The sequence below is a fragment of the Prionailurus viverrinus genome, chromosome F2, assembly GCF_022837055.1.
Source record: "Prionailurus viverrinus isolate Anna chromosome F2, UM_Priviv_1.0, whole genome shotgun sequence".
Taxonomy (NCBI): domain Eukaryota; kingdom Metazoa; phylum Chordata; class Mammalia; order Carnivora; family Felidae; genus Prionailurus; species Prionailurus viverrinus.
In genome coordinates, this window is record NC_062578.1 from 28,617,308 (window position 1) to 28,686,269 (window position 68,962).

General features: G+C 44.1%; 1 protein-coding gene, 2 long non-coding RNA genes and 1 pseudogene across 3 annotated transcripts; 1 reads left to right on the forward strand and 3 right to left on the reverse strand.

The window, feature by feature from the left end:
• Positions 1-7,849: 7,849 nt before the first annotated feature.
• HEY1 (hes related family bHLH transcription factor with YRPW motif 1) lies at positions 7,850-11,948 on the reverse strand. Its single transcript, XM_047841654.1, has 5 exons — positions 11,396-11,948; positions 11,058-11,133; positions 10,847-10,930; positions 10,476-10,557; positions 7,850-9,579 (listed from the first exon to the last, which is right to left on the reverse strand). The coding sequence occupies exons 1-5, from the start codon at positions 11,482-11,484 to the stop codon at positions 8,996-8,998; spliced, it is 915 nt and encodes a 304-aa protein (XP_047697610.1). The 5' UTR covers positions 11,485-11,948; the 3' UTR covers positions 7,850-8,995.
• Positions 11,949-17,253: 5,305 nt separating this feature from the next.
• LOC125156836 (uncharacterized) lies at positions 17,254-17,337 on the reverse strand (annotated as a pseudogene).
• Positions 17,338-18,560: 1,223 nt separating this feature from the next.
• On the forward strand, positions 18,561-24,651 carry LOC125156708 (uncharacterized). Its single transcript, XR_007148733.1, has 2 exons — positions 18,561-18,607; positions 22,991-24,651. It is a non-coding gene; the product is annotated as an uncharacterized LOC125156708 (long non-coding RNA).
• Positions 24,652-36,629: 11,978 nt separating this feature from the next.
• On the reverse strand, positions 36,630-50,996 carry LOC125156522 (uncharacterized). The gene is made up of 3 exons (XR_007148643.1): positions 50,713-50,996; positions 40,042-40,323; positions 36,630-36,872 (listed from the first exon to the last, which is right to left on the reverse strand). It is a non-coding gene; the product is annotated as an uncharacterized LOC125156522 (long non-coding RNA).
• Positions 50,997-68,962: the final 17,966 nt, after the last annotated feature.

Below are 68,962 nucleotides of genomic sequence, written 5' to 3' on the forward strand. Positions count from 1 at the left end.
GCATGTGTCTGTGTATCCTTCGCCCCTGGGAAGTCTTAGAAGCCCTAGTCTATTTCCACCTGAAGCTTTTGCACAACATCTAAGGTGGACCAGTGCCTGCTTCGCTGCCCTCTGCTCAGGGAGCTCATCTTCTCCCAAAGGAGTCCGTTCCATTTTCAGGTTGCTGAAGTCATTAGGAAGTGTCACAGGAGACCCTCTACCAAGTTGAAACCAATCAACCGATGAACTGAGTTTGTGGGTTTAAACGGCAACAACACGGATTTCTGATCTGCCTGATCGAACCCTGGCTTTGCCTCCTAACGTATGACTTCGGACAAGTGTCTCCATCTTGCAAAATCTCAGAATCAGATCCTAATGCTGACCTTTCAGGATTACCACTCTGAGAAAGATTGAAGATGATGCATACAAAGCCCCGAGCCCAGCGTCTGGCATATTGCAAGCGTTAAATAAAGAACTGTTGTCATTCAACAGATCACTGAACTTTTTAACTGCTCCATCATCCAGCTCACATTTCTACAACTGTTCCGGAAAACAGTGAGACACTTAGTGAAATAGCTCCCTGAAGCACAGGTACATTATTCTGCAGGATGCCCCAATGGCCCAGCGCGGAAGCCTTTTCAAGAAGAATGAGGTACGCAAGGAACAAGAGCAAGTGTTTTTCTTTGCTTTTTATACGTGCTCCAGGTGACGAAGTGAATAATTTGTCTTAAAATTTTGCCTTGTATTAACATTAAACTCAGTGATTTACAGTATAGAAAATCCATTTTCTTAAAAAGATCCAAGATTCTAGAATCTCTTCCTGAAAGACAAAAGGCTCCACCTTTCCCCCAAATCACCAGCACTAGTAAGGCAATCTCGTGCATAAGCTCCTTCCGTTTACTGAGGTCTCCTTCCTTTAACTGTGTGCGCACTTCTCCATGAAGTAAGGAACAATTAATAAATACTTTGGGGGATTGGAGGGGGGTGTTTGTTTTTTACAATAACTGCCTTCAACCATATTCTGACAAATCTTCTGCTTTCTTTTTTTTTTTTTTTTTTAATAATGTTTATTTATTTTTTGAGAGAGAGAGACAGGGCATGACTGGGGGAAGGGCAGAGAGAGGGAGACACAGAATCTGAAGCAGGCTCCAGGCTCCCAGCTGTCAGCACAGAGGCCGATGCAGGGCTCGAACTCAAGAACTGCGAGATCATGACCTGAAACGAAGTCAGATGCTCAACTGACTGAGCCACTCAGGCTCCCTTCCTTCTGCTTTCTTTTAAGGACATCTTAGACAGAATAGTTTCTCATTTTCCATAAAGGAAGTCAGTCCATGTTAAAATGCCAATCTCCTTTCTCATCTGAAACTTGCCTCCCATCCCATGATCAGCTTGAATGTGGAGAAGGGCCCTTGGGAAAGGGAGGGAAGGCACTGTCTGCACTTTGTCTCCTTCTCCTCCTCCAGAACCTTGGAAGGTAGGAGTAGGGGTGGTCCATGTCCCAGGCCAGCTCCGCTTCTAGAATCCCTTCACCCCTTACCTTCCCGAGACTGACTACTCTGGTGTTGAGGGGGCGAAAAGAGAGAACAAGACATCTCATATAAGTTGAGGGGAGGGACAGGAGCCCGCTGCTCACTCTGACTCTGTTGCTTTCCCTCTGATGCCAGAGGCCTCTGCTGATGCGATGCTTTCCAAATAGATGATGTGTGGTATTTGGGGGGAGATGTTTAGCTTCACTCTAGTCCCCTTCATCTCTAAGAACCCTGTCCCATATAGGAGGCAGCTGGCTCCGCCTCCAGCTCTGACAGTGGTCCAAGCCCCAAACCCACTTTTTGTGAATCCTGTAACCTCAGGAGAGCCACTACAATCCCTCGTGAAACCTTTCAGCTTGCCGACTCCCCACAGAGAAGGGAGAGAAAAGTACCCCCAGGCCAGGTCCACATACAGGCATTCCTTTGCTTTTCTCCTCCCTCAGTCTTTTTATGTAAACTAGGATGGGGTGAGCTATGGGGGCTATTGTGGAACGTGGCAGGGATAGTTTGGCCTCCTATTAAAAATTGTGAAGGAGTGGGGGCACCCGGCTGGCTCAGTCTGTCGAGCATCTGACTTCGGCTCAGGTCATGATCCCACGGTTCGTGGGTCCAAGCCCCACTTCAGGTTCTGTGCTGACAGCTCAGAGCCTGGAGCCTACTTCAGATTCTTGTTTCCCTCTCTGTCTGCCCCTCCCCTGCTTGCGCTCTGTCTCTCTCGCTTTCTCTCTCTCTCTCTCAAATAAATAAACATTAAAGAAAAAAATCACAAAGGAGGTATTGGGCCCCAATTGGGCTTTGGTTCTTTAGAATGTGGGGTACCTACTGCTCTGTGCCCTCAGCAGAAAAAAAGCTGCACTCGGAATCCTGCCTCAAACCCATTGCTGCTTGATGGTCAGAATCAAGGTCATGAATGACCTCCCCACACCATCCAACATTGTCTCTGTTCTCTGTGAGATTGTGGGTCTCCACCTGAGTACCACTGGCCTCTACTTATATAAGGCTCCGTCCTTGCATCTTAAAGCAAGAATTTTCATGTCAGTCCCTCAGCCTCCAACTTATTCCAGACTGTAGTTCCTTTGAACTTGTCACATTGAGTCTAAACATTTCATCCGTGTTGCTCTCCTGTGAACCCTGGGTGGATGTGGTCTGTCCCCATGGTAGAACTTCTATTCTCTCCATTTCTATGAATGCAGATGCTGTGCTCCCCCACCCCCACCTCAAATGCTTGGACTAAAATGTGGCAAGATCCAAATGCTTAGACCCCTTAACTGGCAAGAAGGTGGAGGCGATCATGAATTCAGTACTGAATGCCTTCAGTGAAGAGTAGGGTCTTTTGTGGGGAATATAAAAAAGTGGCCAAAGTCCTTCAAACCGCACTAAGCATACACAAAAAAGGAAATAGTCTTGAAGAATGGAGATCAAGTTGGATTTCTTTTAAAGCAGAATTTTATAGTAGTGATGAGAAACTACTGAAGTGAAACATGAAATTACCTTCCCTGGTAGTTTTTTTTGTTTTTTGTTTTGTTATTAACGTTTATTTTTGAGAGAAAGACAGAGTGCAAGCAGGCGAGGGTAGAGAGAGAGGGAGACACAGAATCCAAAGCAGGCTCCAGGCTCTGAGCTGTCAGCACAAAACCTGACACGGGGCTCAAACTCAGGAACCGAGAGATCATGACCTGAGCTGAAGTCGGATACTTAACCGACTGAGCCGCCCAGGTGTCTCCCTGGTAGTTTTGAAGATAAAAGATTGCAGGGGAGTGGTGGATAGAGACATCTGTTTGGATCTGCTTTGCTCTGCTTCTTAGTGGTAACAAAGGGGATGGATTGGAGTCACTAATTCATCCAACAAATATTTATTGGGTGTCTCCTATATGTTAGGCACTGTTTAAGGGACAGGCCTCTAAAAGTGAACAATCAGGCAAAACAGACATTAAACACATAATTGATGAATTGGATATTGGATGTTCTTTCAGATAATGCTACCTAAGCACTCTGGAGAAAAACAAAAGGGGAAAGGGGGTAGGGGGTGGCAGGAGGGGACAGAAGGCTCAGTGGTGGGTTATTGTTTTAAGTAGACTTCGAGGAAGACTGCATGGGAAGGCAGCTTTGAGCAGAGTGCCAAGTAGACTACAGATCATGGCTGGGTTAGAAGATAGTCTGGCGAGGGGAGAGAACATTCCAGGCATAGGGAAAGCCAGTGTACAGACCTGGAGGTGAGCATATACTTGGCATGTTCCAGCAACAGCAAACAGTGAGTATGGCTGCAGCAGAGGGATGGAAGGGTGAGCGATAGGAAACAGAGCCTAAGAGGATGATTAAAGGCTCAGATATGTCATTCTTTAATTTTATGATTCAACTCCACATTCATGAACAATCCTACGCACCACAGACAAAACCATGCCCTAGAGGAGATAGTAAAACACACACACACACACACACACACACAAAACTAACCTACAAGTAACTACAGAAAATTTTTAGTAATCAACTGTCTCAGGGGGACCCGTCATCTCTTTCGGCCTAATATGAGGTTTTTCAGTTTCTTCTGCTAAATCAAGCCATAGACCACCCTAACAACTGCCAGGAATCATTAAGTTTTCAAATGTAGGCATGGTCTTTTAACTTGAGTTTATGCCAAAACCCAACATACAGCACTTAATGAAAAATACTAATGTAGTAAATAGTAACATAATGGGCAATTTTACAACACAACTCTAAAGAAGCATAATATTACAGCCTATTAACACAAAATCCTGAAACCTGCCCATGTTCCCCAGACCCACCTCAGGACCGCTGTTTACCCTGGATTTCTCTGGGACTTGTGGATCTGGGGCAACGATTCTGCTACAAATACACGTCAGTCCGTACAGACAGCTTAAACAGAGAGGCCTGGGTTTCTTTTTCTTTTGCTTCCTTCTCCCCACTCACTGCCCCTGCCCCACAACAGAACACTAAAGCATCTGAGCGAAAAGCCCTGCAGTTCATCAAGATCAAGGCAGGCATCATGTTTCAAGTTGAGGTTCAAAACAGCTTGCTCTTTGCTGAGACTTCTTACTTCCTGAAATCAGATGGCGCCTTTCAGGACTTGAGCGTGCTGAGTCATGGCAAGCCACACACCCGCTCTTTCATGCAAGGCCACCGGGCTGAGACCCCATCTTCCTCCCTGGTATAAAGTGAACACAAGGACCCTGTGGAGCGCACCTTCAAAAGAAGTTCCTGTGAAGTGCCAGACTTACAAGGAGAAGAATGATTTTACCTTCTCTCTCCTTGAGGAAAATTTGACAACTCAGAAGTAAATAAGAAAACCTGTGCCCCTTATCTTTACATGATATTCTTTACACGAAACCACCTTCAGCTGCCTGATTACTGCATTGTTTATGTTAAGCAAGTGTTTATCCATCAAGAATATTCATAGGCCATGCATGACAAAGATACTAGAAAATTCTAGCCATTCAGATTAGAGCCTAGAGCCAGAGAAGCTGAGAGATGGCTGCTGCCCACAGGCCTGGTCTTACCTGCAGGTAGGCTTTGGTGAATTAGTTACCAACCTATATACACTGGATTGTTTCACATGAAAATCTAAAATTGGACATGTTCTCAAAAACTTGAAAAATCTGGCAACACCGAACCAAAATTCCTATGTAGGAACAACAGGTGTGGCCCTTCAGGCCGACCTTCAGATGGAAAGTGCTGGGAACATGTGTTTGGTCGGCACCCACAGGACCAATGGCCCTGCATCTTTCCCCAATAGTGCCTGTCCTTGTGAGCATGCTCCCAGGACCCCCATCGAGTCTAACCACTCTATCTGACAGATGAGGAAAGCAGGGGCCAGAGAAGTTTAAATGTCTTGCCCAAGGTCATTCAATTAGGCAAAAGCAGAGCAGGAATCAGATTTGGGTCCTCTTCCCAAGGCACCCCCATTCCCCAGAGCTTCGTTCAGAAAGAAATTGGGCCACATTTGAAGCAGTGTCTCAGATGATATTAGCTCTGAAGTTATTTTAATTATAAATCATCACTGGAAACTAATGAAGGCATCAAAGCTGTGATACTCCTATAGACCAGAAGGGCTGGGGAAAAGTATAACTAGGAGATATAACATTTTCTGAGGGATTTTAAATATAAGTAATCTATATTTAAAATATCATGATTTTAGCGAGTAACAGAGCAGGGCAAAAAAAAAAAAGAGCTGAATAAAAATCACATCCTAATTTAACTATACTGAATAAATTAGAAATGACACTTCTTGGATTTTTCTGTAAAAGTTTTTTTTTTTTAATGCAAGAATTCTGCCCATCTATCGTTCATGTCATTACTTCATGGTAATACATATAATAATGAAAATAAATGAGTAATTATTGAGACCTTTCAAGATTCTTTGTGATGAGTAATATTATTTTCCTCATAAGGGAAACTTATGGGCCGTCTAAAAAATTTTGTTTACAAGGGTAGAAATACTATAAATGTATATATAGTATAGAAGTATGCTGATGCTAAAGACCCTGATGTTCTTTTTTTTTTCCTTACTGTATCAGTTCAAAATACAAATGAGTTTTCCTACATTCATTTTTCTATATACCCCCGGCTTATCATTATAATTCCATCCTGTTTCCCGGGAAGACCTCATTCCACCTGCATTATTATTTCTACAAACCAGTCACCTTGGAGGGGTTTAAAAAGACACCAAGGGCACCTGGATGGCTCAGTTGGTTAAGCGTCTGACCAGCTCAAGTCATGATCTCATGGCTTGTGAGTTTGAGCCCCGGGTTGGGCTCTGTGCTGACAGCTCAGAGCCTGGAGCCTGCATCTGATTCTGTGTCCCCCCTTTCTCCCTCCCCTGCTCAGGCTCGCTCTCTCTCTCTCAAAAATAAACATTAAAAAAAATTTTTTTTAATAAAAAGAAACCAAAATATTTATTTGGAAAACTGTGTAACCTCAAAAATGACTGCCCCGCACCCCGCCTCCAAAGACCAAGTACCAGGCAGGTGATGATACAGGGATCACAGACGTGACAAGCGGATGGTGCCACATGCGTTACAGCGCCACAGCGCTTTCCGCACAGCCACCAAAATGACAGGCTTTCCTTCTTACCGCATTAGCAGCCATCTAAGCCTAGGTATGAGTAAGACAACCTAAGGCAGCCTGAGCACAATGCTGCTCGGTAATGCTTTAATGCCATTTGAAATCACGGGGCTAAAATTAAACTGACACTTGGCAGAAATTACCCTAACACTTTCCATCACAGCATTATGATGGGCAGAAAGTACGCGGCCCAGGCAGCGCTGAGAACAGAACCGTGCAGCCCCAGAGGGGCCAACATGCAAGGCCACACAGAGAAACTTGGAGTGAGAGCTAAAGTTGGAGACCCACAATCACAAAAATGTTGCAGTCTCTGGTCCCTTCCCAGAGACCCAGAAGGCGCTGCTCAAGTTCAGAGTCCAAACTTTTCTCTGCCTTCCTGTCTTCGTTTTTCAATCAGAGCGGGGAGGAGGAGCTCTGTGGCTGGGCAAAGAAAAGGCAAGCTCTATTTTGTCATCTGCCAGAGTGGGTTTTCTCCCTCTCCTCCCACCAACCTCAGGATCAAGGCAAACTTCTTCCAAGCCAGGAGACAGCACTCCTCAGCTGGCGGGATACTTTCAAGGCAATAGGAAGGCACCCCTCTCCCCCTGGGGCCCAGATTACTGCCTCTGTTCTGGCAGCGTTTTGTTCTAACCTAAAGCATATGTCAGCTTTGTCACTACACAGCTCAGTCAAATGCATCTAAAGGGTTAAGCAAATTCCTTGAAACAAGACAAGGAAAGACTCCTGGAGCTGTGCAGGTGCAGAATTACAGCCTGCCACTGCTCATCAGGCCAGATTCCCCAGCCCCTGCATGGGCTTTCAGAGATGGCAGTGTTAGCTTTTCTTGTGCTACAGTTAAAAAAAAAAAAAAAAAAAAAAGGAATTTTCTGTTCTCTTAGCACAGGACTATGCACACAGTAGATGCTCTCAGAAAAAAAAAAAAAAAAAAAAATGTTGGTCAACTCGGTTTTAAAAGATTTCAGCAGAGTTCTCTCCCACCCTGCAACTCCCAGCCTGACTTGAGTCTCCCTAGCCCGCTGAGGGCCAGATCATCTGACATAACAGTGAAAGGGCTGGGGCTTCTTGTGGGAGTCAGGCCAAAGCCCTGCACTGCAACGAAGTCACCTCATTCAGTAGCAAATTCACACAGTTTAGAATTCCCAAAATAATGAATAAGAAAACTGGTAACCAAGCAAAATGAAAATGAGAGGAAAATTTATCTTCTTTTAGCCAAAAGAGGGAAAGGCCAAGGCATGTAAGACATATACAGAATAGTTTGTTCTTCCTTTTTTATTTAGTCACAACACATCGGTACAACAGAGGTCAAACCCAGTTCAGTGGAGGTCGTTTAAATTACACCTGCTAAAAGGATAAACCTGTGAACTGATGCTTTTATGAACCAAATTAAACCAAAAGAAGGCAGCACACCTTTTTAAATACCTCAACAACCACGTTGCCATGCACCAGAAAGGAAAACACAACATAAAGATTTCCAGTTAAAAGAAAACATAGCAGTTTCAGGAAGAATTAGGTTATGCATTTAACAGGTTCCACTGGACTATTCGATTGGACCACTTGCACACCGTGATCATTTATCCATGTTAATGTTTGTGAATTTGAGATCCGTGAGATTAAAAATTCATTGCATTGCATGGGGCTGGTAAATGCAGGCATATCCTATGCAGTCTCCTCCCCACCAACTCCAAATGGGGATCAACCCCCAAGTGGCTCTCTCCTAACTAAGCCAGAACTGCAGTCCTGGAAGGTGGTCATATGAACTCAGGGCCCCTGATGGGTTATACATTCACCTTACTGCTGCAGGAGGCAGAGAATGAACCCATCTTCTTTCTTGGATAAAGCTGATTGATCATCTGATTTGTCAACGCTTTGTTCAGAAATATAAAATTCAACATAGTTCCCCCCACAAAAGAATATTACCTATACAACACCTTAATTGTCAAACTATTAACAAATAGCATCATGTTAACATTGAACTTAGTGGTTTGGAAAATTAAATCTAAAAACAGACTTCCACTACACAAGAAGAAAAACAGACCAAAATACTAAATGTTAAAATTCCCAAAACTTTGAGGCAAAAATGGAATCATTCTTCGACAGAGAGGTTTACAAAGTAATTAGGCACAGAACAAACCTATTACCAAGTGCTGGTTTATACTCACTATTTCAATTTAATGTTTGGAACAAAATTTAACAACTAGTTTTTAAAAACTGCTAATACATATGATAAAAAAAAACATTAAAAAAAAGAAAAAGTAAACCAACAAACCTTTAGTCTTTCAACAAAATTCCTCTGAAAGTGTACCTTTTTCCTTTTTACTTTTACTGACGACTTTAAGGTGATGTTGGCAACAGCCCAGCTCAGCTGGGATTATAAGTGTTCCCCTCCCTCATTCTACAGCATCAGTTCTTTAAAAAGCTCCAATCTCTGTCCCCCAAGGTCTATAGGGCTTGCCAAGGTTTGCTGCCTGCGTGGGTGCCGAAGGGCTCAGTGCATTGGGAGACAGTAAGTGAAAGGAGCCAAAGGAGAAGGGGAAGGCCGACAGGGAAGCCACGGAGGAGAGCAGGGGCGGCGAGAGTTTGGAGGCGGAGGTGACCACAGGGAGCACCGGTCCGAGGCCGCCGCTAGGGGGCGCACGCAAAGCAGGCGCCTCCGGATGTGCCGAGGTCAACCTGCCCTGGTGGTGTGGTTCCGTGGGCGAGGCGGTGGTTCCAGTGTTCCCGTGGCCGTTCTGGGGCAGCAGCAGGGGGTGCGCGACGTGCGGGTGATGTCCGAAGGCGCTGCCCCAGGGAATGTGTCCAAGACCTGCGTGGGCGCCGCTGGCCGCTTCCCGCTGGGAGGCGTAGTTGTTAAGATGTGAGACCAGTCGAACTCGAAGCGGGTCAGAGGCATCTAGTCCTTCAATGATGCTCAGATAACGGGCAACTTCCGCCAGGCACTCCCGAAACCCCAAACTCCGATAGTCCATAGCCAGGGCGTGTGCGTCAAAATAGCCTGAGGAAAAGAACAAAAGAAAAACCTCAGGCTTTGCTGATTTCCCGCATTTCTTCAATACCAAAGGCAGCCCTTCCTAACAAATACCTACATCCTTAAAAACAGCATACACTGCTCTTAACGAAGGTCCAAATATTTTGGAGTTGACCGAAGTCTTTGCATTAATCAACATGAGAAGTGTTTGCTAATGTAAGTTCAAAGCCCAATTAGAAACTGCTGAGCAGAAAGTGGAATTATACCCTACCAGCAGATGAAACTATGTTCATTCCTTTAATGTTTTCCCTCAACAACAACAAAAAATACATCAAGGACAGAGAAACCACAGAGCAGTGAAATTCATTAGACACACAGATGTAAGTTATCATCATGGAGCTTTTAGCCACTTGGTCCTGAGCAAAGCATTTTCCGGCTGGAGACAGACACACAGACCCTGGTCTCCCACCTTCTGTTAGGTTTTCTCTAATTAACCACAACAGGTTTCTTTCCTCAAGAGTCATAGGAGCTTTTTTTTTTTTTTTCAATCCTGTAGATAAAATTAAGACCATAACTTTTTTTTTTTTTTTAAAGGCTTTTTCTCAAAATGGCAATCAACAAATGTGGTGAGAGCTACCTGATTTTAATCAGGGCTGTCACAGCTTTCGGGCACCTCGCGGATAAGAGGTATTCTCCAAAAGAAGGTGCATTAGCTTAGTTTGAAGAGGACTGGGGTGATGCATTCACTGGAGAAAATCCTATGTGCATTTGCAAATGCACTGACAACTGTACACAACACAACATTCTCTCCCCACCCCCAAAGCACACGGGAAAAATAAGGCAGCGACTGCACCAGGGCTGGCCTGCCACATCTACTCATTCTACCCAGAGCACTCGGCCGCCACCAGATTAGTGATATGTACCTTTCCCTCCTGCAGTGTGCAGCATTTTCAGGTGATCCACTGTCATCTGCAGAATTTCGGCTTTTTCTAGCTTAGCAGATCCCTGGAGAAGAGAATGGGGGAAAAAAATTGATATGGCACCAAGTGCCTTTGGGGAACAACTTAAAACAGATATGCACTGTATGCGGTATGCTTTGTAAATCATAAAAGTACAAACTAAAACAAAATGAGCTGTCTTCAGAAAATATGTTGGAATCTGTATATGAATTTATCTCTTCGGCAAAAGCAATACGGTTATTTTTCGAGACACGGATGAGGTTCAGATTAATGAGGGGAGGGATTCAGAAGGCGTGGATGGCTACACGGAGAGCTCTACCCACTTTCTCCATTACCTGCTTCTCAAAAGCACTAGGCACCAGCCTCCTCAGCTCAGACAAACTGTTATTAATCCGGTCCCGTCGGCGTTTCTCAATGATCTGCAGAAAGCAGGCAAAACAAAGGAGGGTATTTCCATCAAGACTGTAAATTTCAAAAATGAAGAAAGGTGGTTCTTTACATTAATTAATAACAAAACAAAACAAGAAGCACTGTAATGAGACTCACGCCTCTTCGTCTTTTCCTGGCCAAGATCTGTGAAGATGTAGTTGGGGACATGGAACCGAGAGCCGAACTCAAGTTTCTGAATGGGGGGGAAAACAGGAATCGCTGTAAGCCAGGGGAGGTGATATGAGGGGTCCCCCTCATCCTCCCCGCACTCAGATTGTTTTGGCAACTTGGGTTTGAAAGGGCCTCCGGAGTCCCTCACCCCGGACAGGGGCATAACCCAGATGCGCAGAGGTCAGTGGAGGGCACAGACGTGCCCGGGGCCCTCGCCCGCTGTCAACCGTGGCCAGCCGGCGCTCGCCTCCTGCCCGGGTTCCGCTCTGCCGCCGCCAACTTACCCATTCTCATCCGCACTCTCCTTTTCCACTTCGATGGTCTCGTCCAGCTCGCTATCCGAAGAGCTGTACTCGGGGTGGGCTCGCTTCATGTTGGTTGCGCGGGGGCTCCGGGGGAGGTTCGGCGCGGCGGGCAGGGAGGAGTTAACAGCAGCGGCGCCTCTCCGCGCTCGGGGGCTCGCGTTCCGCACACACTGATCCCGCTCACGCTCTGCCTCCGGTTAAAATTCAACCATCCCTTTCCCACGCTGCGCCCCTACTCAAGTCCCCTGGGAGGGCAGGCGGGGTGTAGGAGGCGGAGGGGCGGAGCGGCGGCTCCTGGGCAACAGCCTCCGCTCCGCCAACCCGGCTTCTCGCTCCGTTGATTGGCAGCCACTCCGGGGAGGGACCGGAGCGAGGCTAAGATCGAAGGCGAACCCTGCCCCCGCCCTCCTCGCCGGCCCCTACCCGGCGGCGGTGCGTCGGCTCCGCGGGGGCTCCGCTGGGTCTCCACTGCGGGGGGAAGGAGGAGGCGCGGGCGGCGGTGGGCCGGCGGCGGGCAGGCGAGGGAGGCCGGGCCGGGACACAAGCCCGCCGGCGGCCGCGGCCCCGCCCCGCCCTGCGCGCCCCGATTGGCCTGGACGCACGCCAGGGCCGCGCCTGCAGCGCCGCCGGTGAGCCGCACGCGCCGCGGGCCGTGGGAAAGTGCCGGCGCCACGGCCGCCAGCCAATCCGGGCGGCCGGCGGCGGCGACGGCGGCCGCGCTGGCGGCGGCGGCGGCGGCGCAGGGCGTCCGCATGAATGGAGAAGAATGGGCAGGCGGGGGAGCGGGGCCGCGCGGGGGCGCTCCGGCGGGGGCTGGGCGGCCGCGGGCCGGGCCCCCTGTGTGAACCTGTAATCGGAGCCCGGGCGCCGGGCGGCCCCGGAAACCGCCGCCCTGCGCCGCGGTAAATCTCGGCTGCGGGGCCACCCGTGCCCGGCGGCGGGAGGCGCGCGCCGCTGGCGGAGCCGGGCCCGTTGCACCTGGCCGGGTGGCGCGCCGACAGTTGCGCGGAGGCTGCAGGGCGCCCGCAGAGCGGAGTTCGTGCGCGGCCACAGTGGCCACCACCTCACCGGCCGGCGCTTGGAGGGGCAAGACGAGGTTTCTGGGAATGTCCTCTTTCGGTTTGGGGTACCGTGTCCCCACATACAGCCAGTCTCGCTTCTGCAGCACTTCTCATCTTCCCGAATGGAATGAGTTGCCTTGTGCATCTAATTTCCGCAAATTGGAGCGTTCCACAAAGTGGAACGCGTTTTTTCGGAGGGGGGGAGACCCCTGGGGATATCCATTATGGAGGGGGGTTTTTTGTTTGTTTTGTTTTGTCGTTGTTTTTTGTTTCCGGGAGTTGGCGGCCAGATCCTCTCAGCGGGCGACTGGGTGGCGGGCCTGGGCATTTGCGTCTGAGGCCGCCCTCACTGCGGGAGCGCACGTCTCTGACCCTTGGACACACAGCACACACATACACACACTGCACACCTCCGGTTTGGGTTCTTGGTGTTTACTGGAAGCTCCGTGGAGTTACGCAAGTCCTCCGTAAGATATTGGCGGAAAAAAAATTCTGTATCTCTGGACTGATTCCCTATTCAGGGATTTGTAGAAGCAGCCGGGTGGGTGTTTTGAATTTGGAAATCCAGGCTTCTCTATCCCTTACAAAGGAGCAGAGCGATTGGTATTCCTCTCAGGTCCATTCTTGTGGCTGCTGACCTTGCAGTCCTGTCAGTGAGGGAGCACTTGATATAGAGGATAACAAAAATGTTCTCACTTGTGCGAATAGCTTCTCCGTGTCTACCTCTCCTTAATTAGTGATCTCAGTGCCATCTTAACACATTTTAGACGCCAATCCTCTGTATGGTCTGAGCCTAATATGTCTGTTCGATTCTCAGCCCCTCACCTCCCCCAGTATTTCACCTCCTGGCTCCCACTGAACTCTTATTTCACTTCACCTCCACTTCCAGCCCCTCAGCTCTTCATTCGGTCTCCTCTGCTTCCCTGTCTCGGCCGGTCCCTCCATCAAGCTATGTTGGATTTTTTCTTGCTGGCATACCACATCCCTTGCTCCCTGAAATTCCCCGGCATGCCACTTGTCAGTTGTCCATCCAAGATCAATTCCTTTGTCTGCTTACTCTGCCCCTACTCACAGGCAACAGCTCTTTGGGGGTTGCTAGAGGTTCAGCCTCCCAAGCTCCTTTCCAGCCTCCACAGTCTTCAGCCAAGCACATCACTCACTGCCACCTGCCTCTTCCCCCACCTCCAGAACTGAATGGTCCAGGCATAGGAAACCATCCACTACTCCCCTCTGCCTTTCAGAAGTCCCTCTGACACCATTTCTTTCCCCAAAGTGGCAGGCCACCCTACCCTAGAAATTAGTGTGTCCACTAACCCTCTGTGGTTCTGTGGTTGCCAACCTCTGGAATCTACAGTGAGCGAGACTTTCCGGCTTTGGCCTATTTCTGCTGCCTTGTACGGACATGGACGAGCCACAGATAGGTGGATGAGAAGAAAAGACAAAGTGGGGTTGAGGATTCCTGACTCCACATTGGTACCTAAGCAAACTATTAATCCCACATTCAGTGTTACTTTGCTGTCAAAAATGAGGTCTACATTAAACTGTTAAATCTCTCCTGCTTCTTAATCTTGACTCTCACTCATCCATCTAACTAATACTGAGTGCCTTCTGTGTGCCTGGCCCCGTGCTAGGGCCTGAGAATGGAATGATGACCCCAAAGTGCTATGGCTCCTGCCATCCTAGAACTCACATCCTAGGGGGGAGATAAAATTGTTATAAATGGGTTTAATGCTTGGAAGCATCTTTTGACAAGGAAAAACAAGGGGTGAAGATACTTCATGGGGTCTGGAAAGAACTTTTCTGAGCTTGGGAAGGCACTTAAGAACTAGGTCAGAGTCTAGTTCTGGTTCTAGGTCTAGCTATTTCAGTTAGAACTACAAAAGAAGGGGCTGAGGCCCTCCCATCAGTAGTAGAATCAGGCAGACTGAGAGCATGAGGCCCAATTTTCCAGCACCTGCAGAGTAGAGGGGCTTTATCCCTGGAGGCCTTGAGTAAAGAACTGCTTTAAACTTCTTAGCAGTCCCCTGAGCAAGACACAACCTGCAAAAGCAGCCTTGTCTCCAACCTGAGTGGGGCTGCCTAGGCCTAGCCCCTTAGGAAAATGTTGCTTTTCGTAACTCATCTGTCCTGTGGGACCAGCTTTTTCAAATATGCACAAAGGCCCATTTCCTTGCCTGTCTGTGGAAAATGGGTTTACTTATCTACTAATAATAATCCATCAGGTTGCCTTTCTCTGTGTTCTCTTGCAGAAGGGACGCTCAAGATGCCCCAGAAGAGACACATACTACAGATTTAGGAATTCGCTCCCAAGGCCAGGCCCAGGTGGGGCCTTCCCAGAGGTGAACCAGTGATATCTCCAGAAAGAGCCCATCCTCAAACTGCAGTCCCAGCATTTCCGTCTGAAAGATTAAGGCCACAACTGGCTGGAAGGGACACAAGGAGCAACTGGGCAGGGGACCACCCAGGAAAAGGCCCTGAATCTTTGATTCATCAGGTTTGGCCACTGTCGAGGTCCCTACCGTGGTGTCCTGGATGGAGCCCTTTCTCTGTTGGTTTGCTGGTGGGATCATGATTAAATAGGTATGCAGGAGGGCCAAAGACTACACCTGCCTCCTGGATAAAGAGAGGGGCTGCCTCTGTCTGGGCTCTTAAGCAAGTTGCTTTATCCAGTCACAGGCAAAACAGCTTTGTTAAAACCACTTTTAGGTGAATCCAGCCAATGTATGAGACACCTGAGTCTTGCTGGTTCATGCATTCACTCGACACACTTGTGTAAAACCCCTACTGTGTGCTGGGCACTGAGCCAGGCGTGAGCGATGAGCCGAAAAGCCCCAATCTTTATCAAGCTGCTCACAAGACTGTGTGGTAAAGACACAGATCAGTCTTGGCCACACAACAGTGGGTAAGTTACTCAACCTCTTTAAACCCCGATTCTCCTATCTATAAAATGGGGCATTAATAAAAACAATTTCCCAACGTCATAGATTATATAACATCAGTTATATAAAGCATCTTAATGGTGCTTGGCCAAGAGGAAACACGTAATAAACAGCAGCTATCATTATTAGCTATTAATATACCTGATTTACCAATGAGTAAACCAAGCATTGGGTTACCCCTCAGTTTTCTTCTGAAACTGTTACACATCTAATGAGGTTGCAAGGAAGGGGGGGGGGGCGGGAATCTAGTAATTGGATATATTCAAAGCAGTGTCTCCAGAACGTAATATCCTTGAAAGGTGACGAGAAAGAACCTGTGCTCTTGCTAAGAGCACTAGCTTATTTTGAATAGAGCTTAAAAATAAGCATCTGCTATTCATTATTAGTGAAAGTTGTGCTTTTTGAGTTTCTTAGGAAGGAAGAGCCCCTGAGCATGCAATGCTATAAATATATGTATAAATAAGTTGCATACTTCTGGAGTTCAGAAATGGCTTCTTTCTGAGAACATCCCAAATCAGAAACCACAAGACAGAGTCGCCCAAAACTGTCATACCAAACTTTTGACTAAATGCCAGTTTCCCTCTGTTCTTCATGCTTGCTGCTCTCTGTAGATGCTGTCTCAATCACCAGATTGCCTTGTGGCACGTCATGCCACGCAAAAGTGCACTTCCGCTATCAACTCCCCTGATGGAGGTCAGATGTAAGACACCTTGGTGTTCACCCTGAGGGAATTGTTTAATTGGAAACCCAGCAGGCAGCAGTGTGGCCCAATGGGAGGAGGAGAGGATTCCCAGTTGCCTGCCTGGGTTTGAGTGATTCTTTCCCAGCTATGGGACTCGGGCCTGTGATCATACCTCTCTCCTCTGAGCCTCCGTTTTCTCATCTGTAAATAAGAATAGTCCCTCAGCTTTTGTTTTGGATTTATTGTGAGAAGTGAAATGAGACAAAGCATTTTGTAAAACACTATACAAATGTTATGTCTTATGCTTGTGAGTTATGATGACGATGATGGTAATAACACGGGCTCCTTCATCCTGACCTTTGCTGGGCCACCTAAAAGGCCCACCTGTAGGTCTTCTTGTTCCTGCCAGTGAATTCCTCAAGATGGTACTGTCTTTAAAAGGTGGGGGGAGGCGGGGGGGGGGGGGGGGGGGAGGCGGGGGAGGGGTATTTAAAATGCTGAAGTGCATTTCACAGACCATTAATCCCTCAAGACTCTGTAAATAAAAGAATCTGTTTTCAAATACATTTGGGAAATTCTTGGAGAGCTCAGGACACTTGAGAGCATGCATGCTCTGAGAAGTCCTTAATAAAGAATCCTCATTTACATGTGTCTAACTCAGCACTTCCCAAACTCATTAGCCATGGAACCCTTTGTTCATATAATATCTGCTAATAGGCCACTGAAATAGCATACCCAAGAAACAGACTTTGGGAAATTCTGTCCTAGCTTAAGGACAGATGCATTTTGCTTTCGACCCATAAAAAAATTAAGCATAGGGGCACCTGGGTGGCTCAGCTGGTTAAGCATCTGACTCTTGATCTCCACTCAGGTCATGATCTCATGGTTCTTGAGTTTGAGCCCCACATCAGGCTCTTCACTGACCGTACAGAACCTGCTTGAAATTCTCTCTCCCCTCTCTCCCTGCCCCTCTCTCACTTGTGCTCTCTCTCTCTCTCTCAAAATAAACTTTAAAAAAAATTTTTTAATTGAGCATAAGTGAAAAGCAACTTAATAAAAAGTATTGTTGAGTTCTGGTAATATAACTTCTGCTTTGAAAGTTCTTTGCTCACTAATCTGAGAGACCAATTCCTTCAAGAAATTTATGCTTTTTTTTTTAATATGGAATTTCATGAATTTGTAGGTCATTCTTGCACAGGGGCCATGCTAATCTTTTCTGTATAAATACTTTTTTAAATTTATTTTTTACTATTTTTTTAAATATTTATGTTTGAGAGACAGAATACGAGCAGGGGAGGGGCAGAGAGAGAGTGAGACACAGAATCTGAAGCAGACTCCAGGTTCTGACCTGTCAGCACAGAGCCTGACGTGGGACTCGAACTCATGAACCGTGAGATCATGGCCTGAGCTGAAGTGGGATGCTCAACCGACTGAGCCACCCAGGCACCCCCTGTATAAATACTTTTTGATAACAAACATTTTTATGGCACTTACCATATGCCAGGCACAGTTTTAAAATTGTTATATATAAGTAATTTAATCCTTACACTAAACCAGGAAGGAGGAATTATTATTTTTCTTAGTTTTCAAAGAGGAAGACCAGGCAGAAAAAGTAGGAAGTTTGCCCAAAGTCATATCTGAATCCCTGCTATTGGTTTGATTCCATGATGCCTTCTTTTTCTCCAAAAGTAATTAATTGTAAGTATTCTCCTCTCAATTAAAATGATGCAAATAGCAATTTACAGCATATTATTTTCCAATTAAAGTAATTCAAATACTAATTTGTAGTGTATTCTTTTCACAATTTAAATCATTCAACTCCTTTTTATTTCCATACTTTCAAGACAACTCCAGATATAATTGAGATCTATCTTATGGTGTCCCAAAAGCAAGTCTATGGATCACGACTCCTCAGAACTCACTCGGAGTTGTCTTCAGTGGAAGTGAGAGTCTTTTTCCTAGTTGCCTAGATGCTCATCCAATACTGCTACAGTGAGTCAGACGACTTCTCTAGGTCCTGTTTGTAAGTATTTCACATTTTAGCACTTTTGTGCTAAAATATTTATTATAGATATTTATATGAATATTTGATATTTGAGATTTATTTGATATTTATATGATATTTATTATGAATAGGTCTAAAATGATTTTAAGTTATTAAAATTTGAAGTGTGGCAGGAGGTTCCAGGTGAACCCCAAACCGGAACCCACGGACTCTGTCTTTGAAAATAGTACGCTGCTGGCCCCCTAGGTTGTCTGAGTGCCTGAACTGATATACACTGGAGCTTTGGTGTGCTTTTTTGTTCTGTTTTTAATTTTTATTAATGTTTATTTATTTTTGAGAGAGAGAGTAAGCACACGAGTGGGTGAAGGGCAGAGAGAGAGAGACAGAGGATCCGAAGTTGGCTCCACGCTGACAGCAAAGAACCGGATGTGGGGCTCGACCTCACATAACCTCGAGATGATGACTTGAGCTGAAGTCAGAAGCTTAACGGACTAAGCCACCCAGGTACCCTTGGAGCTTTGGTTTTAGATTGAAAGGAATGTTGTTGGTTTTCTGTTTGTTTTGTGTTGTGTTATTACCTTTCAATTTAGGGGCCCAGGGCAGAGATGAGGAAGAAGAGAAGAACTGAGGGGACAGATTTTGAGTCTCAGTAGAGAGAAAGATGAGGACCAGAAGCTGAAGGAGGTGTTTGTATGATTATTCCGGTGAAAAAAATAATGCTGATCAGCACCCCAGTAACAGCATGATTCAGGGTTGGGACAGGGTCGTTCTGCAATACCTACCCCACCCCTACATGCACACTTACCACCAAATGGCACTGTGAGGGTGCAGGGTAATGCACCGGGGTGGGGGGGCTTGGCCAAGCAGCAGTCTTAGGGAGCACCTGGCAGTGGTGAACTCAGCCCTGAACAGCTATGAAGCACTGCCCAGGCGGGGCTGAGAACTCAGAAAGGAGTTGAAGTCTGACAGGCAGGAAGGGTTAAGAATCATTATAATCTGGGTATTAATGTGACTTTATTTATACTCGAAGGCTAATGGGCCCAGGCAACATTCCAATTACAAGAGGAAAAATGAAGTGAAAGATGGGCTGAAGTGCGTCCCCCATAATTCATCTGATGAAGCCCTAACCCCCAGTGTGATGGTATTTAGTGACGGGGCCTTTAAGAAGTAGTTAGGTTTAAACGGGGTCACAGAGAGGGGCCCTGATGACTGGATTAGTGCCCTTATAAGCAGAGACCCCAGAGCTTACTCTGTCCCTCTGCTCTGTGAGGACACATTGAGAAGGCAGCCTTCCACAAGCCAGGAACTGTGACCAGATACATTTGTGTTGTGTAAGCCACCCAATCTGAGTGGTTTGCTCTAGCAGCCCAAACTAAGAAAACTCCTGTTTCAAAACTTACACAATGTGAATATATCTTTGTAAGTAGGCATTTCTGTTACGGTTTCTGTTATGGATGCGTCCCTATTTCACAGCTGTTAGAATATATTTTCCTTTTCAGTCATTGAAAGAGCCAACCAAAAGGTTTTTACAAATTTTTCCCGCTTAAAAGGCCCCACTTTTACAGCATCAAAGATATTTTTCTATTTTTCAATGACTTTCTTTTTAAAATGCCTTTTTAATTATAAGTTAATGAAATAGGACAAGTCCTCCCCCCCCCCCAAACAAATGGCAAAGGACTTAGTATTTCTGGTTAGTATCACCATTTAACAAGAGCTTGGGTCTTCAGTCCAGAATCTTCCTTCCTGTCCCTCTCCTTTTTGAGCTATTTATCAAATGACAACGAAATGAAGAGATGGTTTATCTCTTCTGCAAGTTCCCACTGTAGAGACCTGGCCTTCCTGACCCTCTCATTGGCACATGAGACAAATGAATGTAGGACCCCCTCTTTAGGTCTTCACCTCATCTCCCTGTCATATGAAATCCCCAGAAGTGGTAGTGAGGTTTCCTTAGGCCAGTCTTACAACTGTGGCCATCCCTCTGTGGACAACCTTCCTGAGTGCAGCAGGCAGATCCTTCACCCTCCTTGAAAGCATGCTCTGGAGAACACAACTCACTTCCTCAGATTTTCATAAGATGTACAATTGAATAAACTTTTCTTTTACCATCTAAAACCGCTATAAAAGAGGGGCACCTGGGTGGCTCAGTCAGTTAAGCACCTGACTTTGGCTCAGGTCATGATCTCAGGTTCGTGAGTCTGAGCCCCACATCAGGCTCTCTGCTGACAGCTCAGAGCTAGAGCCTGCTTCAGAGTCTGTGTCTCCCTCTCTCTCTGCCCCTCCCCTGCTTGTGCTCTGTCTCTGTCTCTCTCAAAAATAAGTAAACATTAAAAACATTAAAAATAAATAAAAAATAGGGGCGCCTGGGTGGCTTGGTCAGTTAAGCATCCGACTTCGGCTCAGGTCATGATCTTGCATTCCATGAGTTCGAGCCCTGCGTCGGGCTCTGTGCTGACAGCTCAGAGCCTGGAGCCTGTTTCAGATTCTGTGTCTCCCTCTCTCTCTGCCCCTCCCCCACTCGTGCTCTGTCTCTCTCTGTCTCAAAAATAAATAAACGTAAAAAAAAATAAAATTAAATAAATAAATAATAAAAAATAAAACGACTATAAAATACTTAACTATTTTGGCTATTTGGGTTTTATGTTTGTTACATTGTATTCATAATTATAATACGTAGCACATAGACTAAAACTAATGTATTTTTTTCCACTGGGCCGGGGGCGGGGGGGGGGGGGGAACAGGAAACAAGTAATAGAAACAGAAATATGAGTTGGCAGAATTTTTCATAGGGTTTAACACATGCCATAATTTTTGAAAATCAGAATGTATTTGGCTCTTAGGTAGCTTGATTTGTCTTGGCTTCCTTTTTTTTTTTTTAAGTTTATTTATTTTGAGAGAGGAGAGAGAGTGAAAGAGAGGCAGAGAGAGAGGGAGAGATTGAGAATCCCAAGCAGACTCTGCATTGTCAGCCCAGAGCCTAACATGGGACTCGAACTCACGGACCACGAGATCGTGACCTGAGTGGAAACCAAGAGTCAGACACTTAACAGACTGAGCCACCCAGACGCCCCAATTTGTCTTTGTTTCTATGTGCTATCCCCCATCACTGCCTCAATTCATTTGCAATTATCATAATATATACTAAAGCACTTCTTTAAAGTTTTTAATCAAAAGCATAAAATCTCCAAGTGTAGCTTTCTGAGAATCCACAGCTCTGACTTAAAAGTTTTTGTCCTCAAAAAAATGTTGAAAAAAAAATTTAAAAAAAAAAAAAGTTTTTGTCCTCTGTAAAATATATGACTCTCAGTAAATTTTCACACCCGATTTTAAGAGTTAATATTTTGCCAGTGTTAGTTAAGCAAACCCAAAAATGTTAAGAAATTTCAAGTATTCCTTAAATTGGTGACCCTAACCAAAATTTCTGTTATCAGCCCATGTTAAATTTTTTAGTGCTTAATCCATACTGCCTTAATGTCTAAAAGTTCCATTCAAAACACGAAGGTTTAAAATACATAAACCACACACACACACACACACACACACACACACATCATACTCTCTTGGTACCATTTATTGCTAATTCGCAACACTTACTGAGTTTTTCTTCTTGAAATTTGACTAGAAGAATTAATTTTTAAATCAATGTTGTCTAATTGATAAATATGACCTTCTTTCATTCTTTCCCCCAAACTCAATCCTTACTGACAAGCTCCAGAGCACTTTGATGGTACCGCAGATCCCTATTATATCTTACAGAGTTCCTGCTAGGACACATTGCTAGTAAGTACATAGTAGACACGCATGCTTAACAAGTTGAGGTGCAGTGAAGGGGAGTTGAGAACGTTGAAAGAGAAGTTTCACAACCAGTTCTTTGTGTTTCATCGTTGTGAACCTTGAGCCCCTTAAAACACACACACACGCACACACACAAATTTTGCTTTACAGTTATTAAACATTATGAGTTGGTTACACCAGTCACCATATTATAGACTAGAAATATTATTCTTTCTTGAATTGGACAGTCTGGCCCACAACACGAAGCTGTGTGAACACTAAGAGTCTTAGAAAAGACTGCAAGAGCACATCAGAGTGTCATCTTTCTCAGCATTTTCCCTCTGTCTCTGTTTGTTTATGGGTTTTTTGTTTGTCTTTGTTTTGTTTTGTTTTGCTTTGTTTTGGAAAAAAGACCGACAGGTAAAGAAACTACAAGCCCATCCAAATTGTTCTCTAGGAGGAATTTTCGCACTGCTGCTTCTGCGTGTTTATCCATGAAATCTGGTTTCTAGGACTCGCACGTGTAAGTGCAAGCCAGGGAGGAAGAATATGTTGATAGTGAATGAAGAAAGAATTGTGCCGGAATAGACACTTCAACACAATGGGTCAAGAGCAATTTGCTGCCTTTATTCCCTCTCCCTGTGCTGTGCCATTTATGGAGTCAGGAGAGAAAACAGGAGAGGGGGTGGTGGTCTGTGCCTCAGTGGGGAGAAGAGGGTCCCAAGTGTACAGAGTCAGGGCAGGAGAGGGATAGTGCAGCACAACGTGATTTCCTCGCCCATGAGGACAAAGAAAGTGACACATGGGACAAGACAATCCAGTTGGGTTCAGAAACAGAAGGGGGAGATTTTGAATCCCCATCACACACAGTTGAGGTGATATCGAAAGAATACACACATGGGAGGAAGAAGGCCTAGAGCTGGAGAATGTGCTAGGAATGAACCTGGATCAAGGCTGTGGTTTCAGGGAGGGAAAGAGGGAGGGAAAAGAATTCTGAAATAACCTGGAACAATAACTTGGCATGTCATTAGGTGGAGAGGAGAGGGCCCCGCCAGGCAGCGAATCAAGAATCATTCCCAGATCTCTTGCTCTATGATGGTGGTTCTCCACTTTCAGCAGGTATCCAATTACCTGGAGGGCAAGCTGCTGCTGCTGCCGCTGCCGCTGATCCAAGGACCACACTTTGAGAACCACTGTTCTAGAAGCTGCTTGTCTTTGCTAAGAGAGAAGCTTGGCTCCACCAGAGGACAGTGAAGGAGAAATGTGATGTACTTTCCAGTCCATCGAAAGATCGTGATGGGATACACAGTATTCGGCGATGTTATCTCTGAGGTCAGTCGGGCTCTTTCAAATGGTAAGAACTTCATGCTTTTGTAATTAATTCAGGACGTATGTTAAATTCCTAAATTGAGCTATTTGAATGTGGGGATGGTTTTCTTGATAGTGGTTTGATGTTTTAAGAAAGTCACTGCCTACTCGAGAAACCATGGTCTCCCAACGTAAATTTCCCATGGGAAGAGCTCCACAGAGAAGAAAGGGACCCGTTGTTCCCCCCTGTGTCAATTGAAATGTACAGACACCTGAAACCCAAATAAATGAGCAAATAAAAGATGAAAGCATACAGGAGATCATCCTTCAAATCCACAAAGACGAAATAATTAAAAACTAGGTGCACATTACAGTGGTAATAATAAAACTTAATAATATGTAGTAATTACATAAACAGAGAAACTGTGTTCCTCCAGGGCCTACTCCATCATTTTGTCTTGAATTATGATTCACCTAAATATATATATATATATATATATATATATATATATATATATATTCCAACTTCAGACCCTAGAACTATGTTTATATCAGTGGTTCTCAAACTTTAGCAAGCATGCAAATCACAGGGAGGCCTTACTAAAACACAGATTCTGGGGCACCGCCCACAAAGCGTCTGGTTCAGTAGATCTAGAGGAGGCTCAAGAACTTGCATGTCAAACAATCTCAGGTGAAGCTGATGCTGATTGTTCAGAACCATACTTTAGGAATATATTAGAATTATCTGGGGTGCAATTGCTAAAAATCCCAATTCTTATACCATACCTCAAAACAATCAAAATCAGAATCTATGGGGTTGGAACCCAGGCAGCCATCAGTATTTTTTTTTTTTTTAAGTTCTCAGGCAATTCCAATGTACAGCCAAAGTGGAGAATGTCTAGTCAGATCGGTAGTTCTCAAACTTTGGCACACGTCAGAATCACCTGAAGCACTTGTTAAATCCCAGAGAGCTGGCCCTTCTTCTAGAGTTTCTGATTCAGTAAGTATGGGTTGTGTCCAAGAATAAGTATTTCAATCAAGTTCCCGGGTGGTGATGCTATGAATCCTGGACCACACTTTGAGAACGATGGGTTAGACCGACTTCAGTTTGACTGCACTTGGTCTGTTGGGGGATCTGGTACAAAACACTGAAGTTAGCTTCCCCTCTGACCCTCCAAAAAACAACAAAAACTGGGCATTGGGACTTATATCTTCTGAGATGGTGTTTGGCCTAAGTGTGCTGTCCATGCTCTCCAGGTGATTCTAATGTGCAGCCAGGATTGAGAGCCACACAAAACCAAGGAAAGGCAGGGATGGGATACATGTGTCACCTGCAATGCTTGCTGCTCATTGGGTTAAATATGACTTCTTCCAACTAAAACATATTCCTGCTTTAATCACTATATGCAACATACATCTTTGCCTAAGAAAAGTACTACATTGAAATAAATGCAAGATTATGACAGTCATTTCTGAATTTGAGAAATAACTAGGTTAAGCCAGGAGGGGATCCCCCCCGCCTTTGGTTGCTATAAATACAACTTACTGTCTGAATTTTTTTAATGTAACATGGTAACCCACCCCTTTGGTGATCTGTAGCTAGTCATGTAAACAGAAACATTATAACTGTTATTATAAAAGCAGTTTCCTATAAATGAGAATTTATGCTTATATCTAAATAAACTTGAAACCTGATCAAACACCCTGGCTCCAGGAAAATAACTTTGGGTTTGGACAACACAAACCAGAGTAACGTTTTACTGCCAGTTGAAGTTTTTGAATATACAGGGTCATTTTTAATCACATAGTATGAGAATAGCTTGCCTGTCACAGACAGTAGAAGCTAAGATTTGTAAATGGGGTGGGGGTGTGGATGGGGAAGTGGCAGATGGAGTGAGCTCTTAACTGGAGCTTTCTTGGCCAGCTCTATGATATCAGACACAGGTTGGTAGATAATTACTTTTTACTTCACTTTTCACTGGAAGCAGTAATACTATTGTGTTTTAGCAGCTGATTCGCTGTTACCATTCATGACCCTTCTAGGATATACTATTCAAGGTCCAGTTCTTACACTGAGAAAGACTTCAGAAATTTAGCACTGGAAAGGCTGAGAAACCACTTCACACCCATTGGAGTCAATGTAGTTAAAAAAAAAAAAAAAAGACAATAGCAAGTATTGGGGACATCTGCAGAAAGTAAAACCCTCATACATTGCTGGTGGGGAATGTACCGCCAATTTGGAAGCTCTTTGTTGGGGTGCGTGGGTGGCTCAGTTGGGTAGGTAGAAGCTCTTTGTCAGTATCCTTAAAAGTTAAACACAAAGTGACCACACCACTGAGCAATTCTGCTCCTACGTATTCACCCAAGAGAAGTGAGAACGTGTTCATACAAAAACTTGCATGTGAATGTTCATAGCAGCATTATTCACAATGGCTAAAAGGTGGAAACAATTCAAATGTCCATCAGCTGATGAATGGATAAAGAAAATGTGAGTATAGCCCATGCAATATTATTCAGTAATAAAAAGGAAGTCTTGATATATGTTACAACATGGATGAACCTTAAAAATATGCTAAGTGAAAGAAGCCAGTCACAAAAGGTGACACGTGATTCCATCTAGATGAAATGTCTAGGGAAACCTGTAGGAGACAGATGTACATTAGTGGTTGCTTAGAGCTAGGAAGTCAGGGAGGGAGGGGTATAGAGGGGGTGAAAGCTAAAGGATGGGATTTTTTGAGAGGATGAAAATATTTTCAAAGTGACTCTGGTGAATGTACTAAAAACCACTGAATCGCCCACTTTAAATGCATGAATTATATGATAGGTGAATTATAGCTCAATAAAGCTAACCTATATGGAATATAGCGTACTGGGTAAGATCAGAAGCAAATTTCCATCAGCCCATCTCTGAAACCACTTTGGACAAGACCTCTGGGCGCATGCGCGCCCAGCGGCTTACAGCTGGATCCCGGGAGCCCCGTTTAGCGGTACGGGCTCTCTCCCTCCTTGGTCTCTGGCTTGCCTTCGCTGCACTCAGGCCTCTGCAGTAGCACGCGTGGAAGGCGGGCCACTCGTCACACACAGAATAGGACCCGAGCGCGTTCCTCGAGGGAGCCGGCGGCTCCCTGCAGAGGTCAGCGGGGTGCCCAGTCCTCACGGTGCAGCCTGCGCTCCTAAGCTGGCGGGTCCCTAAGCTGTCCAAGGAGGCTATGTGATGACCGTCTTTCTTCCCTTTCTCTTCCCCAACAAAGGGCAACTGACCTGCCGCATGACCTGGCAAGAGCTGAGATTCCCTAAACACGCTTTCCCCCTATTGTGTGCGGACGTTCCCAGAAGCAGAGGAGCGGCGGGACCACTGGAGGGACGCGCGGGACAGGGAGGCCCCGGGCGCCGGGATCCCGCTGGCCCTCCCCCGGGGCGGACAGCGAGTCGCCCGCCGCCGGCCTGGGCGGGGCGGGGCTGGGGGGGTGGGAGTGGAGGAGGGGGGCTGTAATTGCGGCGCAGTCCTGGTTCCCACGCTCCTATTGTTGGCGACTTTGTTTCCAATTCCCATCACGTGTGCTAATTAGTTAGCGCTGCTGGCTGGCTGGGAGGCGTGTGGCTGGCCTAAGAGCAGAAAGATCACTTCCTGTAGGGAGCCGAGCAGGCTGAATAGTAGTGGGGTTCTTTCTCCTTCTCCTATGGGCCTCCTTCTCTGCCTCCCAGGAGGGTGGGAGTGGGAAGGGAACGGGAAGAAATGCTGATTGTGGCGCAAATGCCACTGAATTGCAATAGCAACCCAAGGGGGGGGGGACTAAGGGAGGGAATAGTGGAAGGAGGATTAAAGGAGAAACTCCCGTTAGACTCCTAACGAAATGCTTTACCAAATTACCTTCACAACTTTGTACAGGGAGTCTTTTCCAGAAGGAGATAATCGAAAGGCATTTCAGTGCGTTCATTAAAAAAAACAAAAACAAAAAAAACACAAGGAAACAAAACAAAACAAAACAAACCTTTCACACTGTAAATAAAACCAGCTCAGGCATCAGTGTATGATAGGAAAGAAGGATGAAATGTGGTGAGTCATGACTTTGTAGTCAGTGACTTGTCCTGGAATTTGAAATTCTGGGTTTTTTGCACTTTGGTACTAAGCTCTTAGAAGGGGTGGAAAAAGGTGTTAGAGACCACTGACAGAAGATAGTAATAACCTGGACAAAATACATGGGCTCAATTAAAAGAAAAGTGCTTTCTATATGGTCTTTCAGTGAGTTACAAGATTTAGTAATGCTTTGATTTTCACATAGAGGTCTCCACTTTGAAGATATAGTATTATCCATACTTCTTCCCTATAAATAAGAGGAAAGCTGGCTTTTGTAAGGATTTACCGAATAACCTTATATGCTGTAGCAACAGGGAGAACGTTCTACCCTTTCCCATGGAAAGTGGCAGCGAGGTGGAGGAATAAGCTCAAGGGTGACTTCATTCAATATGCATGATTCAGCAAGGATATTTTTGAGTACCTCCTGTGTGCCAGGGACTGGGCTAGGGCTGGAGATGGAGAGATGAAACATCCAGAACCTGTTTTTAAGTAGCTTGCAAATCTAGTGGAGAGACAGATAAGTATGTAAACCAGTAATTAAAGATGACTCAGAAGTGGAGGTCTGTACTGGGGACTGTGAGGGCCAGAGGAGGGACACCAGATCCAGACTGAGGAATCTGGGAAGGCTTCCTGGAGAAGGAATGAGTCGTCTCACACTTAAATGGCAAATAACACATGGCCAAGAGAAGAAGGGAGAGAAGGGCATTCCAAAAGGAGGTAACAATATGTGCAAATGGCCAAGGGGTCTTGACAGAGTATGAGGTGCTCTGCAAACAGGTATGAATGGCTGCAGCACAGGGCTGGAGGGGTAGGCATGGATAAGCTGGAGGGGCGGGGATCGTGAAAAGTCTGATTCAGGACTTTGGACTTTATCCTAAACACCACGAAAAATTTTAAGCAAGGGAGTAGGATCATGAGATCTGTCCTTTAGGAAGGTAACTTGGGCAGTGGTTTGGATAATGGGTTGAAGCGAGTTGGTCAGGCTTGAAGCAGGGAGAGGAGACTGGGGACTAACCCAAAAAGAGACTGAAATGAGACACAGGTTGGAGGAGGTAGGTCAGGTTCAAGAGGTGTGTAGAAGGTGGAATGGATAGAACACGGAGACCAGTGTTACTTTGCCGTAAGCAACTCGCAGGAGTCCGAGACCACTCCAAGTTTCTATCTTGTATACGTGGATGAAGGATGGCAGGATTCCCGGAGATAGGCAACTTGGAGGTCAAAGAACAGGCTTGAAATGGAATGAGATGATGAGTTTGGTTTTGGCCACGTTGTGTTAGAAATGACTGTGGGGTATCTGAGTAGCGACGTCCGAGAGGCATATGGTTATATGACTATGGAACTCAAAGAGGGTAGGGTGGGGCTGGGGTGGATGAGGTAGCCGTAAGGGGCAAGAGGTCAGCATGGTTTGCCCTGCACTCACAGCGGTCATACTCAGGGACGGGTTCTCCACAAGTAGTTTCCAGATACGCTGCTCCAAGAGGGACTTTGGAGACTGTATGATCCCACACATGGGAGGTATCTAAAGTATACAGTTCACAGAAACAGAAAGTAGATGATGGTTGCTGGAGGTTGGTGGTGGAGGGGAGGGAGAAAAGGGGAGCTGTTGTTTAGTGGGTATAGAGTTTCAGATTTGCAAGATGAAAAATTTCTAGAGATCCTTTACATAACAATATGAACATACTGTGATACGTTTTGTTTTTAAATCACAGTAATTTTTTTTTCAACGTTTATTTATTTTTGGGACAGAGAGAGACAGAGCATGAATGGGGGAGGGTCAGAGAGAGAGGGAGACACAGAATCGGAAACAGGCTCCAGGCTCCGAGCCATCAGCCCAGAGCCCGACGCGGGGCTCGAACTCACGGACCGCGAGATCGTGACCTGGCTGAAGTCGGACGCTTAACCGACTGCGCCACCCAGGCGCCCCAGTAATTTTTTAAAAGGAACTCAGGAGGGAAGGAGAGAGCAACCCTGCCAGCTACCTTTGGACAGCACTAAGATAAAATCATTTTACCTCCCGCTAGTGCACTCCCACCCATCCTTGGTGGGAAGGTTAAGTTGGAACCAGACATTTTAAGGTTTTTTTTTTTTTTTAATGTTTATTTATTTTTGAGAGAGAGAGAGAGAGAATGAGCAGGGAAAGAGCAGAGAGAGAGGGAGATACAGAATCCAAAGCAGGCTCCAGGCTCTGAGCTGTCAGCACAGAGCCCAAAGTGGGGTTCAAACCCACGGACTGCAAGATCATGACCTGAGCTGAAGTCAGAGGCTTAACTGACTGGGCCACCCAGGCACCCCTCGAACAGACATTTTAGAATAGACAATATGAGGGTTGCCTAGATGGCTCAGTAGGTTAAGCGTCTGACTTCAGTTCAGGTCATGGTCTCATGGCTCATGAGTTCAAGCCCCTTGTCGGGCTCTGTGCTGACAGCTCAGAGCCTGGAGCCTCCTTCGGATTCTGTGTCTCCCTCTCTCTCTCTGCTCCTCCCCTACTCATGGTCTATCTCTCTCTTTCTCAAGAATTAATAAAATATTTTAAAAAATTAGAATAGACAATATGAATCAAGAACCTTAAAAATGTTTATGACTTATGACCTACATATTCTACTGCCTAGAATCAGTTATAAATAAGAAACCAAAAATACTGGAAGAAAACATAAAAATATTAGGTATAATTTTTTAAATGTTTTATTTATTCTTGAGAGAGAGAGAAGGCATGAGCGAGGGGGAAGCAGAGGGAGAGAAGGACACAGAATCCAAAGCAGACTCCAGACTCTGAGCTGCCAGCACAGAGCCTGACACGGGGCATGAACCCACCAGCCACAAGATCATGACCTGAGCTGAAGCTGGATGCCCAACCAACTGAGCCACCCAGGCGCCCCTTAGGTATAATTTTTAAACTAATTGTTCAATAATAGAAAAACAGTAAAATACCATACAACTGTCATAAATTTTTACAAAGAATTTACCACCACATGGGAAATATTTATAAAGGTAAGTGAAGCAAAATTCAGAACACAAAATTGTATCTATGCTTTGATCACAATTATGTCAAACACAACCTGTATACAGAATAAAGGCCTGGAAGAAAACAGACTAAAATGTTGATAGTAGCTATCTAGTTGGGGCCATTGGTGATTTTTTTCCCCATATGCTTGGCTATATTTCCATATTAAGTGTATATTCTTTTACAATTATATAAAGTAGTCTGTATAAATTCTCTAATTTTTCTGCAAAATATTCTATGATTCCTTCGACTTTAAAAGACGCGATTTGCATTTAGTTCAGAGCTGCAATAGATTATTACATAACTGATTTATAAATGTGTCAAAAGCCAAAGGGAAGGAGAAATAATCGTCCAGGAAAAACTTAGAAAGTTTCTGAAAATTCCTCCATTTGAATATCCTTTTCTTTTTGATGCTCTTGTGTGGGAAAGAGGAAGCATCAGGAAGTGATGTTGAACATTTTAGCTGATTATAAGTGCTAGAAAGGCAAATTAAGCCCTTCCCTTTAATTGGCTGTAATCAGTTAAACAAGGTAATAGACCACCTGTGGCCGAGATGGAGCCAAGTCTTAAGGAGCCCCTGAGACCACAGCTTTGGCACTGAGCTGCCCTAAGGTCGGCTGGGATGGGCTTTTGATTCCATATCAAGTTACTCAGGCTATGCCACAAAGAAACATTCAATCAAAACCTGAGTGTATGGTTTGGTTTAGAATGTGTTGATAAAAGAAAGAAAAGTATAAAAGTTTTAAAAGAAAAAAATAAAGATATATATAGATATATAGATAGATAGATAGATATTCAACAACCAAGCAAGTAAAGAGCATTTCCTATATGCCAAGTGCTTTGCTAAGCACTTCACATCTAATTGACTTATTAACAAGCCCATGGGATAGATTCTATTAGTATCATCATAATCATCCCTAGTTTACAGATGAGGAAACTGAAGCACAGAGTAAGACTGATTGGGTCACACCGCTTGTAGTTGCACAGCTGGGACCTGAACCCAGACAGTCTATCTTTATCAACGACACTCCCAACCACTACACTACACTACTTCTCAAGGTCTCGCTCAAGTTATGCCTTACTAGTTAATTGTGAATTCCAAGCGCACCATAGGCTAGACTTTGCATTCGGAGCCAATATCTGCAGTATATTCCTACCTCCTTATGTCAGCATCAACTTACAGAAGCAGCATTTGGGAAGTGAAAAAGCCAACTAAAGATGAATCATCAAACCTAAAATTGCCAGGTGACAACAAATGTCACACTTTACTCATGCACCATCTCATTTGAGTTTGGGGCATGACACTGAGATGATTTAGTGAGGAGCAACTAAGTGAGCACTCCTTTGGAAGCCAAAAGATGTTCACATGTGGTTTGGCCACAGTGTGGCAAGACCACTTCTCCCACAGCTAGGATGGAGTCTGGGCTGGCAACAGAAGAAGGCTCCTAAAAGAGTGCATCTTGGGCCAAGACTCTTCTTAGCTAAGGATGGGTCCTCGGAAATTCTCCAGTCATCCAAGTATCCTTTGGACTCTTGTATGACATGAAAACAAATATGAGGATGCAAGTCTAAAAATAAGTTCATCATCTTCTCCCAAAACCAATTCTTCTTCCCAGATCCCTTAATCAGTAAATGGCACCACCATCACCTAGTTGCCTTGGTTCGTGAACCTCGTGGTTGGCCTCCCAACATCCACTCCACCTGACCTCCTCCACCTCACCCCCCGCGATTGTAAGTCCACCTTGGTAGTCTTATCCCCCATGCTAGTGATTGATTGGTCTGAGGGTAGGCTGGTCTAAGTCAATCTAGGCCAAAGAAACAGAATAAGCTTCTTTCAGACTTCTCAGAAAGAGGGGCCAGTTTCTCCCTCCCATCCTATATGAACAAAAACACATCACTGGTAGTGGCCCTCTGTTGATGTGATAGGAAACCAGCTTTAGGATGAAGCCAATGCTGTGGAAGGCAGAATGGAAAGGCAAGGAATGTTGGGCTGATGAACTCATAAACCCCCCAGCGGATCCTAACCTTCTTAAGTCTTCTGTTGTTTGAAAGAATACATTTCCTTTGTTTCTGCCCAGTGAGGAAGGGTGTCAATCATTTGTGATGGAAATCGTCCTCACTGATCTATTTTGCACATCCAAACAAGCATCAAGTTCAGTCCATTCTCCTTCCTAAATGTTTCAAAAGCCACACACCCCTCCCCATCCCCATTTCTAATAATGATCCTTTCAGGCCACCTTTGACATCTCATCCGAATTACTGCAAAGCCTCCTTTTATCAAAATGCCTGCGTTCATTTGAATAGGCCTTAAGACAAAGTAAGAAAAAGAATGTGAAAGGTTGAGGCTATGGCAGGCGCAGCAAGAATTTCCTCACCTGGTCATACGTAGGGTGAACTTTGAATGCTACCATGCCTCAACAGTCCCAAGAGGCATCGCAGGAAGCACCCCTCCATTCTGGGCTCTTCTGACCCTGTGGACACTGTCCTGAGTGGATGTCAAAACCACCTACCTGTGGTCCTGTCACTGTGCTCAAATCCTTATCTGTGGCAGGTCCTTTTCCCGGTCTGTCTGCTGCCTCGGCAGAAACCCCAGATGACACAGCCTCAGCTAGTCCAGGGTATGGTTCTCAGCAGCCTTTGGACCTGGACCAGCCATTACCATCCGGCTTCATCTGGGTGTCCACTCATATACACTGGAGCCACCTGGCCAGGAAACATGGTTATTTCTGTCAGGGCTGATTTCAGTCCAACTCTACAAACACTCATTGAGTGCCTTCTCCATGCTGGGAACATGCTATGTCTTAGGACCGATAGGGAGCATGTCCTGCTCTTTGTACCCCACCATCTGACACATAGGGTGCTCCAAAATATTTAAGTGAGTCATGGAAAGATTCAATGGCAAATGTTTTAGTGTGCACTCCAGCGACTCACAATCTATTGAAAAGATAAACCCAAAGTCAGGCTACCACAGGGCTCACTGGTACATAAAACGCAACAATAAAAGTAATAGTCCATCCTGAGGCGTCAAGCAGTGTTCTAAGAACTGATATATATTCACTTATTTAATCTGCACAACTCCTGGCGTATGCATATGTGTCATCCACACTTTACGTAGGAGGGAACTGAAGCTCAGACAGGTCAGGTAAGTTGCCCAGAATCACCCAGCTGGTAATGTGAAGAAGGTGAATTGGAGAATAGGGAAGGGAAATGTTTATTTAGCTAGGAATCTGGAAACTTATCATGGGAGAATGGGTTTTAAGCTAGACGTTCAGGGAGGAGTAGTAGGTCTTCAACATGCTGGTGGGGGTTGTATATTCCAGATTGGAGAAGAGCATAGGTGAAGACTTAGACGTGGACATTGCAGGGTATATTCTGAGGACAACAAAGTCACCCACGGCTGAGTATAGGGTGTACAGAGGAGGTGTCTATGGTGGGAATTGAGACTGGATAGGGGGTGGGCAGCTCAGTCGTGGAGGGTCTCTAATGGCGCACCCAGCTATCGGTCCTTCCTGTTTCAGTCCATCATTTGTTCTGGATTCTCCCATCCCTATTCAACCCAAATACTCCAACTGAGGCTTCCCCAGTACCCACGTTCAGGGTAGTCCCTAATTTACCTAAGCCAAACAACATTTTCCATTCCCCTGGCCACAAAGATGGGTTCGAGGTTGGGCCTGTGACCTAACCCTGTCCAATCCAGTGAATCTCAAGATTCTTGCCCAGCACCCTGAGACAGCACTCTCTCTCTCTCTCTCTTTGAACGCAGTCAGCACAGTCCTACAAGCTGTTGGCTTCTTCTTGAAGCCTGGAGCCAGCTCCCACCGGTACAGGATGAAGCTGGCATTGTGGGAGGTGCAGCAGGCAGACACAAAGAAACTCTGTCCTGAATTACATCACTGGGCCTCAGGATTAAACCATCCAGTAGCCAGTCCTTCCATCTCCGGACCTTGCCATCACATGAACCTAAAAAGTAGATATAATAAAAATATAAAAAAATAAAATAAAAAGCTTGAGTCAGGTTTTTTAATTATTTGCAACATCAAGAGGGCTAACTTATAAAAGTCTTCATGTGGTTTTAAAGTATTATTCTGGGAAGTGGTTTAGAAAGGTCATGTGGTGGCCATGCAGAGGGTAAAGTGGTTAGAGAATCTCGAAGCAGAGAGGTAGCTAGAGGCCACAGCAACGTGCCCAGTGAGACTTAATGGAGCAAGAATTAAAGCATTGACAGTGGACATAGGGGAAGATGTGAAAGAAGATGCATTTGTGCAACATTTATTTAAAATGGGCTAAGGGGCAGGTCACGATCTCGCGGTCCGTGAGTTCGAGCCCCGCGTCAGGCTCTGGGGCTGATGGCTCAGAGCCTGGAGCCTGTTTCCGATTCTGTGTCTCCCTCTCTCTCTCTGCCCCTCCCCCGTTCATGCTCTGTCTCTCTCTGTCCCAAAAATAAATAAACGTTGAAAAAAAAAAATTTAAAATGGGCTAAGGGGGCGCCTGGGTGGCTCAGTCGGTTAAGCATCCGACTTCAGCTCAGGTCCTTTGAATAGGCCTTAAGACAGGGTTCCTGGATTCCAGCCCTGCATCGGGCTCCGTGCTGACAGCTCAGAGCCTGGAGCCTGCTTCGGATTCTGTGTCTCCCTCTCTCTCTGCCCCTCCCCTGCCTGTGCTCTCTCTCTCTCAAAAATAAATAAACATTGAAAAAAAATTTTAATAAAAAATAGAATAAAATAAAATGGGCTAGGAAATTCATCTGGGACTGAAACCTTCATTTATCCTATGTCATTCTATAGCAATGAATGCTTGTTTTGGAAAAACAACTCCTAAAGTTGTCAGGTCCCTGAAGTCTGTTTCTTCCTCTTGCCCCTGCAGAAGGGAGACAAAGGAAAAGAGAGTTGTTAGTTATTGTCCTGTTATCTGACTTATGTTTCCACTTCATGCTATTCATTCCTTAATCATATTCCACACTAGATAGCTCGTCATTTCAGATGTTTCTATCCTTCAGAAATGTGCAGCCTGCTATTACATCCCTCGTAATTATCAAGTAGCCCAGTTCCATTTATTTAGCTCCTTTAAATCTTTCTTCATATTTCAGGGGTGTCAGGGTGGCTCAGTCGCTTAAGCATCTGACTTCGGCTCAGGTCATGATCTCACGGTCCATGGGTTCAAGCCCCGTGTCCGGCTCTGTGCTGACAACTCAGAGCCTGGAGCTTGTTTTGGATTCTGTGTCTCCCTCTCTCTCTGCCCCTCCCCTGCTTGCACTCTGTCTCTGTCTCTCTCAAAAATAAATAAACATTAAAAAACTTAAAAAAAAATCTTTCTTCGTATTTCAGTGCTTTTTAACTCCTCTGTGTAAAGGAACTATAATCACACTTCCCTCCACTGCATTTCACAGCTCCTGAGTGGCAGCGGCCCAGTGTGCACAGCATGCTGGGTGTGTGCGGTCTCAGTGGGAAGAGCGGCATGGGACCAGGTGCGGCCCTGAGCATCAAACAGAAGCCTTGAGTGGATGAATTCTTGAAATGGGTCTAGCTCTGTCCAGCTGGGTGGTGGAGGAGAGGCCACTTAACCTCTGAGTCTTAGTATCTCAGCTATAGGACAGGAATGATTCTTATCCCATTAGGAGGCTCTCGTCTACCATCTTCTCTTCCTTTATCCCTTCCCATCTATTCCCCAAGGAAGATGAGGGCAGATAGGGATGAATCAAGGACCTATCCCTGGGCAGAGTGATGAGCAGTAAAGACAGTCTCACTCTCCGAAGAATACTGATCTTTTTCAATTGCAAACCCTTCAGGGCTAGAGACTCAGGGCTGCCCCAGGCTACTCAAGCTTCTTGGATTCTTGGAGCTGTTCTGCTCTGAGGAGATGAAAAGGGCCAAGTCGGCTCTAGGCTTAAAAGGAGTCTCCCTTTCCTCTCCTTTGCTTATCTCCCATTTTCTTGGACCATTCTCTCCTTGGACTCAGAGCAGGAGAACAGAGGGCTGAGAATTAAGTGCAGCTTGCTGGCAAGCACTGAGAAAGAGCCTTGGCCTACTTATGGCATTGCTGTCTCTGCCTGGTCACAAGGAGCCCTCCCAGCAGTCCAGCCTGGCTCCCGGGGGGACGCACCAGTATTCAGAGGCAAAAGCCTTGTGCTAACAGAGGCTTTGAATTCGCCGTCACTTGGCTTCAGCATATATATATCTAGGAACAGAGGCAGGACAATATTGAAATTCTAGCCTCTCTCAGCCTTTTTCTAACTCAACCAAAGTAACAGTAATCTTTAAGAGCACCATCTTATAGGATTATTATTATGATTAAATAAGATTGCACAAAAGGAAATGTTTTGAACTCTCCAAAAATGTAAGTAATAATCTCAAATTCTAAACTCTTCCCTATTCCAGTTTCCTCATTTGTTAAATGTTAAAAGCTAGTCATGAAGCATTGGCGGATGGCTAGATGAACAAGAAGTAAAACCCAACCAAATAATCGTGTAACTGAGAGCAGATCTCCTTGGGATTTCTCCAAGGCCTCATCATGAACATATGCCTTTGCTGAATGCTGTGCCTTCAAGGGGCTGAGTTGCTCGCCCGTCTTCTGTGCTCTTAGTTGGAGATCTCCAGGTGATTCCATAGCAGGATCTACACCAGAGGCGGAAAGAAAGGGGCAGAGCATGAGTTCACCCCTTGCCCGAGCCACCAGTCCTGACTGCCACACGGCAAAGGAGTGCATGCACAAAACTAGCGACTGAGAAACTGACACCATCTCTGAGGAAAATCACAGTGGAGGAGGACAGCGGACTCGCTGGCACTTGTCAACCGCCCTGCAGCCACATACAGGAAAAACTTCAAGGCATGGGCCCCCCAGCAAGGGATCTTCTCCCGCATGTCGCTTGTCATTTGTTGGTCCCACAACTACTTTTCAAGCATCTACAATATGCCAGACCCCTCTAGGCTCTAGACATGTATCAGTGAATAGAAAGCCCTTGTGCCTGCCCCAGTCCCAGAGCCACAGTGAGAGGAACCCTCCCACTCAGGTTTAAGCTTCCTGAATAGCGAGGGATCCGGATTTCCCATTTCTTCATTCATGAACCTTAAGGGCATCTCTTACTTAAGAACACTAGCAACTAACGCTAAAAACATTCATTTTTCTCAGCATAACGCCATCTAATAACATACTGACAACAGACAGTTCTTCCAGTTAGCAGGCCTCCGGGCCTGCCCAGCCTCCTGAGGAGGTGCCATGGGCTCCTTCCTGCTAGCCTGAGGCCAAATGTTGCCTCTCTAAGCAACCAACAAAATGGCACTCCAAATAAATTCTTTTGACTCAGATTATCTGTCTGACAAAAGGAAGCTAAGAGCAGCAGCTGGGGTGGGGGAGACTTCTATTAGCATTTTAAGGTACAATGGACTTTTTCTGTCTATTTTTATGGGCCGGACTCGAAAACATCACTTGATTAAATTCACATTTCTCAGATAGGCAATTGTAATCACCCCTAACTAAATTCTAACAAATTCCATTCTGTCACAGAGTCCGAATCGCTGAGCTCTACTGAACTTCTGTGTGATGGGTGGGGACGCCAGCAGCTCATCAGGCAGAGAGGCTTGCGGGAGGTGACTTCACACCCCGTCTCCTGCCCCCTCACCTGGTATGATTCTGGAGCACAGGGTCCACAGGCTAAGCCTGCCTGGAGCAGCCCTGAGACAGGAAGGACATCAATATTCTCTGCAGGACGCCGGGCCCTGATGTGCTCCAGCCACCCCCACTGCAGGGTACGGTTTCAACCCCAGCGCACCATGTAATTCACTCAGTCAAAAGCTACCTGGGGCTGTGGTTTGAAAACTAATGGCCAAAGCCACACAACTTCACAGGTTATGAGCAACGTTTCTTAAAGAGACGAAAAAGAATGTAGTAGAAAATATCAGAGTGCATTGCACATAGTAAGGTTAAGTAGTGTTTCGTGACACTTGTCCTTCCGGTAGGTAGGTGGATAGGTGGTACATCGTTTATTGTGGGTTGGGTCGTAACGCAGAATGAATTTCTACTGAGAATGCCGGTCGAAGTGGACAGACGATGGGTAAGTTATGCTCTCATTACTATTTTTTTTAAATGTTTTTATTTATTTTTGAGACAGAGAGAGACAGAGCGTGAGCAGGGGAGGGGCAGAGAGAGGGGGAGACACAGAATCCGAAGCAGGCTCCAGGCTCCGAGCTGTCCACACAGAGCCCAACACAGGGCTCGAACTCACAAACCGGGAGATCATGACCCGAGCAGAAGTCGGACGCTTAACCGACTGAGCCACCCAGGCGCCCCTCTCATTACTATTTTTGAATGAAGATATAATTGGCACATAATATGATATTAGTTTCAGGTGTACAACATAATGATTCGGTATTTGTATGCATTACAAAATGATCGCCACAATAAGTATAGTTAACATCGTTACAAAATTTTTTTGTTCAGGGGCACCTGGGTAGCTCAGTCGGTTAAGTGTCTGACTTTGGATCAGGTCATGATCTTGCAGTTCATGGGTTTGAGCCCCGCTTTGGGCTCTGTGCTGGCGGCTCAAAGCCTGGAGCCTGCTTCAGATTCTGTGCCTCTCTCTCTCTCTGCCCCTCCCCTACTTATGCTCTGTCTGTCTCTCACTCTCTCTCTCAAAAATAAATGAACATTAAAAAACATTAAACAATTAAAAAAAATTTTTTTTGCTTACGATGAGAACTTTTAAGATTTACTGTCTTAGTGGGGCGCCTGGGTGGTGCAGTCGGTTAAGCGTCCGACTTCAGCCAGGTCACGATCTCGCGGTCCGTGAGTTCAAGCCCCGCATCAGGCTCTGGGCTGATGGCTCAGAGCCTGGAGCCTGTTTCTGATTCTGTGTCTCCCTCTCTCTCTGCCCCTCCCCTGTTCATGCTCTGTCTCTCTCTGTCCCCAAAATAAATAAACGTTGAAAAAAAATTTTTTTTAAAAATTAAAAAAAAAAAGATTTACTGTCTTAGCAATTTTCCAGGATACAATAGAGTATTATTAACTGTATCCCCTATTCTGTACATCGTATCCCCAGGACTTATTTGTTTTATAACTGGAAGTTTGTACTTTTTAACCCCTTTTGCCCACTCTCCTCTAACCTCTCATCTCTGGAAACCACCAATCTGTTCTCTGTGTTCGTATCTCTTTATTACTGATTCCTCCCTTTTCCCATTTTGCTATTTTCAAATCTGTTTTTTTTCAGTGCTGGAGAATAAACAGTGTGCTTCACTTCTCATTCTCTTGTATTCGTATTCCCCAAAACTATCAGTCCTACCTGGTTGGGATTTTTCCTGCCTTGAAGAGGTAATTCCAAGACATATTTTGCTTTTTAAGATGGGAGTAGCCTGGGTAAATAAGTGTCATTCACAAAATTCCACACATTTTGCAGAACTTAACAAACTTATTACACACACACACACACACACACACACACACACACACACATTTTTTCTTTTTCTGGTCAAGGTAGCAAATGGTAGAATGTTTTTAGGATTTGGCCTGAGATTCGTGAGAGTCCCATGCATCGTGGCACCCGCCGCTTTTAGGCTGCTAGGACTCTGCATATTTACAAAGGCCCTCTGTGGCCATAGCCTGACTGACCCGATGGCCCTCCAGGATGTGCGGTGGCTGAAACAGATCCACTGGCAGTAACTTTGCTGCAGCCAATGGGTTAATCCTCCCTGAGCTGAAGCCTGACATGGTGTGAACCATGAGCTGCGCTCACAGCTGTTTTAGCATTTCATGAGCCTGACAAGAAGCATTTATGTCTGACCTAAAGCTCACCTGTTGCAACGTGACTCCGCGTCATTCATTCACCCTGTCAGATGGTCAACAGATACTTTTCAAGCCCCTGCAGTGGGCTCACCGTTGCACGAGGCTCCCAGAAACCCAGGGTGCAGACGCTCAGAGCCCAGCCACGGAGACACCATGCTCATAAATCACAAGGCCAGACTGTCACTTGGGTGATGAAGGCAATGGGACTCATTGTGCACAGGAAAGGGACAAAAAGGGTTGGCCTCAGGAGGTCTGTTTTGGCTCATGGTGACGCTGGTGATGACTTTGAAGCTGTGGAGATGGAGACGGAGAATAGTTAGCATCTTCCCCCAAGAGTAATTTTCCCTAAACCTCTCCTTTGAGTCTCCGGCCCATATTCTAAATTAATTTTTCTTTTTATATCCACCTTTTAGCCCTTTCATCAATCCCATTATTGAAGTCTGTTTATTCTCCATCTCTCCCTCTACAAGGTAAGAAGCTCTATGAAAGTAGGGACTTTATCTATTTTGTTCCCTGCACTGCAACATCTAGTACATTACCTGGCAGTTAATATTTGTTCAATAAATGTATGTAGTCCATTTTCCCTAGGCTTCATTAGGCTAAAGTGGGGGCTGGGACTAATGTTTAAAATGAGTTCGTAGGATAAAATAAAACAAAACAAAAACAACAAATAAAATAAAATAAAATAAAATAAAATAAAATAAAATAAAATAAAATAAGGGTTCCTATTACAAATTATGAAACAGACATCTCACTCCTACCCACCATCACAGTATCTCCATCCCTACCAGGTCTCTCCTGCTTCTTTCTGAGAGTTCCCAAAGATGTCTTTCGTATGCTCAGGAATTAGTTGCTGTAGGTATGGCCACCACACTAGAAACCTCAACAAGCTGAATGGGTTCTGTGTTCTGTGACACCCTCCATGCACCAGAGCCATGGCTATGAGCCACAAAGAAGGGGGAGGAACACCTCCCACAGCAATATAGCTTCGTGCTATATATTTGGAGGATTTGTGATCAAAAGACTCCTTCCCACATTTACTTACAGCTCCTTATTTTCCCCTGGATTCACCTACGAGTCCATGAACAGCTCATCTAAAGGCAAGGGGCAGTCTTCAGTATCCCTTCTCTCTGCAGAGCACTGAGACTGAACTTGTGAGCTCAACTCTTCTCTAGGGTAAGGGATTCCCATGAGGCTATTCAGTGCACCCTTACAAGAGGAACCGCTCCATTAGCCCATCAGCCATTACTAGGCACACCTAGACTCCAGTGACCATGTTCAACCTTGAACTTGAGAACCACCACTAAATCTCTTCTTTTAAATAGAAACTTGGGCTGGCATAGAAACTTATCATGAGCTTGACCAAGCCTGTGTATCTGCCATTCATATTTTACATAATATTCTGGAGCTTGTGTGTGGCCAGGAAGTTCAGCGAATTAGATCACAAATCCAGATGACATAGCCAGTGGCTAAATCCTGTGGGAGGACACTTAGCTTTTCTCCAACCCGTGGACATTCTGCCAGTTGAGCTATCACAAAGGCAGCTTTGAGGGTGTGGAACTAACAGAAGATACCACCAATCCTACCAATACAGCTGCTGCGAACAGACCCAGTGTTACTCCTCAGATCAGAATAGTTCACTCCACAATGTCTCAACAGCATGCCAGTCAATTTGCACAGGACGCTTACAATTAAACTTTAATGATCTACTACTGTGTGAGTGTTTTATCCACAAAAGAAATGCATATGTAACAAAGGCAAATCTCAGCTATTTTTTGATGGCTTATTCAACAATCAACCACTAGTTATTGACTGCCTACTGTGTGTTAGAGTGGCTTCTCGTCATGGTCCTAAACAAAAGATAACAAGGTCACCATTGTTATCCATTGTCATCCAAATGTTACACCATTGTGTAGCTTACTCTACATAAGAGCATACCATAAGTAAGAAAACAGATAAATAGCAAGGTAATTTCAGATAATCATAAGTTCTACAAAAAAAAAGTAAGCAGAGCAAGATGGCATAAAAGGTGCCTGGTCTTAGCTGCCCCAGATCATTTACACCCCCCATCTCCCTTGCATTCTCTAGTATATGTGCTGGGAAGATAAAATGCTTATGTTCCAGCATCCCTTACTGCTAGGGATAGTGTGACCCAAGGCCATGAGTCCAAGTGGAACACACTGAGGAGGCCCTCCCTGCCCAATAAAATGCAGAGCCACATAAGGAAAGACTTTGATGCTTTGAACTCTCCCTCCTTCTTGTTTGGGACCTAGACATAATGCCTAGAGGTACAGCAGCTGTCTTGTGACCTTGAAATGATAATCGCAAGGAATAAAGTCAAGATGTTAAAGATGGCAGAATAGAAAGTGAGGAAGAGTCTGAGTCCCTGATAGCATCATTGAACCTTGAACAACCTTGACCTAACTACCATGGATGTCTTAATACGTGAGACAGAGACTTATCAGTTTAGGCCTATACCAGGTTTATTCTTATTCATAGCCAAACACTTTCCTAATTGATAGATGGACATGAGGTTGTGGGTCGGAAGATATTCTAACCAAGGTGCTCATGGAAATCTTCTCTGAGAAGATGATATTGTAGTTGAGACCTGAATAAGAACGAGACAGTCATGTGGAGATCTGGGAGAAAGAAATCTAGGCAGAAAGAAGAGCAAGTGCAAATGCCCTGAGACAGAAATAAGTCTGCTGTGTTCAAGGACTAGGTTTCAGTGTGCCTGGAGCATCACAACAAAGGGAACGGTGGCCATACTGGAGGTCTTAGAGGCATGCAGGAGCTAGACCACGGAGACCCTCAGAAGTCATGTCAAAACTCTTTTAATTTCAAAGAGATTTGAGATAGATGGGTTTGAGATACACTTTGGAGGGAAAGCCTTCCACAAGACTTACTGCTGAATTCAAAGTAGGATAAGAGAAAATAAGGAATTAAGGACAACTCACAGATTTTTATCCTGAACAATGGATGGAGCCATTACTTATGTAGGAAAGAATGTGAAAGATCTAGGCAGGGAAAGGGAATTGGAGTGCATATGGAAGACTGTGTACATATTAAGTTAGAGATGTCCATCAGAATTGAATTGCAAGGAGCAATGTTGTATGGAAGCCAGATCCATGAATCTGAAACTCCAGGGAAAAGTCAAGTCTGGAGTCAGAAGTTTGGAACCACCTACATACAAATGGCATTTAATCATGGCTATGGACGCGCTTTCCTGGCCAGAGAATGCAGATAAAGAAGGAAGTTTCAGCCTGGGGTATGTCAACATTTAGATGCAGAATGGAGGTGAGCATGCCAGCAAAGGGGACCGAGAAGGAGCATTCAAGGGATTCAAACAAAAGCCAGGAAGCTCCGAGAAAAGGGTGTTTTAAGGAGAGTCATTAGCTCTGTTGAATGATGCTAAGAGGCTGGGAAAGTGAGACAAAGAGGCTGTTGGATTAGTTCATCGGATGTATTTGGTCATCTTGCTAAGAGCAGTTCCAGAAGACAGGAGAGGCTCCTGCCTGACTTGAGTGGCTTCAAGACAAAGTAGAGACCTCTCTTGAGTCCAGAGTAGCTCTGCTATGAAGGGGGGTGGAGAAAGGGGGCAGTGGATACAGGATGTTTGGGTAAATCGAGGATCTGGGAGGAGTTGTTGGTTACAAGACAAGTTCTGTTTGGACAGCAAGGTAAATGGAGTGAGGCGGCAGGGTGTGATATTTATCGAGCTCCTAAGACATACTAGGCACTTTACACATTCCAGTTCAATCCTCCCAAGGTGCCCACGAAGCTGCCATTTTTCACCTTCTTTAAGGACATGAGGGAGGCACTATAGCACACCCATTAGTACTGCAGGTTTGAGTCCAACAGAACCTGAACTCTGCTGTTTGTTAGCTTGTGGCCTTAACTAGTTACTAAACTCTCTATGCCCCAGTTTCCTCATCTGAAAAATGCAGATAAAAGCAGTACCTACCTCAAATGATTGGTGTGAGGAGGAAAATAAAATCATCCATGTAAACCAGGTCCACAAGCTTCACACATAGTAAGTGCTCAATAAATATTAGTTCTTCTCAGAGATGGGAAAAGAGTGCCTCTGAGATTAACTGTCTTCATTTATTGAACAAATATATTAAGCTTCTACTTTTTGTTAAGCACCATGTGAGGCCAGGGAGTATAGCCATGGACAAGATACGAAGTGTCCCTGTCTTCATAGAGCTTAGAGTCGATGATGATAATCATAAGACTAATAAAACCAACAACAGCCAACATGTATTTACTGCGTGCCAGGCCGCAGAGTTTTCACAGTAGTGAGTAACAAAAGCAGAATCTGTCTTTCTCCAATTTGTCGTTCTATTATGTCATCCTTCCCAGGGGTATCATTTTACCAGGAGAAAGAAACCCAACTCCAGTGACATAATCCTGTGGCGTGAGGACATGTTATTGAAAGGAAAACATTAGAGGTGATGACTAACCTTCCTTGCTTTCTCCACCATTTCCCCAAGATGCTATCAGAAACAGGTTGTGAGGATTGTTTTTCTCTGCATCCTGCCACACGTCCCCTTCCCTGGTTTCTTCCCAAGTTGTTTAACCAATGACACAAATGCGACAGGCCCCATGTCGCCTTTGGGTGAATCAAAGATCAGTGTTATGGGGTGAATTGTGGCCCCTTCAAAATTCATATGGTTGAAGTCCTAACTCCCAGGATCTCAGAAAGTGACTGCATTTGGAGGGAGGGCCTTTAATCAGGTAATTAAGTTAAAATGAAGTCATTAGGATGGCCCTACTCCAATATGTCTGGTGTCCTTATAAGATGAGGAATTAGGGGTGCCTGGGTGGCTCAGTCGGTTAAGCGTCCAACCTCATCTCAGATCGTGATCTTATGGTTCGTGGGTTGAAGCCCCGCGTCAGGCTCTGTGCCGACATCTCGGAGCCTGGAGCCTGCTTCGGATTCTGTGTCTCCCTCTCTCTCTGCTCCTCCCCCACTGGTGCTCTCTCTCTCTCTCAAAAATAAATGAACATTAAAAAATAATTTTAAAAAATAAGAAGAGGAGATCAGGACACAGACAGGTACAGAGAGAAGACCATGTGAAGACACAGAGAAGGTGGCCATCTGCAAGCCAAGGAGAGAGGCCTCAGAGAAAAACCAGCCCTGCCAGCAGCTTGCTCTCAGACTTCTGGCCTCCAGAACGGTGAGAAAATAAATTTCTGTTGTCTAAGCCACCCAGTCTGCGGTATTTGTTATAGCAGCCCTCGCACACTAATACAGTAAGTAAAACACGCCACTGGGAGAGAGGGCAGAAGGGTCGGTGGGGGGAACAGTGCAGGGCAGTGGGAGGCAAAGCCAAAGACCAGGGAACTGAGTACTTAGAGGAGAAACTGAGGCATTGAGCAAGGGCTGCGGGCTAGGGAAGTGAGGACAGGAAGGAAGGAAGTGATGGCGTAATAAAAACAGGAGAGTTTCTAAGACTAAAAAATATCCCATTTCAATATCCCCTGTTAATTCCTCACTAGATATTTCTCTTGTACTGTTTCACATAGATATTTAAAGTGAGACTTATAGGCAAATGAAGCACAGGCAGGAATTTGATCTGTTGCAGTGCTTAAATAGATCATGCTGAGAATACATGGCAGGCGCCAATGATACAGGTGTGAAGGGGGTGCACTGCTCCTCACAGACATCAGAACTCATACGGTCAAGACAGTCTTCCTGGAAGGCCGGGTTTATCGCTGGGTGCTGCGGTTACCCACGGTATTTGTCACCTTCTCTCTGTACTTTCCGACCTCCTCAGCTGTACCACGTCATCGTGCTTTCTCTGTAGGTTTGATCTCGGTGGGTTTCATGTTTTTAGAAATAATCAAAAATCTTTTAAGCATTGCTTGGTTGATGAGGTCGTTGACCAAACCGAGAATTGTACTTTTGGTCAAAAACAAAATGACATTAAAAAAAAAAAAAAATGAGACTCGTTGGAGAGTACTCACCGACTACTTGAGGACAAATACAGGGGGAATTCTGAAACTGTCCTGAGCAGGACAATGTAAACAGGAGTGTGTTCTCCCAGGATGAATATAGGGAAAGACAACAATCCTTCAAACAAATTAACTGATGTATTTGTTTAAAATCTCATCTCCTTTCTTCAACGTGACGCCTGACATGTTGCATTGACAACCTCACGTATTACACTGGAGAATCCCATGCCTAAGCTAACAGACACAATGTACAAATGTGCTAACGGTAACACACAAATAAGAATATGTACCAGATGTCAACAGTAAATGGAAACCTGATCTCAATTTAATAAATATTCTTCATAGAAAAATACATCTGACCAAGAAAAAAAAAATCTTTAAAATTCCATCTTTAATATTGGGTTAGAGGAGAAATAAAATGTTCTTTCTTATATTCAATACATTTTCATTCAAGATACTGTTTTGCTAAATTGCTCAAAGTATAAGGGAGAGGATAGTAAATGCTTGTAGGGAATAAGTCTAAGGTAAATTTACAAAAAAAAAAAAAAAAAAGAGCATTTCTCCTCTCAAAAGAAGCTCCTTCTTAAAAGTTAGAGAGGGAGGGAGCCAAACCATAAGAGACTCTTAAAAACTGAGAATAAACTGAGGGTTGATGGGGGGTGGGAGGGTGGGGAAAGTGGGTAACAGGCATTGAGGAGGGTACCTGTTGGGATGAGCACTGGGTGTTGTATGGAAACCAATTTGACAATAAATTTCATATTTAAAAAAAATAAATAAAACTGTAATGGAAAAAAAAAAAAGCAGCTCCTTCTTATCACAGTATCAAGTCCTGATCAAGGAGTCAGAAATTTTGACTAATCCAGAATTTTGGTCTCACCCTGTCACTAAGACACTGTGTATTCCTAGGCAGGTCCCTTAAAGACCCTCTTCAGCTCTCACAACCTCAAGATTAGAAAAAGAGTCACACAGTCTACCAAGTGAGTCAGCCAGGTGCCCCTCCCTACCTCTCTCTTATCTGGGCTACAAAAGTCCCTTTTCTAGGCTACAGGAAGAAATGAGCACCTTTAGTCCCTAATCACATGAAAGCATGTCATTTCTTTCTACATAAAGAAATACCATAAAAGTTATACACCTTAGTTAACCTTCACATGTTAAATCATGAGAAATGATAATAAATTTGGTTCACTGTTATAAAATAAACTCCCTTCCTAGCCCTTTTGTCTGTTTGCTCAGTTCAAAACTTGAACAGTATGATCAGTTTATATTTCTGGCATTCACATAAAATCAGTACTTCATAAATATGAATCATGCTATTAACTGCATGTATGCTGATGTTGTCTAATTACTATCATTTGCATACCACACAGCTCTTAAATAAGTCAAAAGACTAAAAGGAAGTTTGGAAAGTGCACTGCATATTTCGGTCTGCAAGTCCACACGTTACAACCTGATCTTTAAACATAAGTAACTTGATCTTGAACATATGTAGGAGAGACTTTCTACTTTCTAACCATTCCCACCCTAGTCAGCCTACAAACTCAAGGAGAAACTTATAAATAACCCCATGCAATAGGAAGAAGACTATGAATTTGTTTTATTTTAAGCAGAATGAAGATATTTTGAAAACATTTTTAAATTTAGAAGTCTTTTTTCACATGAACTGGATTAAATTTTTTTTTCTGTTCAAATGAGGGGAAGCAATGGTGGTAAGTTTTCATTTAAATATAGAAAAGCAAAGGGGCGCCTGGGTGGCTCAGTCGGTTAAGTGTCCTGCTTCCGCTCAGGTCATGATCTCGCGGTTTGTGGGTACAAGCCCAACAATGGGCTCTGTGCGGACAGCTCGGAGCCTGGAGCCTGCTTCGGATTCTGTGTCTCCCTCTCTCTCCGCCCCTTCTCCGCGCATGCTCTGTCTCTGTCTGTCTGTCTCTCTCTCTCTCTCAAAAATAAATAAACATTTAAAAAAATTAAATATGCAAAAGCAAACGGATCATGGAATGAAGATTATGACTTCTGTTTATATAATATTTGAGATAATAAATGATGTGAATCCTTGAGCATCAAAGCAATCAAAAACTACATTATGTTGCAAAGTAGCTTTGGTCAGTGTTTTTAATGCTTGGATTCTAAGAAGGGTTGGCTGTGACAGTGGCCATCCACTACATAAAACTCTAAAATAACAGCAATCATATAATAGACCTGGCAGGGGCAAAGCCATTAAGAAATATGCTTGTAGGGGGGCCTGGGTGGCTCGGTCAGTTAAGCATCCAACTCTTGATTTTGGCTCAGGTCATGATCTCACGCTTCGTGGGATGGAGCCCCGCATCAGGTTCTGCGCTGACAGCACGGAACCTGCTTGGAATTCTTTCTCTCCCTCTCTCTCTGCCCTTTCCCCGTTTGCACACACATGCTCGCTCTCTCTCTCTCTCTGTCTCTCTCTCTCTCTCTCTCTCTCTGTCTCTCTTTCTCAAAGTAAATAAATAAAAACAAAAAGAAATATGCTTGTAGAAGTTATCAACAGAAACTATCTCCTTAAATGATATCCAGCTTTAACCATAGCAGTTTCTTCTGGAGGCAGAAGTCTTATTTTCTTCTTTCACAATAATTTATTCTAAACCAAGAAGCCATTTGAGAATAGAAAAACACCCCAAGAATGTTTATTGTTCTACTCAGACGGAGAATCCTCAGTGAGGAAAACAACAAGAGTTAACAGTATACTCATTTTTAATACTTCTCGGGTAAACTTCTCTGGCTATTCTGACTTCCCAGTATTTCCTCCAAGCACATGTTGGTGGGTCCACAGCAGTTCTCAAAGTGCAATTTCCTGGACCAGGAACATCAGCATCATCACTAGGGAACTTACTAGAAATACAACTTGCCACATCTCACCCAGCCCTACTAAATTAGAAATGCTGGTGAGGTGCCCAAGGACATTTTTTTTTTGACAAGTCCTCTGGATGCTTCTTTTTAAAAAAAAAAAAAATTTTTATTTATTTCATATTTTAGAGGAAAGAGAGAGACAGAGTATGAGCAGGGGAGGGCAGAGAGATGGAGACAGAATCTGAAGCAGTCTCCAGGCTCCATGCTGTCAGCACAGAACTTGACGCGGGGCTCGAACTCACAAACCGCGAGATCATGATCCGAGCTGACGTCGGATGCTTAACCGACTGAGCCACCCAAGTGCCCTGAGAAGTCCTCTGGGTGCTTCTGATGCTCCCTGAAGTTTGAGAACCACTTGTCTCCAGCACATGGCCGGCCTGACGTTCACTCCATTCATTTTTCCTTCCTGCGAATGCCTTAAATCCCAATCCTCCTCAAGTCTGGCCCAGTTATTTCATCAAACTTTGACAACTTCCTTACTTGAAACAGCACCTAACATTTACATACCACAATTAAGTATCAACTGTATCTGAAGTGATTTGAGCCTGCTGTGTCTTATATTGTCCTCTACATTTTTTCTTACCTATGTCTGTTTTATCGTTTCAACTGAATTGAAAGCCTCTTGAAGGCAGGAACTATGTCTTATTTTACTTATTTTATTATTCTTCCCATAGCATCTGTCCGTGCTCATGGTCTTTTCTTCTTCCCGTCAACTCCCATGTATCCAAGTTCTACCTACGTTTCAAGTTTGAGCTCAAATGGCACTTTCAATGACCTGCCTTCTTCTCTGCATGTAAGTATTTTCCTTCCTTGGAAAAACCAAAACTTTATATCTTTTTTGTTTGCTGCCTCATATTACAGTCATTCGTTTGTGTCTTATCTCTCTCATCATTGAAGATGGAGATAATTATTCTAAACCACTGGGTTTTTTTAACCACTCTTTAAAAAAAAAAAGAAAGAAAGAAAGAAAATAATCTATCATGCCTCAGGGTAGGCATGTATAATTAGTTTATTTTCCCCCAATATTTATGACTCTGATTTTGGGTAATCCGACTATTTACATAGGAAGTAACTCTCACATTTCAGAGATACAGATACTGTATTTCTCCTAGGCACATTGTGGGTCTGGAAGGGGGTCTGTGCGCTGGAGACAATTGTTACAATTTGTGTGGTCTAATAAGTGGTCTCAGAAGATTAGACATGAAGTAATGGGAATCTGCAGGAAATCGAGCCATAAGGAAATCAGGGCGACTTGAAGCCACATTGCTAAGGAAGAAAAGAGCCTCACCCCAGGGTAAGGACCAGTAGCAGAAGGCTTAATTGTTACCATGTCATGGTGTGAACCCACTGTGTCGCTGCCTGAGCTAATGGGAACCTGATGCAGCCAGCTTCCTGAAACCCGCCAGTCCTGACTTCAAACACGGGCAGCCCATCCTGCAGGATCAGGCAGGCTGGAGTCACAGGTTTATTTCCTCTCCCACAAAAGAGTATCTCCCCGCCCCCATCCCCACTCCCCCATCAGCGAAAATGGGCTACAGCCGCCACCCTGGCTGGGTTTGGGGACCACCCCTCCTGGTTTCCCCATTTCACACTTAATTCTAACCTCTCCCCCTCCCTCCATGAACCTTCCAGACTCCTCTGATTAGCAGACCCAGGAGCGAGAGAAAGTTCACAGGTCGTTTGCCAACAAATCCCACTTGGCCAACTGGGAGTGCATACCAGGTTTTCACACTCGTGTAGTGAGATCAGGTGTTGAGAATTCATCCTTGATGGGAACGGGCAGTGCCAGCAAAGAGAATCGGTGAGTCAGCTGAAAACTTCGGGGTCTGGCTCTCAGGTTCCTACCTGTGTTTTTCACTTGTTTTGCCACAGGTCTCTTAAGGAGAAAATGCCGAAGTAGCAGGCACAGAATCCTTCCGTTTATGTGACTGGAAAAGTGTTTACAGTCCTCGGTGTCTGGGGTCAGCCCAAAGCCCCAAGGCAGACAAGTATTGTACCAGGGGCCGTTCTGGAACTTAAAGCTTCCCGGGCTCTTTCTCTGACTCCAATTCCCACAGGCAGCCTTGGTGTTTTGCCTTTGCCGAGATTTCTGCGGTTCCCTTTTTCACATCCCTTATCGACATGTAAACTCCACACTAGGGTGAAAAGGTAGGTGTTTAAGATAGACGGCAACAGCTGGGATTAACTGCCTCTTAAAATGCTGTCTTAATGAAATGCATCTCTTTATATTTGGGGTATTTGTAAGCACAGAATGAGAATGAAACCTGAGAAGATTACGTGATAACCAGACTATATCCTGTCAAGAGGGAGAGTGTTTCTCCAATAACACAAAGATGAGCTTCTAGATAGCCTACCAGATAGCCTCCTTCCGCCCAGCGTCTCCCATCGTAAATCTACATTCTTACCCCGTTTTTTTTTTGTAGATTTTTGAGGCTAGAGCTCATTTCCCTGGAGAGACAGGCCTAAGGAAAGATCTGGAATGCCTCCAGTTAAAAAAAAAAAAAGCCACCATTCTGCTTAATCAACATTTGCTCCATCGGAATCAATATCCTGCAGAGGGTGTTTTTCATTGTTCTCCAGTCTGTTTGCAGGTGGCAGAGCAAAGATTCCGTACGTGATAAAGATTTGCTGAAAAGGAAAAGAAAATATTCCTCAGAATAGCAAACACGCCTCCCAAACGCTCCTTTTACCAGTGAGCTTCCTTTTACGAGATGCTCTGTCTGGCTTTGCACACTCAAGAAACTTCAGTAACCTGACAACACCTCTCTTCCCAGAGTTATCTCCTGTTTCTCACTGAAAGGGCTCAGCCCTTTCCCTTGCGTCTAAAAAGTTATTGGTCCTCTCTAAACCTTAATTTCTCTATCTTTGATCATAGTTCCCTACCCTGTAGTTTGTAGATGAAAAATAGCGTGTCTGAAATTACTAGCCCATGCTGGACAGTCAATAATAGACTCCCCTACTCTACTTAATTTATCCACGAATAGAGAGGAGGCAGATAGGTTTTAGAATCAGAACTGGGTTCAAATTCTGACCACTTTTCATGAAGTGTCTGTTGACGAATCCCTTAACCCGGAATCCTCCCTGAATTTCAGTCTCCTCATCTATAAAAAGAGGATAATGGTCTCTCTCCTCGTTTCAGAAAGAGCTGGTAAGAACCAAAGGGACAAATATAAATCTTTAATAGACAAGTATTGTAATTTGTATAGTTACAAACTGTAAAGCACATAAGTCTTGTGAATTATAGCCGTCAATATCTTCACGACTGAATAAAAATACCTTGAATGCTACTGACATCACAAATATACTTAAGAAAGCAAAGAAAAATATTGAGAAATTTTGAAAGCAATTATCTTGTTATCGTGTTCTAATTTTGACTGGTTTTATCAAAATTTTCACTCTTTGTGGAAGGCTTTTCTAGAGAAGTTGTGCCAACTGAGATCACCAGAACTCATGCTCTTGAGCTACAAGGAAGGGATCCAGAAAACGAAGGTCTCTTGAAGTTCAAAATATATGGATACCCAAATAATTTATGAAACTCCAGTTGACTAGAAGATTATTTGTGTTTGTGGCACTCATCTTTCTCTGTTTGGGCTCCCTCGGCTTCCTGAAAGAGATCAGGGCATTCTGGGGTCCAGTGTAGGTGGAACAGCTGGAGATCCTCCTAGCCTCCTGGTGTCACAGCTTATCAGTGTTGATGGACAGAACACATAAGGCCCTGCCTGCCTTGCTGACCAAACAGAAACACACTCCTCTTTTTCTACTGGACTCTTTGCTTCTTGCAAAGGAAAGAGCAACTTCATTTATGACACTGAAATATGAAGCAATCAATGCGTTCATGTCACCGGGCAATTTCCACCTCGGATGTCACTAACGTAATTCTATGACTTAACCCATTTCTTTGGAGCTGCAAAGTCTAACCCAGCCAACTTTTGATCATCTTCAAAAGAAACAGCGTAGACTTGATGAAAATCATACGCACACGAGACCCTCCTTTTGATTCCACAGGAAGAGAAGTGTGAACAGTCTATGAATTGAAGAATACACATATTAGATAAAACAAATACATATGATATAAATGGCATACGCCCCCCCCCCCCCCCACACACATACAATCCATGATTAGTAATTTTAAAAGAAGTTAATCTCTGTAAATTTTGACTTGGGGCTGAATAGTTCAGGTTTCCAAATATATATAAGATATGTAAGGTTTCAGTGGAATGCATTGCTTTTGTTAAGTTAATTTACATCTCAAATGAGAAAATATGCATAACCCTGAAGAAGTCTGAATGTACTTTCTCATGAGATCAATAAGTAAAAATCAATGAATTCATTTATTGTTCATCCCGTATTTAGTCAGTACTTACAGTATACCAAATGCTGTGCTCCTACTGAACATACATTGATGAGTCAAACAGACTTGGTCCCTACCCTCTGCATCGGCATTCTGATATTAAAACGGCATGTGCAGGGGCCCCTGGGTGGCGCAGTCGGTTAAGCGTCCGACTTCAGCCAGGTCACGATCTCGCGGTCTGTGAGTTCGAGCCCCACGTCAGGCTCTGGGCTGATGGCTCAGAGCCTGGAGCCTGTTTCGGATTCTGTGTCTCCCTCTCTCTCTGCCCCTCCCCCGTTCATGCTCTGTCTCTCTCTGTCCCAAAAATAAATAAACGTTGAAAAAAAAAATTAAAAAAAAAAAAAAACGGCATGTGCAGCTTCACTGCCGTTGGTCTAAGGAAGGAGAGTCTGGTAGAAGAAAACTATCTCCACACTTATGGTAACCTCCACCTTACACTAGACCAAAAGGCAGGAGAGAGTCTACTTTGTCACTTGTCAAGGCAAATCTGAGGCTGTCAGAGCAGCAGCCTGGCATAACCATTAAGAGCACAGGCTCTGGAGTCAAACTGTCTGGGTTGAATACTGGCCTCTCCTCTCTAGTTGTATGCTCTTTGGCAAGATACTTGATCTCCCTGTAAATCTGTAAAAAAGGAGCCATATTAATACCCCCCTCCTAGGGCTATTATAATGATTAAGTCAAAACATATAAAGTGGTTAGAACAGTGCCTGGAAAAGAGCAGATGCTCAATAAATGCTGGCAATTGTTTTTCATATCTGACCTCATCTCCCATCAGGGCTCCGCACACAGCCTGGGGTCCAGGCAGGGTTACCTCCACTCTTCACATCTGCCACAATTTCCCTGGCCTGCCCTCTCTCCACAGTCCCTCCGTCCTTGTACACATGGTGTTCCATCAGCCTGGAGAACCTTAGTGTGTCTTTTGTTCGCAGCAAACTTTTCATGTATCCTTCAAGGCTTGGTTCAAACTCACTTGCTCTGGAAAGATCTCCTTAACCCCCAACTGCCAGTGGTTGGGTGCCTCTCTGCTCTGCTTGGCTAACAGCTGTGCGTAATTCCAATTCGCTAACACACACCGGATTTGGAGTGCGTACTTGTGTGTTCCATCCCACCAGATGGGGGCTGCTGTGAAGCCATAGAGAGACTCAATCAACCTTTGTTAAATGAACAAATAAATTAGTAAATTGACAGAGAGAGGAAGGAAGGAAGGAAGGAAGGAAGGAAGGAAGGAAGGAAGGGAGGGAGGAGGGAGGAAGGGAGGAAGAATGGAAGGAAGGAAGGAAGGAAGGAAGGAAGGGAGGGAGGGAGGAAGGGAGGAAGAATGGAAGGAAGGAAGGACCCCTGGAACAACCTAATTGGGACATTGAATTGTAACTTGTGGGGCAGGCAGTGAGATAAGCTCCCTGAAGAGCTCTGAGCCTAATGATTATTGCCTCCTGCAGACTCTACAGTGCTCTGCTACTGGCCTGAAGACATTAAGGGCAACCAGAGATTGAGCTAAAAGCAGAGAGCAGCTAAATTTTTATATGACTTTACCCTCCACAAACTCTGACCACACCAGAGACCTATAAGCAGTCTTAACATAGCATCTGCACCAACCCTCTGTCTTTAAGCACATGAATGCCTGCATTTCTCAAGAGGGATGGTTACCCATAGCTTTTTTCACATCTGGAAAGTGCACAGTTCCCCTTGGTAGCACTTGCTTTGGGATACTTCTCAACAGAAATGACATTTCTAAAGCTGCAATTCAAGCCCATGATTGCTGTCCTCAAAATTAGTTCACTTTTCATTCTCTGGTTCACCAACAGCATGTCATTTCGATTAACTATTTGTACTCCCAAGAAAGAAAGAAAGAAAGAAAGAAAGAAAGAAAGAAAGAAAGAAAGAAAGAAAAGAGCTTTCCACTACCAAAGACCCCAGGCACGTCAACTCTTTCCAAACACTCACACGCCAAGAAGGGAGAGGGAAAATATTATGTTTGAATATCATGTGGACTAGAGTGCTGTAATGAACCAAAAATCACTGAGAACTCGCTCACTGAGATCTCTGAAAAGGGCAGGTATTGTGTTCATTGGCATAGAAATTTCAACTAGCAAGAGCTTTTAATTTCCCCAATCTGAATAGAAACAATTAAATGTTAGAAAAACAAAGTATAGTTTTTCAAGTTTCAAAACAGAGATCTCCATATCCTTTTATTTTCTCTCTCACCTTTCTTAGTCTCCCTCATGTGAACTCACTTTGGGCATGTAATGAGCTATACCCATATCTTGATGTCTGGTGCCCAAGGTGATGGGCTTCCATTTTAAGGTATAAGACTTTCTGATCACTGTCCTTAAAGAAGGTTCATTCTGGTACTCACTTATTCATTCAGTAATTATGACTGGCCTAGGTCAGACGTTCTCCTAAGAAAAGGGGATAAGATACTAAACACAATCTGCCCTCTGCCCTGGGAAAGTTTTGACTAGTTTGTAATTTCCTGGTGGGAGACGATTTGCATGTGTGTACCTAACTTTAAATGAAAAAAGCATTTTGAAAATTTTCCACAGGAATTGAAAAAATTTTTGTAAGTAGGCTTCACACCCAGCGCTGAGCCCAACGCAGGGCTTGAACTCATGACCCTGAGATCAAGGCCTGAGCTGAGATCAAGAGTCAGAAGCTCAACCAACTGAGCCACCCGGGAAGCCCAAGAATTGAATTTTTTATAAAATTTAATTTTTTTTCATTATTGAATAACTTTTTTTTAATAAAATTTAATTTTTGATGATACGAGATCCTTGCATCCTCTGACATTATATCTAGAATACAGTAGGTACTCTGCAAACATTCTTTTTCCCCCCACCATTGAAAGTCAAGTCACGTTTAAGATGAAATCGGGGTCTTGATACTTCTGGCAAAGCATCAAATCTTACTGCACTGAGAAGCTGTCTAGTAGAGAATATAAAATCATGGTCTTTGGAGATGGCCTCATCTGGCTTTCAAAGCTGGTTCTCTCTGCCACTCTGTAAAGCAGTAGTGATGGAAAAGAAAGTTGCCTTAAGCATTCTAAGCCTTAAGTTCCTCATCTGAAAAATGGGAGAAATAGTACATATTTCATTGAGATGTAAGTTTACTTGAGATAATGTATGTAAAGCTTTTTTTTCATAAAAGTCTGGCATCAATAGGAGCTATTATTTAATGTAAATAATCACCATCCCCAATATATTTGCTTTGGGGGAAGAGCATATATATATATATATATATATATATATATATAGCGGGGGGGTGGATTCTCTTAAGGCAAAGCATGCCTATAATTTGCAACGAAAATCAAATCCAGAGTGGAGGACTGCGGAATTCTGGCAACCTGGTTATTTTTTAAGATGTATTATGACAACCACGTCTCCCCCCAGGAGTCTTCCCCTGCCCTATAGAAAGGAGTCTACACCACCACAGGCCAGTGCACACTCTTCCCAAGTGGTAGATGCAAATCTTGCTCTATTTTATCTAACTTCCTTATCCAAGAGGTTAATCAGGTCTGCCCTAGACTGTACGCTCTTTAAGGTTCTCATTTATGCTTTCTCTCTTAGTTAATATGTCCTCCTAGAACACTGCCTTGGGAGCATAACTTCTGGAAGCCCAGTATCAACTGGCTGGACCCACCCCAGGAAGAGCCATACTCCACTCCCAGGTAGTCAGGTGAAGCGCACTGTGTGGGCACACCCACCTGCTTCTGTGTGTCCTCTCCCCATTACTATTTCCATTCAGTTGCATGAATCAAACACCCAGGTTGCACTACAGCACAGTAGACAGAAGACAATGCATTTGACTTTGCAGGGCCTGTGGGGTTGAGGGAAGCCAAGCACCTCCCCCCACCCCCTAGCTGCCTGTAAAGTCACCTTTGGAAAATCTTTAAAACAGTACTTCTTAAATCTTGGGGAGTCTTGGACTCTTAAAAAGCTGTTGAATATATAAGAGCTCTCTTCCTGGGGCTGTGGAAAATATATAACATTTTTACATATACATTTTTAACATAATTTCAGATGATTCACAAAGTCCCTGCAGTCCTTCCATGTGCCCTTTGGGGTATCCCACCTAATCTAGGAGAATCCAAAATAGCACCTGAGTTCTCAGGATTCTAATTGTCTCTTTTTTGTGAATCCCGAGAAAGCCACCAAAGTGGTGAGCCCCTAAGAATTCAAACATTGAGTGGGAATCCTGCTCAGTAGACTGTCTCTGTTCTGGGTGTCTCTCTCTTTTACCGAGGGGTGATAATTCATCCTACTGGGGACATCCTGGCTGGTTTCCTCAGGCCCAGACATTGTGCAAACTCCAGAAGCTTCTGGGTCCAAGAAAAGGCGCATTATGCAGAAAGCACACGGCATCGGAATAAACACAGATCTTTAGTGAACAGTGGTTTGAGGTCATTTTCTCATCAGCCACAGTAGGCTCAAAATTGATGTGCAAACCACAAGATTAGGGAGCGCTGGGCAGCCTCGGGGTTGTTTTCTGTCTGGTTCAAGGGAAGCGGCTGTAGGAATTTCTGCCTCCAGCCTCTTGTTGAGTGACAGGAAAAGAAAAAAGGATCATTTGAAGGCTCCTCGATTCAAACGGAGCATACAGAATGCCAGGCCCTTGCTGCCCCGGAGAAAGCCACTCTGGTGCCAGCTTAGGAGCAAATGTGTTCCCACTGTCTCCTGGAAAGGCTTTCCCCACCCCTGCTGAGGGAGTGGATTTCAAAGCAGCTGACTTCTTGCCCTTTTTAACAGGACTGCAAGTGTTCCCGTTTTAATTCTAAAACTTTCCTCCAAGTTTCCACTCCTCCAATGCGCCCGCCCCCCCCCACCCCAAGAAAAGCTGGTATTCTGGGTCACTGAAATGGCTTCAGGTTATTAAACAGAGAAAGGAGATGAGAGGAACAGTTCCTAACAGCAAACACAGTATCGAAAGCTCACGTTGCATGTTAATGAAATGCTGTAAAACATCAAACCCTAAAGGTAACAGGGAAAGCCACCAAAATCCCTTCTGGAGTTTGCCTCTGCAGCTGTGAATCTAAAAATTCCAAGCCTTTCCCATACTGTTATTCACAATCATGCTTTCCCTCCTTTAAAGATACACACAGACGCACTCCCAAGCCAGGGTGTATTTTCAATGCTGACCGCCCGTCCCATCTCTCCCTGACCCCATGGAGCCTTTCAGTCTAAAACCCCAGAGTCTGCGGAGCCTGGCCCACACGCTGGGGAGAGGTATCCAGTAATTAAGTTGGCTGTTAGCCTCTGTGAGCTGACTTCGGTATTTCATCGCAGCTGCCTGCCTCCGTCTCCCTAGCCGCCCTCCCACATCTTCCTACGAGACCGGCTGTGTGTGTGAAGGAGGTGCTGTTTCCCACAGCTCTGATCTAATTCAGCTGAAATTCAATCTCCGTGTGACCGACCTCAGCCAGCGCTCTCCCACCCGCCGCTAGGCTCCCCTCTCCGGGCTGGGTGTGCGGCCCATTTACACCCTAGTCCCGCCGCCTCCCCTCCACCGGCCCCTGGGTATAAACTTACGGTGTCAGTGGGCCAGCCTTGGGGACTTGCCTGCTGCCCGGAAGCTCACCCCTCGTCCCCTGTGCTCTGAGGGGAGACACCCTATACCTGCCACTCAGCGGCTTGAATGGGGCTTGTGAGTTCTCCCTGGAGAAAAGGCAGCTGAGCCAGATGAGGCTGAGAACCCGAAACAGATGTAAAAGACATCAGGCTGAGTTTTCCGTGGATCTTCAATGCCCAGAAAGATTTAGGAGCCCTTTTAACCCTCTTTTAACATAGGCTGAACTGGGCTTGTTTTATAGCAAGGAAACAAGCTTGGCAGTCATCCAGAAAATCACCGGAGCCACAGGGCCAAGCCCTGGGGTCTGCAGACCCTTGGCTTCCTTTCTTTCTCCTCCCTCCCTTTAGCTTGATCCTTAGCCTCTGCATTTCATGGGGACATTCCACCACAAGTTCTTTATAACTTTCTATCCCCAGGTAGCCCAAAGCTACCAGTGGCTCTGACCCTAAATGGTGTTCAGTTTTGGTGTGCATCTATACTGAAGAAGGAAATTGTAAATATCTTTTAGAAAGGAGATTGCAAGGGGCCAGCACTGGCCAGTGATGCAGTGGCCCTGGCACTTTTTTCCCCCCTTAATTGTCAAGTAATCACATCATACTGCATCAGGCGCACTTTCTTTTGATGGAGAACGCTTTGAACTTTGCTTTGCACTTCCTGCAAGAAGAGGATTTCTACCTCAGGGCAGGGAGGCACAGGAAGGCAGAAGTTTGCGGGCACTTTTTACAAGCCTTATGAAGCTAAAGGGAAGGGGCTTAGAAAGGCGTTGTAATTAGGAATGATGTGTCAAGGCAAGCAAGCACCTCCTGAACCTGACCCTGCTCGTCCCTTCATGGGCTGCCTCAGGAACCTGGGAAACTCAGTGCAGGTTTAGCACTGGGCAACCAAGCCATTTATTTCCCAATGCAGAGAAGCCCAGTGACCTTTCAATCTTGAATTCATTTTACTGCACACAGTGGAAAAGTGATGGGCAGTCACACCTTTATTTTACTATTACTATTTTTTTATTTTTATTAAAAAAAAATTTTTTTTTTAACGTTTACTTATTTTTGAGACAGAGAGAGACAGAGCATGAACGGGGGAGGGGCAGAGAGAGAGGGAGACACAGAATCGGAAGCAGGCTCCAGGCTCTGGGCCATCAGCTCAGAGCCCGACGCGGGGCTCGAACTCACAGACCGTGAGATCGTGACCTGAGCGGAAGTCGGACGCTTAACCGACTGAGCCACCCAGGCACCCCTACTATTTTTTTAAAAAGCAATACAATTTACATGAAAAGATTTATTTTGGGAGATAGCATACCAGATTGCTTATCTTGATCTAGAGATAAGAACAGGCAGGTGGGGCTGGAAAGTGTTTCCCTCACCTCCTCCAGACTCCCAGAGTCAGGGTCATGCTATCCTGGACCATCAAACCTTAATGTCCAATATGGGAAGAGAAACGCTCTATTTAAATTCAGTCTTTCAGAGCGAGTTTAGAGATTCCGGTGTCTCTATTTCTCTCCAATCCCTTTTTTGGGAAAGTAGGCAGAGATGACCAAAGTAAGAGAAATCTTGAGCACTAAAAGCAATTTTTTTTTTTTAAACTTATTCTGCTCACAGGCTGTATCATGAAGGGAAGGGTCATAGAATAAAGAAACATGGAGTTTGGGGGAGGAGGTTCACCCCTGCATGGGGAAGGGGAAGATTCCTACAGCCCAGCTCAGAAATAATAGTCTCCCTGAGTCCTGAGAAAACTGCCCAAAATGTTAACACATCAATCTTAAGGAAACAAGCCTGGCTTTTACCGACTTAATTTCATATAATTATTTCAGAGTTTGAGTCTTTACAAGAAAGAGGGAGTGGAGGAGAAAGATCGGAAAATTGAAGGGGATGAGCAGAAGAGGAATGAGATTTTCTTTGTTTTGAAGATTCCTGTTCCATCCCCCCCAACCCACCCCTACCCCATGTCCAGGGCTCGGTCTGTGCTTTCATCTTTTGGGAGCAAATGCACAGCACACCCAACAGCATGTGGAGTAGCTTGGAAGGTACTGGTTTCATGTCAGGTCTGTTTTTAAGGGGCACTTTGATAAAGCTTTCTCTTGTGTCTCAGGTCCTAGAAACCAAACGTGCAGTGAAATACGGCTAGAAGACCTGTCCGCCACTCCTGACTCCTGGCCACCAAGTTATAGTGTAGTTTGTCCAAGTCACTAAGTCGTAGGAGCCCAATTGCACCTCTAGAATGGAGGTAATAACACAGTCACACCTCCGAGATACTGCAGGTTCGGTTCCAGACCACTTCAATAAAGCAAATATCATAATGAAGTGCATCAAATGAATGTTTTGGTTTCCCAGTGCGTGTAAAAGCTATGTTTACACTATACCATAGTCTATTAAGTGTGCAAGAGCGTTCCACCTAAAACAATAATGTATAATATATCTTAACTTAAAAATACTTATGCCACAAAAATGCTAACCATCATCTGCGTTTTCAGTGAGTCATAATTACTGATCACAGAGCTCCATAACAAATATAATAATAATGAAAGAGTTTGAAATATTGCAAGAATTACCAAAACGTGACACAGAGACATGAAGTGAAAAATGCTGTTGGGAAAATGGCACCAATAGGCTTGTCTGACGCAGGGTTGCCACAAAACTTCAGTTTGTAAAAACAAAACAAAACAAAACAAAACAAAACAAAACAAAAAAAACAAACCCACACTATCTGTGAAGCACAATAAAGTGAAGCATAATAAAATGAGGTATGCCTGTACCTCCCCTGTCCATTTCAGAGGGTTATATTTAGGAAAATACTTTGAAAGGCTGAAAATGCTGCTATGAAAATGCAAGATATTATTCTTACAATAATAAAGTTTAACTATGATCAGTACTCCACAAGTATTTCAATAAGTTTAACTATTACTAATATTCACATAAGAGTCAGAACCATCGAATTTGGTAAGTAAACACAAAACTTAGCCATCATCTAGTTGATTTAAAATGCAAATTACAAAGCCCCACCCTCCAGAAACTCTGATTCACCAGGTGTAGAGTGTAGCCAGGAATCTGCATTTTAAATAAGCACCTTGGCAGAGAGGAAGCAACCCAACTTAGCAAAGCACTTCATTTTGCAAAATGGGGACATTTCTCATCTCCCCGCTCTCTGACCATGCCTATGCTCCCACTGAGCCTGGATGTGAGAAGACAGCACGTGACTCTCACGTCCCTTCATTAATAGTTCAGAACCTAGGCCAGGAAGGACTGGAAAGAAACAAAGCAGATTGGGGGATTATGTAGATGGGTTTGGTTTCCCTTTAATGATGAGAAAAATGCACGTCTGCTCTGAGCAGATGATAAACTGATCTAGAAAACGTTGCACAAGTGTTCTTTGCTAAGCTGCAGGGTTCAAAGTCAACAATATAAAATAAAATATGCCTCCATTTAGTTGAAAAGGACTTACGTTCAAGGCATTGCACAATGGGGCTGGTATGGGTTACTCTGTCAAACGGCCCAGTTCACTTAGTTGGCTTTCCACAGCACTTTGACAAAAGAGGACAATGAGAGAGAGGGATTTCGCTCTTGTGGTTGCACTTTGTTTTTGCACCTGTGGGGTGTGTGTGTGTGTGTGTGTGTGTGTGTGTGCGCGCGCTTTAATGACAATAGCTTGAGAACATCATGATAACATTTTTAAAGATAGTCAGTGAAACAGTTTGCATGTGAAGTTGGGATAATGAAATGAAAGGCCTCTCAGAAAAAGAATCATTTCTTAGTAACCATTGCCTGTTCTGGAATAAAGTAAAAACAAAGAATGTAACCTAGAAAGAAGTTTCTAGAGATGGCTCCTAGAAATCTAACGGTAACTCTTCACCAATGTCAAACTCATTTGTCTTGCAACTTTCCATTTCTAAAATCAGCCAAAAAAAAATTAACTGAAGATGGCCTCTGGGAAACGAACAAAAAAGAAATCACAATCTACTCGGTTTAGTCATAGACAATTCTCAGGTCTGTCTTCATCACCCTTTATACACACAAGGGCACATGTGCATATGTGTGTGCATATTGGTTTTCTACGCTCACAGTAAACACTGAGAATTAGAAAACCAGGGTAGAAGGATTTTCGAAGATAGATACACTGATAACTGGAAGTGGTAGGTAGGGGCCTGATAAAGAGGAGGAAGACAGTCTCTTTCAAAGTTTACAAAATACCTTCAGGATCACAGAAATCTAGGACCCTTTGTCCCCCTCAAAAGACCCTCAGGGCTCCGGTGTGCTGCAGCAGAGTAGAAAACCTTTGTTCATGGTAGTGACCCGAACACCTCAAGAAAAAGTTAAATTATGTTCTATGTTCTCTGTTTAAGAAGATACTAAACAATGTATTTTGGAAAGATTTCCATTAAAATGGTTAAAATGAAAGAAGTTTCCATACTGAAAGTGGGAAATCCTTACCCTTTCACGAATTCAAAAATACTTCTTTTCCAAAATTTCTGGATAAGCAAGGTTTGTCTAAGGAGGAAAGATTAGGGATGGGGTGGGCGGGTGGGCGGGGGGAGGAACAGCTGTTTTGAGTTAAACAAGAAGCATGTTAATGACAACACGGGACTCAGGAAGATACTCAGGTTTAGCCTGCTGGTCAAAAAAGTAATGCACTAAATGGTTGAATGAAAACAATTATTCAAGGTCTGTGATAATGGACATGAGGAGGGAGATTCAGAAGACAGCACTGACGAATGAGGTATTTGTGGCATAAAACCAACCTCCCCAAGCCTTCAGTCCACAGCGGGAATCAGAAGCAGGCGACAGAGCACATACATGGGGTGCAGGAGATGGCCCAGTCTAACTTGCCAACGTTTGGGCCTCACAGAGCATTTTCTGAGAAAGCTGATAATCTGAACTGCAGACAAGCCATGGCAGGAACAAGAGGGGAGAAAAGAAGATGCTTTCAGCTAAAATATTAATGATAAACACAAAATGTCATGATTGCTGCAAAAGTTATAGGCACCAGAGACATGTAGAAAAAAAAACACAGTCAGTAAGTCATTTTATCTTTACAGTGGTTTCTAGAAGGGGATCAGCAGGCTGTGGCAGAAACTACCAGTTAATTATCTCCGCGTGTCTCTAAATCAGCAGGATGCCTCCAGTCTAAGAGTTCCAGCTTTTTTGCCAGGAGACCCTGGAGCTTAATGGTGCCAACTGAGAAAGGCCAGGAACGCGGAGGAGGATTCGCAGCACTAACCTTCCTGAGGCGAGGAGAGAAATTGGCATCAGGCCCCTACACCCCTCATCCTGCTTTCTTGTCACCGCTGCACCTGCATGCCACAGACCCTGAAAACTTATCCCCCGAACCTCCTGCGGACTAGGAAACTCTGTCTCGAATGAAATGAGCGTGAGACTGAGCTCTCCCTATTTTAGAAGTGGAGAAGTGTATGACGAACACAGTCCGAATCAAAAACTACTCTCACCGGAACACTAACAGTGTTCCAGCCCTCTCCTAAGCCACTTGACAAGAAGTAGCCACATTTAGGGCTTTGAAACACATAAATCCTTCAAAATTTTTTTCTAGTCCTGTATCACATTATCTGATTTACGCCATAGATTATAGGAAATACAAATGTACAATTATTAAGTTTTTTTTAAGACAAGCAGGGAGGGGGACACCTGGGTGGCTCAGTCAGTTAAGCCTCCAACTTTGGCTCAGGTCATGATCTCATAGTTCATGAGTTCGAGCCACACGTCAGGCTTTGTGCTGACAGCTGGGAGCCTGGAGTCTGCTTCAGATTCATTCTCTCTCTCTCTCTCTCTCTCTCTCTCTCTGCCCCTCCACTGCTCGTGCTCTCTCTCTCTCTCTCTCTCTCTCTCTCTCAAGAATAAATAAACATTAAAAAGACAACAACAACAAGCTGGAATGTTATGGCCATCAACCACACCCTGTATATAAATAACTCCTAAATCCAGATCTCTTCTCAGCCCTGGGCCCATATTTCTAATTGCCTACTGGACAGATCCACCTGGATATCCCATAACTTCCCAACTCTGTGTAGGTCAATTTGCTTTCTTCCCAATGAAGGTCTGTTGACACCCGTTCTTCCTGGTAAGTTCTTGAAATGAGGTAAGACTAGTAGGTTGGATAATCGTAAACACATCTGTCCCACCAAACCATGGAGACAGATGGGTATTGGCTGATTCTCAAGGATACTTATAGAATTTAGAACTCAAGTAGTGGTGCAGACCTACTCAGAGAGGTGTGTGCCATGGTCCCACGTCAGCACTTCTCCTGAATCATGAGTACAGCTGACCCTTGAACACCACAGGTGTGAACTGCACGGGTCCACTTATATGTGGATTTTTTTCAATAGATACAGTACAGTGCTGTGAATGTATTTTCTCTTCGTTATGATTTCTTCATAAGATTTTCTTTTCTCTAGCTTACTCTATTGTAAGAATACAGTATATAATGAACATAAGTAGAAAACATGTGTCAGTTGACTGTTTATGTTATCAGTAAGGCTTCTGGTCAACAGTAGGCTATTAGCAGATAAGTTTGGGGGAAGTCAAAGTTATACATAGATTTTTGACTGCACAGGGGTTGGAACCCTTAATCTCTATGTTGTTCAAGTGTCAACTGTACCTGAGGTAAAGGATGACAAGACAGCAAGAGTACAGAGTAGGCACTAACAATAGTTTTTATTACTATTATGGTCATTTAGGCCTACAGCCCCAAGGGTTTTCCTTGACAGAAATATAATATAAGGAAAGTTTGGCATTGAGTGCGGCCTCTTCATTCTGAGCTCTTTGCCCTGAGGGTAGAAACATGCTCACTCAGATCCCTATTCTAAAAATGCTCCTGCCCACATAGTCATTCCTTACAGGCTCATAGAAAATGGAACCTGAAGAGAACATTGGAGATCTTCTGGTTCAGCCCCTTTATGTACAGATGAGATCATGGAAATTCAAAGAGGGGCTATGCCCTTGGTCACAGAAATCCAGTGGCAAGGCTGTCCTAGAACCAAGATCATCTCTGTGCTGTTCGACACTCCTTTCTGCTTTCACAACCACACGGTGATGAAGAAAAATTGATATCCTTCCCAGAGATGGTTACACTTCGACGGGGTTCAAAGAATCCAAGTTAACCCAGCCCTAAGGGTAGAATATCAGGGATTGATGACAAAGCAGAACATGTGTTTAGAGGCTAGCTATTCACGAGGGTCCATATTTTAGAATGCATCTTTTTCAATATCACAGAGCTATTAACACTTATACATAGCTTCATTGTCTCTTAAACTTTCATAGCTGGAGAGGAAAACACCTAAAGTGACTACATTGTACAACTGCACAGTCTACATGTCATAATGAAAATCATCATGTAATCTGGGCCTTCCTCTTACATGTGCAATAATCTATATCATTTCCCCCCAAAGAAAATTGAGGCTAATAAGAAACTCTTATTTCATTTTCCAGTTGTTCTTAGTATTTTGTTGTCAATTTAGTGATTGCTCAGCTACAAGTTTGAGCAGGAGGAGGGACCAGTGGTGTGGGTGAAGTCATGGACATGAGCTTGGACCCAAGAGATGTCTGTGTTTACTCACTTTGGTGATTGTCGAGCTATTTCCCATGGGGAACCTAATTAGATTGCAAGAGAGTCAGCATGCCTAGTAGTAAGTGCTGCTTCTTGAACATGATCTCACTCTCTTCTCATATCCCCATCCTTTCTTCTTTAAAAATTGGAAATAGTGTTACCATTTCTATTGACCTCTATTTATCCCTGTCTACCTCACTTTCTTCCCATTTATCTTAGCAAGGTAAATGCAAAAGAAACCATGTTTAAATACATATTTAACTTAGCATGTCATAGGTATGCAATGAGCATGCTGAGGTTAATCCTTTTCTCTGTGCCTATGAATCAAGAAGCCCTGGAGAATCTGGCATGGTATTAAATGTCATATTTTTGTGTACGTTGTAGATGGTAAAGATGGAAATATTACTTAAATGCTAACAAGGGTGAGGATTATGATACTAGCTAGGTTCTTGACATTGTTCATGGAGTTTTCCACAGCTTCTATTAAAGAGCCCACAGGATCTTTTTCACAAAGGATCTATCCACCAGCATGAAATTCAAGTTCTGTTTCATGTCTTTAAAATCTTGACTGTTTTCAGTCTACTCCATCATAAACTCATGTTTTTTTTAATATAAAATCCTCCCACAACTTCTAATAAAATTGAAACTTCAAGAAGATGCACCATGTTTATCCTATAATTCTCAACAGCCCCTGTAATACCACTGCATACTCCAATAAAAGAAATCAGAATTAACCATCAAGAGAACCATTGAAAGAGTCATGCTCTTTGAAGGTTTGGTTTCCAATTTTATTCTAAACTTTTTTCCCCCATCAACTCTAAAATCTGAGAAATGTTTCTGTTGAATACGTATACTAGAACTTTTGGAGTGCTAGCCAACCCATGTGCCATTTTTTCTATGCTGTTTTTATCCATAGTCCTGCTAAAGGGATAGACCAGTCTGCCTTATTAATTCCATGTGCTAGCAACTGCTCTGGCCATAGCTGATTGGACTGACACAAGCAGATCCAATCAGACACTCTCCTGAGAATTTAGAATTGAGTCCGAACAATTACCCGGTGTTGGGCCCTAAAGCTGAAAGGTCATAGAGAGCCAAGACTGGAGCAGTCTTTTTACACCAGAAACAGTCTGAAGTAGAGCAAGCTAATCAAGAGAGAAAAAGAGAAGAATTAAGGAAAATCCTTATAAAAGAGAAATGAAGCAGCAATAAACAAGTTAAAAAAAATTTTTTTTCTGACCAAAATGGAGTTAAAGTAGAAATCAATAATAAAAAGCTATATAAAAGCTACCAAATATTTAGAAATTAAGCAGCATACTTCTAGATAACTCACAGGTCAAAGAAAAAATCATAAGAGAAATTTTCAAATATTTTTAAATGGATGAAAGTGACAATACAACATATCAAAGGGGCAGAACGCAGCTAAAGCAGTGCCAAGAAGAAAATTTATAGCATTAAATGCTTTCATTAGAAAACAAGAAGAGGGGCGCCTGGGTGGCTCAGTCGGTTAAGCATCCGACTTCGGCTCAGGTCACGATCTCGCGGTCCGTGAGTTCGAGCCCCGCGTTGGGCTCTGTGCTGACTGCTCAGAGCCTGGAGCCTGTTTCAGATTCTGTGTCTCCCTCTCTCTCGGACCCTCCCCCGTTCACGCTCTGTCTCTCTCTGTCTCAAAAATAAATAAACGTTAAAAAAATATTAAAAAAAAAAAAGAAAACAAGAAGAGTTTCAAATCAATGACCACTCAGGAATCAATGATCAATTTCCATTTGAGAAATTTGAAAAAGAGCAAATAAGTCCAAATCATGCAGAATATGGAAATAATAAAGGTAAGAGCAAAAATTGATGAAATATAAAACCCAAAAACACCAGAGAAATTCAATCAAATCAAAAGCAAATTCTTTGAAATGACCAATAAAACTGAAAACAAGGAAAGAAAGGTGACAATACAAATTACCAACGTCAGGAAGGAAAGTGTGAGTAGAGCCTATAAACATTAAAAGGATATCAGAATATTCTGAATAAAATCATACCCATAAATTTCACAACTGAGACGAAATAGAAAAAGTCCTTGAAGGACACAAACTACCATGCTCCCTGAAGAAGAAATAGTTTACCTGATAGCTCCATAACTATTAAATAAAATTGGATTAATATTTCCAAATTTCCTCAAAGATAAAAGTCTAGATCCAGATGGCTCCACCAGTGAATTCCACCAAACATCTAAGAAAGAAATAATGTCCATTGTGTACAAACTCTTTCAGGAAACAAATGAGGAAGCAACATTTCACAGCTCATTTTATGAGTTCAGAATTACCCCAACACCAAAACTAGACCAATATCACACACAAAAAAGCTATAGACTAATATTCCTATGAATATAGACACAAAAATGCTTAACAAAATATTAGCAAACTGAATCTAGCCATATATAAAAAGGATAATACATCATGACCAACTGGGATTTTTTTTTTTTTTTTTTTAGGAACGCCATGCTATTTTGTCATTTGGAAATCAGTCAGCATGATTCACTATATTAACAAACTAAGAGAGATAAACAATATAATCATCTTATAGGTACAGAAAAAGCACTTGAAAAAATTCAATATACATTCATAATAATAATAAAAAAAAGAAAAT

What these genes read in the sequence shown, in the direction of transcription:
- HEY1 (XM_047841654.1), bottom strand. Translation starts at nt 11,484, where the DNA reads ATGAAGCGAGCCCACCCCGAGTACAGCTCTTCGGATAGCGAGCTGGAC. An exon ending in GAGAGTGCGGATGAGAATGG is followed by an intron (nt 11,134 to 11,395) that starts GTAAGTTGGCGG and finishes CCCCCCATTCAG; the next exon opens with AAACTTGAGTTCGGCTCTCG. An exon ending in CCAGGAAAAGACGAAGAGGC is followed by an intron (nt 10,931 to 11,057) that starts GTGAGTCTCATT and finishes TGCTTTCTGCAG; the next exon opens with ATCATTGAGAAACGCCGACG.